The sequence below is a fragment of the Amia ocellicauda genome, chromosome 15 (genome assembly GCF_036373705.1).
Source record: "Amia ocellicauda isolate fAmiCal2 chromosome 15, fAmiCal2.hap1, whole genome shotgun sequence".
NCBI lineage: Eukaryota > Metazoa > Chordata > Actinopteri > Amiiformes > Amiidae > Amia > Amia ocellicauda.
The window spans coordinates 3,794,124-3,866,212 of NC_089864.1; the positions used below are offsets into that span (position 1 = coordinate 3,794,124).

The window sequence follows — 72,089 nt, forward strand, 5'->3', positions numbered from 1 at the left end:
GGAGGAACGTGTAACTCTTCCTCCTCGATGATAACACTTGCCGGGCACGCCTCCAAATTGTGTGAAACTCGGCCCAGAGACTTGACCAGAATCGGCCCCTGACAGCAGTGGACATGAGAGCGTGCTTAAGAAACAGTTTGAGAGGAGGAATCTATCTAAATATACAATTATTGGTCACAAATCATTGGTCACATTTCTAAATAATAAAGGCGTTCGCCTACACAATTATATATAAATAAATTGGATTATACCGATGCAAAGATGTAAGAAACCATGCATCGCGATTTCATCCCACATGGTATCCGGTGCACACTTTTTTGATCCGAGCAATTGCATCATGAGCTTTTATGCTGATGCACCGATGCGAATCAGTGAATCTTACCATCCCTGCTATATACACACCAGCACTGCTATCTGTTAAAACACTATATACACACCAGCACTGTCATCTGTTATAAACACCATATACACACCAGCACTGCTATCTGTTAAAACAATATATACACAACAGCACTGTCATCTGTTATAAACACTATATACACACCTGCACTGCCGTCTGTTATAAACACTATATACACACCTGCACTGTCGTCTGTTATAAACACTATATACACACCTGCACTGTCGTCTGTTATAAACACTATATACACACCCCTGCACCCACTGGAGCTACTGTGTAATAGAAATAAACCTGAAATACAGGCAGTTATTGAAGCCACTGTATCTATCATATGCACCTGGAGTAGTGACACTTTCTGGACCCACTGTATTAAATGGATAGCTAGCATGCCTGTGTGAAACTTGATCTTTCTTTTCCTTACATGCTTGATTGAATGATTACATGCCTGAAGTAAGTGTTCATAATCCAATCTCCTTTGAACCTCCCAAAGAGCCTGTCTACTACACGAGAGACCCTGTGAGACCCCGTCACAGCAGGATCACGTTCCCTTGGGTTTGTATATAATGGCTGCAAAATGTAAACTAATATGTCTGATGATGTTTAAGGTCTGGTGACAGTTTAATGTGAAAGCACTAGATCTACACTTGAATCCTATTCCTAAACCCGACTCAGACCTTTATCCTGGAAATAATAACTGTCTGATGTAGGTTGCTCTTCCATTCTCTCTAACTCTGTGAAACCTTGCAGTTACTCAGTCTTATGTATCACCACATGATCTTAGAGGAGCTTCTGTTCTGGGGACTTCCTCTCTGCCACCTGATTCTGTCCTCTGGGATTTTGTCCATTCTTCCTCATGTCCATGGGCCATCAGTAGACACACCGAACCCAAGCCACTGCTTCCCACTCATTAAAGCAATGGAAGACGTCACCAAGGCTCTGGACAGAAAGTGAGATGCATATTTACACACAGGATTGTGGGATTGGGTTGTGGAAGTTGCTTCACTGAGATACCTCAACCAGCAGCTTGATGAGCTTCCAGGCCAGGAATATTCTGCTCCAAATGGATTTTGTAACTTTCACCAGCACCCCCCACCTGGCCAGAAAGTGATGATGTTAGCTTGTATTAAATGCCAATTCAGGCATCCTCTGTGTATCACTTACAGAGTGTTATTAAAACAGAATACTTTCTTACAATGCAGAAATTGCATTTTTCCTCCAGATTTGTTGCTCTGTCCTACTCTAGGAGTCATTTGAAAGGGTTGGCGCTTGTGTGGCACAGTGCTCGGCAGGGCTGGTAAAGGCTGCCCTGAAAGGCACTACATCTCCCAGAAGCCTCTGGCGATGACTCGCTCTGGGGGAAGCACATGACCTGCAGGACTTCCTCCATTAGCTGGCTCCTGCATTTAAGAAGGAAGCCTGGCTTGTGGACATCGCCTTGGCTGCTGTTCCGTCTTGTGTTTGTGTTTCATTAGTTATGTGTTTAGAGAGGGACCTGTTCTATGTGTTTAGGTAGGTTCAACACTGCACCTCCTCACTGTACAATAAATAGCACCTCCTTGCAGCTTACTCCTCTGCCTTTGTGTCGCTGTTTCCACAAGAGACCCCACCTATAGAGCCCCAGATGCCGTGCCCAACCCCACAGGGTGTCACCCTAGATATATAGTAGTGTATATACACAGTGCTTGGGTTAAAGCTGAAGCATTCCTCTTTTAACCCATATCATTTCTTTTAAGGGACTCTGTTGCAGCTGTCTCTTTGAACACTTTTCCTAAACATTTAAAAGGGGATGTGGGGCAACTGTCTCTTTCATCACAGTTTGCTCGAATTAGAGATACAGTTTCACAATACTTAATCTTCACATGCCTTTCTAGCTGTTTCTTTAAAGAGCGTATGTAGACTCTGACTTACAGACCTTTTCTAAGAAAGATGTTTGGAAGTTTCTTGAATCTCTGCTCCTCAGCTTTTGTGAGGTAAGCTGGTTGAACTCATCCCATCCAAACTGAAAAAGGTACCCAATTAGGTCCAGTTCACACTTTAAAAAGCCATCCATTAATATGTATGGCCCAAGTGTACTTTTGGCTTTAGCCCTGTCATACTTCCTTTTTTCACTAGACTTTATTGTGATATTACCCAGCTGTAAAATGTTTCCATGATTCATAACTTATAGGAATGACGCCTGACTTATTTTCCATGAATCAGTCCCTATTTCTTTACAGTGTGTGAGAAGGTGGTGGGGGGGCTTGTGATGTGTGACGTTGCATTGCCACTCAACAGACTCAACAAAAAAACGTGTGGAAGATGACATGAATGCAGGACCCAGTGTTGGTTCATTGAGCGTGAGTGACAGAGAGTGATTCACCCCAGTTTGGGTGGAGTGCGCTTGTCTAAAACAGGATGGACTGACAATAAACACATACATTAGAAATATAATATTAGCTCACAGTTCAGGTCTAGAAACTAGATCTCCTCCAAGACAAACCTTTTCACATTATCCCCTATGTGTTTAAACATGTTTCCTATAGACAATAGCAAACTGTGACAGGAAGCCTTGCTTTCTTTTAAGATTACCAAGGGAAGGTGAAGTGTGTGTGTGTTTGATTTGTTAAAAATGTGCAGCAAGAAAACAAGCTAATGACACTTCTTCTGCAGTAGCCCCTGACCTTGTTTGTGTCATTTATTTATTTAATGTCTTGTGCAAGAGAGATGGTGACAGCTCAGAGTATTGGGGTAGATTATATATGAAGCTGGTACCTACTGTTGCCTTTGATGAAGTCTGTAAGATTGCAAAACTGTCTGTAAGATTGCAAAACTATTTAGGAAGTTGTATGTGTCTGAAATAATGAGAATTCTGCTCCTTATGGTACCAAGTGCAGTAGTGAGCTTCTGAGAAAGTCTGTTAATTACACGTTGGCTTCCTATGACAGAGCTGCAGGGATGAACTGGTTAAGCGACATCACGGACCTGCACATGATAATAAGCAATGTAATTCTGTGTGCGTAGAAATAGGGAATGTGTCTAACGAATGGAAGCCTAGTGTGTCTGACTCTCACTCTTCACCTTATCAATGCTGTAGAATAGACTTGAATGTTTTGTAGGTGTTTAATAATGTAATAGAGTAGTAATCAGCATTAGAGGTAGACTGTAGACTGGCATAATAACAAATCAATAGCAACCTACCTATAATTCCCTATTACTCTAAAATATAATTGTTAAGCTTCTATACATTACAATTTTTTTTTTATGTTGTCCCCCTCTGACTCACACACTCACACACAGTAAAAAATACAGGAAGCTAATGAATTCAACTGCCTAACTGTGCTGTGTGGTGAAGAGGAAGCATCAGCCTCCCTCTGTCCACACAGACGCATGGCAGACATGGAGGGTCTCGGCAGAGCTGCAGTGTGGCTCCTGCTCTCTCTCCTCACCCTGGGGACACACGGACAGTCAGGTAAGGGACAGGGATCACCACCAATCAGGGGACACGGAGAGCTGTAGTGTAGAGGCCGGGTCACAGGGAGGGAATTATTATTTTTTCTTTGGAATTGAAGTAATCCAAATTAACTTACTGTTTTCTTTCAGTTATTGTGTAGATCACAGGGAGACAAAGGGTTCCTGAATGATCAGACTTTGCTCAACTGTCTTGTTTGTTTGTGTAAAGTGTTCCACAAATGCACTGAAAAGGGAGGCCTGATCTGAAGTTGTGTTGAGCAGATCACTGAACACAACCGCTGCAGATAAAGATAAACATAAAGATATACAGGTCTCTGTGAGGGCGGGGGGGTCAGTGTCAGGCAGCACACTGTTCTCTCAGCACATTCTCTCTCCTGAGTCAGGGAAAGACTGTGATGTGAACACTGGTGTGTGTGTTTGCTGGGTAGAGTGAATAGTTAATAGTAAAACTGGGGAAGTTTGCCTTAAGCAAGTTAAGTGTAATTTAGCGTACTGTGTACTAAATATAGCCTTGTGTGTTCAGTGTATTTTGTGATGTAGTTTTAATCATAGTTCACCTCAAACACTTCTTAAGCATATTAAAGGTTTATGTATTATCATCATTAGTAGTGGTGGTAGTAGTTGTTGTAGATTGTTATTTTTGTTGAAGTAGTAGAAGTGGAATTTATAAATCAATTTCGGGATTAAACAACCCCGATATTATCAAGCTCGCTTCTGGTCAAAGAGTATAAATACCCGGTCATGAACACACAACTCCAGCACCCATCACCTCCTCTGTCATCGCTTCTGCAGCAGCTCCTTGGCTCAATCCCGGCAAGGGGGGTGTGTTTGACGATTATTTGACGATTATTTGACGGCTCCAGACAGTCATTCCCCTAGGCAAGAGAATAAGCCAAAACCAAACCACATCACATTCCCAATGCAAATCGGTGTTGTGAAACTACTGAATGGTTGTAGTAGCAGTAACAGCAGTCCTTGTGGGATTTCAGATGCATCTCTTAATGTGAACTCAATACACACGCTGTGTGAATAATTGATGGTGTGATTCCTGTGCAGTGTAAAGTGCTGTTGTACCCTTGAGCAAGGTACTTCACTTAGATTACTCCAGTAAAATGCCCAGCTGTATAAATGGGTACAAATGTAAGTCGCCCTGGATAAGAGCATCAACTAAATCACAAAAATAATAATAACAGGCCGAGGTCATGGGGCTCTTGACAGCTCAACAGGAAGCAGTTCAGAGACGGCAGAGATGTGCTTTCATTGCTGCTGGAGCCAAGTGGGGGCAATGCAATGCTTAAAATCTAAACAGGGTTACAATTAGATCATTTTTAGAGAGAGGATCTTGCATCCCACCCTGCGTAATGTCAGTGGAACTATGAGGAAGAGGATTGTGGTATTTGCCTTTGTATTACATTGTTACTGAGTTTGCTTTTCCTTTAATTTCTTTGACTTTTCCTTTCTTTAATTTCTAATTTTCTTTGTTTCCTTCTGCCTGTTCCTTTGCTTTATGGTCCACGGGCAGTGATATGTGTTATAGACCAGAGCCCGTTCGTGCCTCTGTTCTGAGCTCTGAGAGCACAGTCCTGGTTCGGTGGTGTTTCTGAGAGCTCTCTGCTGTGTCACAGGGCAGGTCTGTTGGAGGCATTTCTGGTGGGAAAGGGGAACCAAAGTGTTACAACAACACAAGTATTTGTGCTGTCAACAGGAACTCCATCAGAAATTGGGAAAAAGTATGAAAAATTGTTTCATAGTCAGTTTCCCATGTCCCTATTCTGGACAATGTGGTGCGTTTTGCATTTTCCCAGCTCTTCTTTGTTATTTATTTTGCCATTTGTGAGTGTATAGCGCCTGGCAAGAATCCAGGTGAGAGAGAGCACTGAATGAAACACACCTGCGCATGCGCACAGACACACTACAGATCCGTTTTAAGACGACATAGTTCATGGCATGTTGATGGTTTAAATCCGCTTGCTGTGCTGAATTTGATTTCTGCTGCGACACTGACAATTTGATCAATGCTGATAGCTAAGCTGCACTAGTTTAGGGTTTCCATACATTTACCGAACTTAAGGCCATGGGTTACCTTGCTCCTCGGGTCAGTAGCACTGATATTATCTTACTGCCACTGAGCGACTTCATTACAAAAGCACAACAATTATAGAAAACAAAGTAATCTGCCTGTAGTCTGCTCTAAACTGTGTTATTAGTAAAATGGTAAATATATAAAGTGGAAGTGTCACAAATGTAGTCCTCTACACCACCTAGCTTAAGAGGTCTAGGGCTTCTGTAGTAGGCATTACTGCACTACACTCCTTTTGCCCCGCCAACAGGTATTTATTTGATCGCTGATTCTGGCACGACACAGACAGGGAACTCCAGTTACAAAGACTTATTAATACTAATACACAGACAATAAATATAAATGTACCAGGTGAAGATCTGTCTGATGGGCTCAACAGCAGTATAAAAAGTTCTGGATATAAAGTCCTAAAATAAACTTAGTTAAAAACCTGGTATAGAATTTCCATATACATCCTTCCCCCCCTTCCCCCCACCCCTTTATAAGAATAGCAAAAAGACACAGAACACCCTGTACATATGCATACCCTTAATATAATCAGTTTGCAATAAAAAAAAGTATGAAAATACAAACAATTCGTGAATAAAAGTGATTTATAATTGTATAAACACAATGAAAACACGTGAATATACTTGAAAAAATAAACAAAGCTTTAATAAAGTCACATCTGTGACAGAAGCACACTAGGGAACATTGTACACTCAACATCTGCACGGAATTCAATGCTACGCTATTACACTTACTATTACCAATAGTATGTGGTGATTTTTCAAAACTATTAATACAAAACTTCAGACTGATCACACTTCAGCAGTCTTACATTCAAAACAACTGACTGTGCTTTCATTTGGGAAATTGTAACATTGCTAACATTATTATGGATCGATTCAACCACAACAACCGGGGATTGTGCTCCTTTGAAATTGTAAATGGTGAGTTTGAATATATTTTAAATAATATAGTGTTGATTAGGAAACTGTGCTGACTTTGTCGCGTTTTGAGTGGACCTGTGCTCCGTTTGTGTGTGTGAGCATTGTGATGTGCAATGCGCACAATCATGTATTTTCAATGTGAAATGTTTTTCTAGACAAAAAACTTATTTGATCTTGTGTGTTGTATGTAATGAAAAATGACTTGAAAAAGGTATTTTAAGCTGATCTGTTGTGTTTCTTGTATTAAGAGTTATGACGCATTATCACATACTATTGATAATAGTAACAAAGCGATTACAAAAAATTGTAAGACAAGTAATATCAATACAGTAGCACGTTATGTTACTAATGCATTACCCCCAACTCTGATTTGATTGCATATAACTTACAAGTCTCATTTTCCAATAGCCAGTCCAATGTTTGATACACAACATGAGTTCCCCCTGCAGACAATACACAGAGCACCAGAAATAATGTCAGATGAAGCAGGGATCACAGACAGATTGTCACCAGTTTTGTTTTGTCTCCAGACACACACACACACACACACACAAACTCACACTACTACCACACTCTTTTCCAGGAGCAGAGAGCACCTTATATAGGCATGGCATTAGCTGTCAATGACAGCTGTCTGAGAGGTGAGCCTGCTGCCATCTTGAAAGCAAAGGTCCAAGGTGTTTTTTGCATTTTTTTTAGCAGCAGCCATTTTGAGAATTTTAGTTCCTATAATGTTGCCCATCCACTACCTGAGCGTGCACTTTTCCACGGTGAGTATAGTGATACCCATTCACTCCATCACTCTCACTTGCTCACTCTTATCACTCACTTACTCCATAAATCCATCACTCACTCATGCACTGAATCATTTCATCACTTACTCACAAGGTATGAATATGTAGGCCTACCTAAACTGTTACTGTTTTTTAAACAGGAGTTTTGTGTTGTTTTTAAATCTGTGTCAGTGCAGTAATGATGTTAATCTCCACATTGTCTCTCCAAAGAGCCAGTGAAATACACTGCAGCAGTGGGAGGACAGGTACTCCTGCACTGTGGGACCTCAAAGACTCCTTCACACAATGAGATAGTGCAGTGGACATTCACTAAGGATGGTCTTGATTATATTGTATTGACCAGAGATATGAATGGAGCTGCAGTTAAAGGTGTTACTGATCCACAGAACAGATTGTCATTGCTCACTGAAGACGCCTCCCTTCTGATCACTGCTGTTCAGCCTGGAGACGCTGGACAGTACAGATGTAACCGGCAACATGTGGCAGAACTGGAGGTGGTGAGAGGTGAGCAGTTAAACATGATCTCTCTTTCAGTGCATGTGATCAGGCATTGTTGTCTGTGTGGCTTTGTGAAGCTGACACTCCAATTCTACACTGATGGCCAAGCTGCTACTGCAGAGGAAGTGCATCATATATGGGACTGGGATACTCAGGTTTTCTCCAGAAAAGCTTTGGCTCCCGAATCCCTGATTCACCAAGATGGCCAACCTTTATGATAATTCATCTGCAATACAGTGCACGGTTGTGTTCATCCTGAACAATGTAATACATTCATTATATCTCTTAAATATAGTTCCTTAAACTATGCTTAGTTACCACAGAAACCAGTGGAGTGACAGTCCAGAGTTGGACACACAGCCCTGTCTTAACTCAACTCAGTTCAATCACCTGTACATCTTTGCAGATTTATCACGGGCTCAATCAGTGTTAAGCAAACTCAGAAAATTAGTCATTGATACATATGCACAGTAATATTGTTTAAAATAATAAAGGGTTTGAATGCAGTAGCTGTATTACTCATGGTTCAGTCAATTTATAACAATGATCCCTAAATCCTTAAATGTCTTCAAAAACACAAAGAAACGAATTGCTGTTATGACATTGCTGTAATTTATGTTTTATATGTATGTTGTACATAGAAATGAATCTAACATTTTGTTTTTCAATATATGAAATGAATATGTGGATTACATACAAAACAATACTTAAAATGTATCCAACCTTCTTTTGGATTATATTTTGTTAAAAAATAATTTTCAATATACAAAAAATGGGACAGTTTTGAAGTTTTGAAGCATTATACTTGTTACCTAACATTCTGTATGGTTGTCCTATATAGATTTTATTTGTGATGTCCAGTGTGTCTCATTAGTCTGTATCAGCCTCTCTGTGACCCTGAGCCCCTGTTTCCCCAGAGAGAGTCTCAGTGCCTGAGGGGAACAGTCTCCTCCTGAACTGCCGTGTCCCTCCTCCAGCAGAGGGCAGCACAGTGCTGTGGAAACACATGGTTGCTGGAGGCAGCAAAGAAATCATAAAGGTGACAAAGGTGACATTCAAATATAATGGAAATAAACCTGCAACCCCACTGAATTACCACCAGTTTCCTGATGGCTCTCTATCCATTAATAAAGTCCAGCCAGTGGACGCTGGGCAATTCTACTGTGATGGTCAGCCTGTGGCAGATGTGGAGGTGCTGACAGGTAAGAGTGTGGCTGACTTTGATAACGACTCCTGGGTTTTCCCTTGTTTGTTGATTGACTGACCTTTTACCTGCCTTTTGACAATGTCTCTTGGATTTTCTTTTTAACCCTGACAGCCTGCTTCTTATTCCTCTTCCATTACCCTGACCTGTTATCATTCAACCCCATCCCAATCCTGTAGTAGCCTCACACCTGGTCCTCCACTCATGACATCCCCTGCTGTGACAGTTGCACATAGTCTATATTATATTGAACTATGCACGGTACTATACATTTGTGGTTTGCGATTACTCTGATATTTTCCTTGCATATAAAACACAGTGTGACGTGTTGCGTTTCACTCACCCTCCATCCTGTTCTAACAGCATCTCAGAGCCCAGACTCCTCCAGAATGAAATCTCAGCTTCACTGGGTCTGTGGTCCATCAGTGGACAGGAGCCCGATGGTCTCAGTGTGTGCTCAGCCCTGCTTGGTTCAGCCCTGTTCACTCACTGCAGAGCCTCGGCCTCTTCACCTGCTGGGAATCAGGCAGCTGCGCCCAGGCTTTGTGTGTCTGCAGTGTTGGGGTATCTGATCACTGGCTTGTTCATCTGTTGACTTCTCCACAGGTCCAGCTCACTACACTGTGTCAGAGGGGAGAACAGTACTGCTGCCCTGTAATATCTCTCAGCCTCCTATACCCAGTGAGAGAGTCCAGTGGACATTTAGTAACAGTGGCTCCAACTCTGAGACAATCCTGACCAGAGACGAGAACGGAACTGAAAAGAAACCTGGTCAAGATCACAGGTTCAGCCTATTGTTACCTCCTACTGACCTCACCCTGGTGATCAGAGCTGTCCAGCCCGCAGACTCTGGGCAGTACCTGTGTAACAGTGAACATGCTGCCCATTTACTGGTGATAAAGGGTGAGTCCTGTAATATTTAATTTCTCTCCACATCCTGTTTCTCTTTTTGGCATTGAAATTAAACAAGTCAGAGCTGACTTCTGAACCCAATTTTCCTTCAAAGCTCTAGTTACCTTAAACTACATTAAATACATGGGATTGTAATTGAATTTCAATAGCTCAGTCTGCATTGTCACAAGGAGGATTAATTACATTTTGTACTTATTTATAATATAACTCAACTCCTTGCTTGTTCTCTTAGAAATTAATGCCCTCCCTTCATACCCCCAAACTGTCTCTCTCTGTTTCTCTTCCTCTCTTTTATTTTTCCTTGACTTTCTCTTTGCCCCCTCCCTTCCTACCTTTTTACACCCTCCCCCCTCTCTCTTCCACCACCTTTCTTCCTGTTCAAAACAGTTTTCCTGCTGTAACTGTGTGTGTGTGTTTGTGCTTCTGTGCAGTGTGTTGCACAGAGCTGCACTCTTCATCTATGAAAGGTTTAAAGGTATTTATTCTTGTAGCCATACTACACCACTAAAGGCGCCACCTTTAGATTAGGTTCTTTAGTATTTGGCACAGGGATAGTGGGCAAGAGAGGAACAACAGGTACAACATTTTTTCTTTATTAAAATTTAGAGGATACAAGGGATCAATGGGAGTTAAAACGAATACAAATATAAAATAAAAACACTGAAACTCAATGGTAGCTTTCCTAAAGGCCCTGAAGCATCCTGTAATAGAGCTCACAACTGTAAGAGTTGTTTACAGGTGCCTCAGCTACACTATGCTTTTAGCCTAGGCCTTAGGATATCTTCCAATTGTATTGCAATTCTGAGTACAGATGTTGGTGTGCAGTGACACAAACACAGTCTTCATCTAATTCCTCTGTGTTTCTGATTTTAGGTGGTCCTGGACACAGCAGCACACAGAAGACAACTTTAGCAGGTACTGAGAACATTGGAAATGCTGTCATTGTCTCCCTCTGCTTCTGATTTATAGGGACACCGACAAGCCCAGGAACAACAAACCTGTAACCCATTGAGATTTAATTTATTGTCCGAAGCCACTTGCTCATGCTTATAGATAATTATGTGATAGGGATACAAGTTTGTAATCTGTTTTCTGGGCAAATAAAGGTGTTACTCAAGTTTTTTTAGTTTTAGTTGTTTCAACATTAAATGTTTTACTGGCATGACAAGCAGAATAAGTCTTGCCAAAGCTACAGTACAACTGAAACACTTTAAAGGAAGTACTATTAACATATCAGCTTCTGTGCACAGGGGTCAATGAGACAGCAGAACCACAGAATAACATGAACGTCAAGACATACACAGGTAACTCAAGTGACCCATTTAGAAAAGCATTGGGCACTATAGATGCCTTTAATTTCTCCCATTTTACAGTGTGTGCCTGTGTGTGTGTCTGTGTCTGTGTTAGTGTGTGTGTGTGAGGGGGGATTAATGCAATTCTTAATGAACACAAGACAAAACTGTAAATCTTTTGGCAGATTCATTAGTCTGCATCCTCCCTTTTCCCCACTGCATTGATACCAACTGCAGTGTCAGTTTTACCAGTTCTCTGTGGTTTTCTGACTGTCCTTCCGTTCTCCAGCGATCTCTCCATTATGCCCTTCTTTCTCTATATGACCTGCTCTTGTATGTATGCATTATAATCATTATACTTATAATCATTACAGCGATCCTTGCTGTTGTGATCGTGTGTGTGCTGCTCCTCCTGATTGGGGCCGTTCTGTTTGTGTGGAAGAGAAAGAGAGACGGAGACCCAGGTAGGCTTCAGTCTGTCCACATGGACCCCCACGCCCTGCCTCCCGGCCCGGGGGCTGCAGTACTGCAGCACATGCGTCTGGACCAGAGACACACACACCTCAGAGGCTGTTGAAAGTCCTAAAATCAACACACTACAGTGAATAGCATTACCCCTAACATTAATCATAATATTAAAACTGATATTAACAATATTGAACTAAAGTGTGTTCATCTCCGTACTTCCCTTTCATGCTTAGATGTGCTGCAACACCAGTTGAGTATTCCTGTAGCTAAAAGCTAAGGTCCTAGATTTGTTGTCTCTGTGTGTTTGTGTGCGTCTGCAGATTAATCAAAGTGTCCTGTATGGTGTTTCTAATGCAAGCTCTTGTGTTCTGGGATTAGGGTCCAAGCAGGAAGCCACATCGTTGAAGACACAGTCCACTGCAGGTCAGATCCTTTCTGTTACTCGCCATTTAAATCTAATCTGGGCATATGGGCTTGGGCTCAATGTCAGCTGGAAGATAAACACATCCTCCCACATTCAGACCAATCCACCTGAATAAATTCCCCACCATCTCAATGTCTCACTCTTACCCCCTGTGTCTTTGTCTCACTGTCTCATAGGACCTGCTGCAGGACAGGACACCCCAGGACAGGTAGAGAGAGCCTTTCTTTCTTTCTTTCTGTCTTTCTTTCTTTCTTTCTTTCTTCTGTCTCCATTTAATTTACTCTGGTCTTCCTTCTTTATTTAGTTTCCTAACTTTCCTTCCTTTTCAATCACTCAATGGTTCAAGACCAGTGGTGTGGTTTCCCACCACGCAAACCACACAATTTCTTGGGGCCCCCAGGGGATAGGGGGCCTCCTGATGCATAGTAGCAGTGTTACATTACAAGCTTAATTTTAACTTTCAACAAATTCCTTATTTTACAGATGAAAATTAATGTATTGTTAATACCACCTTTTATTTTTAATGTAGTGATTCTAAAGTCTCTCAGTTTAGTGCTGCATTAAAGTGTCTAAACTGTGGCATGGGAGACCTGAGTATTGACATGGTCAGATTCCTTGCAGAAAGACAAAAGTCTGCAGGGCGTGAACGCACCCCATTGAAACAAGCCGACAGAGTGATGCCTGTAGTGCTATAGTTCCTATAGGAAGCCTGCTTAGGTATAACTATGTAGCTGGAGTTATCAATAAAAAGGGCCAAGGTTAAAGAGTTGAAAACACTACAACTGCCGTGGCTAACTGTAGGATTTAATTAAAGGCTGTTAAGTAAGTGATCAGGTTTTATTTATGTAGCTACTGAATTGATATTATAGAGCTATTTGTTTTTAGCACAGCTTAATTAGTGATTGTTGATGACAGTCTTTTTTCGTGACCTTATTGTTTGTGATTAAAAGCTTGTGATGAAAAGTGCATGGCAAATTGACAGGATACCTTAGGCTCCATTTAAGACTTGTTTTTAAAATGAATAGTGTGCATTGCAGCTAGATCATCGTTAAGCCAGTCATGTTGGTATTTTTGGCAGGAACCTCCACACACATCATCACTGAAATCACACGATTGTAAAACATAAAAACAACAATCACAAAATTGAAAGGATCAATGTATATATAGTTTTTTTTTTAAATATTTGAATTTAAAACTTGTATTTCAAAAGCTCCTTTTAAAGTGGGGATTTTAAGATGGAAATTATAACAATGAAACAATTTAAAATGTAATTTGCACATCTGTCTTTTAAATATTTATTTTATTCAGTTTGCGTATTTATTCATATTTATTAATACTACCTTTATTTTCTATTTGTGTAGTAACTAGTTCTACTGTTTGCTTGAACAATAAAACAGAATAACGGGTCAAAACCCCTGGATTTCACAATTCTGTCAGTGGATTTCATAGCGCCCTACACACCTACACACCCTACTGCACGTCTATCTATTTACAAATGGTAATTTCATTCGGCTTCATGACACATTTGAGCCACCATACCTCTGCCAGCTTCAGTCAGTGAAACAGAGCAAAGTGAAGAAGTTCTAGAAGGTAAGAAAATGTCCTTCACTCTCCCATTTTAACTTTAGTTGGAGTGCACTGACGATACTCTGTCATCTTATAATGACACAGGACTGTGGCAGCCACTGGTGTGTGTGGTGATGCTAAAATTGTCATGACAGGTAGAGGTGGAGGGGCTCCTAAACTGAGCTTTGATTGGGGCCCCAAAATTTACAAACACACCCCTGTTCAAGACACTAACATCTGTTTGATTGTTACCTCTGTTAAGTTCTTACACAGCTGGAGAGCTCCTTAATGGACCATAATACATTGATCTCTCTAGCCCTCTAATTGATTAAATAACAGAGTGTAGAGCTCTGACGTTAGCTTCCATATACACTCACCTAAAGGATTATTAGGAACACCATACTAATACTGTGTTTGACCCACTTTCGCCTTCAGAACTGCCTTAATTCTACGTGGCATTGATTCAACAAGGTGCTGAAAGCATTCTTTAGAAATGTTGGCCCATATTGATAGGATAGCATCTTGCAGTTGATGGAGATTTGTGGGATGCACATCCAGGGCACGATCTCCCGTTCCACCACATCCCAAAGATGCTCTATTGGGTTGAGATCTGGTGACTGTGGGGGCCAGTTTAGTACAGTGAACTCATTGTCATGTTCAAGAAACCAATTTGAAATGATTTGACCTTTGTGACATGGTGCATTATCCTGCTGGAAGTAGCCATCAGAGGATGGGTACATGGTGGTCATAAAGGGATGGACATGGTCAGAAACAATGCTCAGGTAGGCCATGGCATTTAAACGATGCCCAATTGGCACTAAGGGGCGTAAAGTGTGCTAAGAAAACATCCCCCACACCATTACACCACCACCACCAGCCTGCACAGTGGTAACAAGGCATGATGGATCCATGTTCTCATTCTGTTTACGCCAAATCCTGACTCTACCATCTGAATGTCTCAACAGAAATCGAGACTCATCAGACCAGGCAACATTTTCCAGTCTTCAACTGTCCAATTTTGGTGAGCTTGTGCAAATTGTAGCCTCTTTTTCCTATTTGTAGTGGAGATGAGTGGTACCCGGTGGGGTCTTCTGCTGTTGTAGCCCATCCGCCTCAAGGTTGTACGTGTTGTGGCTTCACAAATGCTTTGCTGCATACCTCGGTTGTAACGAGTGGTTATTTCAGTCAAAGTTGCTCTTCTATCAGCTTGAATCAGTGGGCCCATTCTCCTCTGACCTCTAGCATCAACAAGGCATTTTCGCCCACAGGACTGCCGCATACTGGATGTTTTTCCCTTTTCACACCATTCTTTGTAAACCCTAGAAATGGTTGTGCGTGAAAATCCCAGTAACTGAGCAGATTGTGAAATACTCAGACCGGCCCGTCTGGCACCAACAACCATGCCACGCTCATAATTGCTTAAATCACCTTTCTTTCCCATTCAGACATTCAGTTTGGAGTTCAGGAGATTGTCTTGACCAGGACCACACCCCTAAATGCATTGAAGCAACTGCCATGTGATTGGTTGGTTAGATAATTGCATTAATGAGAAATTGAACAGGTGTTCCTAATAATCCTTTAGGTGAGTGTACATTTCTTTATGTGCATGTCTCACAATAAATGTGTTCATATATTGCAGAGACAGGCACATTTAAATACACATACACACACACACATCCCCCCGCCGGCTCAACCTTCACAGCCACACAGTAGAATATAGTGGCCTGTAGGGTTTGCATCAGATCATAGATTCAATTGGGCCTTTAACTCCTTTAGGCTGTTAAACACTTGGGGATGTTAATGAAAGCCTGAGAGGTGGGCTGGCACCAGCCAAGCAGAGGAGACGGGGAGACTCCAGAAACAGGTCTTGAATATATATATGTGTATGTACGTATAACGGGTGCAGTCGGGCAGCTTCTGAATGAACAGCCATTGAGAGAGAAAGCAATCCTCATCCATTGTGCCCCTGTCCCAGACAAATGAGGAGGAGGAGGATGAGATCCATTATGCCTCCCTGGGTCACCAGAACCGGACGACAGACCGACCCCGAGAGGAGCCCATAGACTCCAGTGTGGTGTACTCCACTGTGGCCCTCAAAAACATGACCTGAGACGCACCGGACACCCAGCCCTGCACCCACCGACACTGAACTGTGTTAAGAAGATACAGCTGTTAATGTCAGTGTCTGGTTGCCCTGACACTTAAAATACAGGAAGGAACGTCACCTGAGAATAGATTTGATAGATGTATTGTATTTAAACAAGAAAAATTGTTTAGAAACATATCTATACATTCAGGAAATGTAATGCAGCTGAATTTAGAATCAAAATACATGTCAGCTTGTACTTGAACTGGAGTAATAATCAGACCAAACCAGACCTTCGAACTGCCCCCTGAATTACACATGACAAGCTTGTACCCTTTCACGTTTCTAGTCATAAATAGTAGACGGTAGCCCCTGGCAATAAATTAAACCACAATAGGGTACAGATTATATCTGGTAAATGTATTCATGCGTAGGTCAAAGTTTTGATTTGGTTTGGTTTGATTTTAAGTAATGGCACCGAATCCCACCCTGTAACACTGAGACCCCTTCAAGCAGTAGAAGATACATGATATAGATGGACCAGTGAATTAACTCTGTTCTGACTGTATTCCTATATACTGTGCTGTATTCATTTGTATTGATGCGTTTACAATCAACTTAATTTAAATTCTGTTATGAGTTTAATAAAGAAAAAAAAAAGTATATTTTTTACTTTTCAGGTGTCTTGTAGTCTCTCTAATGTTTCATAGTTTAACTGGATCAATGTCTTTGTTTTTCTATGATTAACTAGGTCCTAGGGGTGTTGCTAGGATTTGAGGACATCTGGGGCTTAGAGTGAACAAGCTCTGTTTTGATGCTTTTTTTATGTACTCTGGCACCTTACTTACATTCAAAGTACATGTCTTAATAATTGAAACATGGAAATGTGTAGGCCAACCTTAAAAACTGTTGTTTTCTTTCCAGATTAATTATGAATTTGATGTTAAAAATAGTAGTAGTTGTTAGTAATTTGTATTAGTATTGAGTACAAACAGAATACGTCACAACTGCTATCATTAAACATTTATTGACACGCTACACTTCCAAACTAGAAAAAAACTGTTACATGTATTTATGTTAACATTCTTTAATAATATTACTATTATTTTATCTCACTCACACACACAAACTTCTGAGATACAGTTCATACAGTGTAGTGCTGCACTGTTCACTCTTCATCATCTGCTGCTGTCTGACTCTCTTTTCTCTCTCCATCATCTGCTGCTGTCTGTCTCTGTCCGTCTCTCCACATAAATTGTCAAAATGGTGTATGGCATGATAAAATGAGCTAAAATTAAAACATTTGTTACTTCAGTGTAACTTTAAAAAGTACACAGTGACATCGACCAGTCTATACTGACATTGCAATTGGCAAAATGAATTCCAATGTACAGGCATGATGAGTAGCATTAGCATTTTAGCTAATCAAAATTGCTACACTCATGAATGACTCTCTCACACAAAAATACACAAAGTAACACCAAATAGTTGTTACCAGTTTCCATGCCTGACTCTGACAGCTGCTGATCCTGGCTCTTCAGTTTGTAGCTCATCTATGCTACCCTCTACCCTAATGCAACATATAATCCTACACTATGTTTTTTACCTGCATATTAAAGTACAATGATGTGACCCCAGAGGAAAAGAAAATTAGAAAAGGGCTCTCAAAAATGTCTCATGTATTTCTCCTAGACAACAATGAGGTCTGTGTGAAACCAAAACGAGATTATGGCGTATTTCTCTTGTTTCTCATTTTTTTCTCCTGAAGAAAAAGCTACACAAAATCTCAAATTAGCCTCCTTTTTAGTTTCAAAATAGATCTCCTCAAGCTCTAATATAATTCTCAGATTTTCTCAAGTTTGGTATGCTCTCTCTATGAACTCAATCTATTCTCATCCCAGTCAGTCATGCATCTCATGCTGAGCTCAGACAGAGCAAATAAAGAGCTCTCCACAAGCACTCTCTGAATTGTCATTGTTTTCTTAAAAACATTTTTATTTTTTTTAAAGAAACTCAAATACATGGACCTCATTGTAATGGGTTTTATATGCTTGTCCATGACAAAAACAAACTTCCAAGACCTTTTAAACAGATGTTTTGATATTTACATGGTGATAATTGGAGTTACATAATGCAGACAAAAACAAATATAACAATATTTTCACTGGATATTTCAACATCAATAATCTAACAATATTACTTGCTCTTAAATAGGATTGACGATGATAATCAGTTAGAGTATATCATTAATATCACTCAGCTCCAAGTGTCTTTCAAGTTTAAAAAATTATCACTTTCATGTAATGCAGCCATTTAGACAAGCACAAGACAGCATTTTAGCTGTATCAAAGCAAAACTGCAAAAATCTCAGAACAGACTCACAACTGGTGTAAGTAAGTGTAGTATATTCAGATATTTTTATCTTCTTATGCAGGGCTCAAAAGCGACCTTTTAGTGTGACAATAGATATGCCTATATGAAAAGATCACTGTGAGATCACTAGTATTTGCTGTTAAACTACAGTCCTTTTTACAGGAACTTCCAGTAATCTCACAATGTCAAAACATGTCCCATCTGTCAGAGAATCCAGTAGAGGATTTATGCGTGCAACTGAGATTTCATTCACAAATGCAAATTTGGTCTCATTTTGACATTCACTGGTTTCTTTGTAATTCAATCTGGCCATATTTGATCTGGATCCCATCACAAAATAATACTGTATAATTGTTCCTTCATTTAGGTTAGACATACTGATTTGAAGTGTAAACAGTTTTCCCTATTTGAGCTGTTATACGCCTTCACAATATTATTATGTAATCTCTGACCAAGCAACTGTTCCACAAGAGACTTATCATCAGATAAGTATAAATAAGTACAAATAAGCATTTGAATAAAATATGAATCATATAATCAAAATCAAAATCAAAATACTTCTCTCTCGTCCGGTTACATTACATTTCCAACTGCAACTAATTCATGGACCATACTATAGTAAGGCTACAAAGGAAAAATAATAAAATAATAGAATAAAATAAAATATAAATAGAATACAAAATGCCATTATTAGTTAACTATATTAACCTTTTATTTTGTATAAGTTTTAGCCGATATGCCTGTTCACATATACTCTTTTCACTGATTCAAACTTCCCAACAACAGATTTGTCCTCTTCTGAGTACAAATGCAGCACAACTGCACTTGATCAGTATTACTCTGGTAAAAGTAATGTCAAGCTTTATCCACTTCCCGGTTTCGGAGGCTGCGCAATGATGTGACCTGTGACCCAGCATCAGGACATTTCATTGGACAAGAGCTCCTCCTGCATCGTGATTGGTTAATTTAAAAGTTGGCTGATTAACATAAGGGACACAGGGAGCAACGGAGCACCGCGGGGCCTCGCCAGAGAAGGTGAGTTTAATGTTTGTTAAGTTTAATCTTGTAACATTTAGAAAGTGTACATTTGGGTTCTGAAACTTTTTGAAGAATCTGGTCCACATATACTGCATATACTAAGGTTAGCTAGCCTTAAACCTTGACCATATGTGGCTATGAACTTGTAAATGTTAGCATTACTGCAGCATGGTGGGGTTAAACCCGCGGCCGGTGACTCTCACTTTGCCAATGGAAAAACTGGCATTGTCATTTTCAAATGGGTGAAAATGTGTTTTATGAGTATGACTCTTTATGTTAATAAAATGCAGTATGGGCAAAAACTGCTTTTTACATTAACATATGTTGTACCTTTATGTATTTTACAGAATGGAATGCCAAGTGGGAAATTTAAAAAAAGAGATGCCCTAAAGAGCACGCATCCCAACGAAGAAGATGAGATTTTATGAACCAGACCCCGGCTCACCCAAAGATGACCAGGATGGTAACTGAATCATTGTCATTTTACTGCACATCTTTTTAATTTGATGTTATTTATTTAAATAAATGTTTCTTAATTTTAACTATTGTTTTGCATGATATTATTATAACAAAAATCTATACAAAATTATATTTAGTTTCTAGGGTTAGGGCCGCAGTGGACTGCATGACTGCACTCTACCTGGTAGCCTAAAGTAATTATAAATAAACGTAAAACGCTACTTCATTTGCAGCATATTAAACAATTTTATCTTTATACAATTGAACAAGCTTGGCCCTCGTATTCCACACTCAAAACCAACAGGGTGCAGCATACTGCAAAAACTCAAACGTATATTTGTATAATATCTATATCTGTTTTTCAGATCTCAATTTACCAGTCTATTTATGTTCCACCACTCATCTATTGTCACAAAATGAGATAGACAGGCAGGGACTAGCTTGTTCAGGACAGCCAGCACCAGTTATTGTACCTTAAATGCAATCTGAAGTCACTTATTTCTGAATTTCTAAAAAAAAATGTTGCCAAGCTTATAGCCCTGTCATTATTCTGCTTGTTCTGTTTAAAACAAATCACTAATACGCAGAGCATTGCTGTATCTTGTGCAGGGTAAACTTGACCATTTTAATAAAGGGTTCATTTGTTTCAGCATTTATGAAAGTGTCCTTGATTTATTTACACATATAAAATGCATGACTCGCATATTGCTCCATAGTAGTTCTAGTACTGCTAATTTTGTTCTCGTAAGGAGACAAAAATGAGCCATTAATGAGACTGAGCAAGATATCTCCCTCAAGTCTCAACTATGACTGCTGCTGCTAAATGCTGTTTCGCCTATTTCTCCTAGTGAATTTTAGGAGCAACGTATGAGAAACAGGTCAGACAACACTGAAACTAAAATGAGGCTGAAATGAGAATCACAATTTTGTCTCCTGAGCTTTAGAAGATCAACCATTTGAGCAATAAAAATTTTCCTCTGGGACATAACGTTTTCTATTTGTATTACAATGAGGGAATAAAGTATTTGATCCCCTGCTGATTTTGTACGTTTGCCCACTGACAAAGAAATGATCAGTCTATAATTTTAATGGTTGGTGTATTATAACAGTGAGAGACAGAATAACAACAACAAAGTCCAGAAAAATGCATTTCAAAAAAGTTATACATTTATTTGCATGTTAATGAGGGAAATAAGTATTTGATCCCCTATCAATCAGCAAGATTTCTGGCTCCCAGGTGTCTTTTATACAGGTAACGAGCTGAGACTCTCTTAAAGGGACTCTCCTAATCTCAGCTCGTTACCTGTATAAAAGACACCTGTCCACAGAAGCAATCAATCAATCAGATTCCAAACTCTCCACCATGGCCAAGACCAAAGAGCTGTCCAAGGATGTCAGGGACAAGATTGTAGACCTACACAAGGCTGGAATGGGCTACAAGACCATCGCCAAGCAGCTTGGTGAGAAGGTGACAACAGTTGGTGCGATTATTCTCAAATGGAAGAAACACAAAATAACTGTCAGTCTCCCTCGGTCTGGGGCTCCATGCAAGATCTCACCTCGTGGAGTTTCAATGATCATGAGAACGGTGAGGAATCAGCCCAGAACTACACGGGAGGATCTTGTTAATGATCTCAAGGCAGCTGGGACCATAGTCACCAAGAAAACAATTGGTAACACACTACGCCGTGAAGGACTGAAATCCTGCAGCCCCCGCAAGGTCCCCCTGCTCAAGAAAGCACATGTACAGGCCCGTCTGAAGTTTGCCATTGAACATCTGAATGATTCAGAGGAGAACTGGGTGAAAGTGTTGTGGTCAGATGAGACCAAAATCGAGCTCTTTGGCATCAACTCAACTCGCCGTGTTTGGAGGAGGAGGAATGACCCCAAGAACACCATCCCCACCGTCAAACATGGAGGTGGAAACATTATGCTTTGGGGGTGTTTTTCTGCTAAGGGGACAGGACAACGGCACCGCATCAAAGGGACGATGGACGGGGCCATGTACCATCAAATCTTGGGTGAGAACCTCCTTCCCTCAGCCAGGGCATTGAAAATGGGTCGTGGATGGGTATTCCAGCATGACAATGACCCAAAACACACAGCCAAGGCAACAAAGGAGTGGCTCAAGAAGAAGCACATTAAAGTCCTGGAGTGGCCTAGCCAGTCTCCAGACCTTAATCCCATAGAAAATCTGTGGAGGGAGCTGAAGGTTCGAGTTGCCAAACGTCAGCCTCGAAACCTTAATGACTGTTAAAATACACCTACCATTAAAATTATAGACTGATCATTTCTTTGTCAGTGGGCAAACGTACAAAATCAGTAGGGGATCAAATACTTTTTTCCCTCACTGTATATCTAGCTACATTTTCATAAAATTCCTGACGAGTGTCGAGAGCTAGTAGCCGGTCGATAATGGGTCCCCTTAGGTTAAATAGCCAGCTAGCCAAACCTTGACCAACAGTTGAACTGACTATGACGATGGTTGACTTTTGTTTGTTTGCCTGTAAAATGAATGAGTCGTTTCCATTTTAGTTCGTTTTATGGAAATGTGATTAATTTACTACGAGAGAAACCCTGCTAAAAGATAATGGTCTATAAAGTTAAGTTTAGCCTGTTACAGTAGCTAGCTACAGTAGTCTAGCTACAATTTCAATGGTGGCAATTATGATGAGCTATGTACATTTCTCTTCATCATCATTGTAGGTGCCAAATCTGATTCATATCATATATCAACAGGCAATTTTGAACGTTTCTTCATAAGCTAGATTCTTACCTTACTCCTCTTATGGAAAAATCTAAAAATACCCAGCAGTTGTTTTTGTCTGACTAGTGTCCATCAGACCCACACTCTCTCAGACAGAGTTAATTAGAGCTAGAGACACCGCATTTATTTTGACAGAGTGTTACAGCATGTTACGAAAACTATCACACATTCACACGCATTACGTTTTTTTTGTCGAGATATTAAAATTATATTCAGGGCTACACTCAAAAGGTTTGGGGCTGCAGCCCTGGCAAAAATGGCTGGCGACGCCACTGGGAGGCCCTGGTCCTGTTGTTACATGGCCAATTGTGAAGTGTTGAAACACAGCAGCTACAGATTATGTGTGTGTGTGTGTTACAAGAGGTGCTGGTGGGGTGATTTGTGTTGCCTAATACTGTGTGTTTATTATTTATTATGTTTTTTTTTAATTATTATTATTACATGTATATACACACACACACACACACAGAGACCATTAGGGGAATCGCTATAATGAATATCTGCAGTATAGGGTGCCTCTAGAGACTGAAGTTCAAAACTTGGTGAATGTACAGTGAATGAGCTCTCAAACCATTGACCCACATTTGCATGTATATGTGTTCATTTCCACCACACACGCTCAGACTGTGGTGAAGGGCTCTGCCTGTGACAGGTTCCTCTTCTCAGAGCAGAGACTGTAAGCGAGACTTGGGCTGAGACCACAGATCAGCAGATTCACTGAAGATGGAGGCTGCTCTCTGCATGGCGCTCTGCCTCTCCCTGCTCCTCTGTGGGACCGCTGTCTCCGGCCAGAGTGGTAAGACTGACTCCTAGTACAGCAAAATGACACGGCCTGTGTTGCGTCTCTGGGATATGATGGTAACGGTGGAAGAGGCACCAGCTTGCTCCCAGGAAAGAATCATTTCCATGTACATGTTCTGGATTTCATTTCCAATTACTTTTATATTGTGTTTTATCCTACTGAGATCAGTGTGATGATGATGATGATTGTTATTATTATTGTTGGTGATGGTGTTTTTGCATGAGGTTCATGAATGTCTTACACTGCCATGCAGTGGTTTTTAACTGGTTAAAAAGTTGTAATGACTTAATGGAAATAGTGTTGAAAGTAATGGTTGTCCTGTTGTCAGATATTCAAAAAATGTTTGGAATGAATAGAATTTTCTAAAAATAAATGATGTCTGCTGATGCCACTGCCTTCTAGTTTCACATAGCAAAGTAACAGCAAGGTAAATGTAAATGTACAGCAGCAAGTTCTTTGCTCAAAACTCTCTTGCTAATATACTGGTCAAGTTGATCTAAATATATATATCCTCAAAAAGTGCACAGCCCACACAGCAAAGTCCACCATTAACAGAGATGTGTGTGGGAGACAGAGTACTAGTATATATGTGTGAAATACATGCCTGTATTTCCGTGTACATTTCTCACACATCGGCTCTCAGTGTGGGGACACATTTCTTTCCAGATTGATAAATTGAGTGTTGAGTGTTCTGTGTATTTGTGGATTTACACACCTGTTTGTTACACAGCCTTCTCTCATCAGTGTACATCACTGAAATGTGCTGTGTGCAATAAAATGGTTGTATGTCCGCATTCCCTCCTGTGGCTCTGAAAGGAAGCAGCACACCTGTACCCAGAGTAATCACAGAGAGTGTAGCCAGAATGAGCTGCCTCAATAACTTCTGCATTTTAACACACACACACACCGTGTCAATAGGAACATGTCTGTTATGAGCAGAAAGGGAAGTGGAGGCCTGGGCTCTAGACACACAGTTCCTATCAAATCCCTTCTCACCGCATGGGCACTCCACCCTCCACACCGACGCACAGTCACGCTCTCTCACAGACTCATGCTCTCAATGTCACTGTGCGCCAGTGCAGCCGGGCCTCAGAGCCAGATCCCTGCCCAGGCACTGGCCATCGGGACTCACTGGAGCAACTCCAGCACAGAGAGAGGGAAAGAGAGCGAGGGAAGGAAGGAGGTAGTGACAGTCAGTTGGTGTGGGAAAGTTAACTATGTGATACATTATATAACATATTTATTCTGTGGGTGGGTAGATATATAGAGATAAGGATGGGTGGATAGCTAGAAGGATAGATTCATAATTAAATACACAATATTTACTCAATGAACTGGGGCTTAACACTAGTCTATATAAAGACAGGACAGTGTTTCAGTGTGTGACTGTCCGTTCTCTGCCTTGACTAGAGCCCTGTGTTTGCATCTCACTACATGCTAGTTTCTATGTTGTTGTGAATTGTAATGGGCTGGAGTCTGCTAGGGCTGGACTGTTATCCTCTCCATGACAGAGCATGTGTTTGTTCTCACAGGACCCCCCCGTCAGACAGCCACAGTGCGGGGGCTGGTGACTCTGCAGTGTGGAGATGCTGCTCTGTCCTCAGGGAAGGGGAGTGTGAAGTGGAGCAGAGAGAGACGGGGGGCGGCGATGGAAGACATTCTTACAAGTGTTAAAGGAGGGAACACCAAACACATTGAGGATCGTCAGAGACGCTTTGGTTCTCAAGCAGATGGAGCTCTTTCGATACTTCAAGTGCGGTCTTCAGACTCTGGGAGATACCTGTGTAACGGGATCCCTGCGGTTGACCTGGTGGTGACCCCTGGTGAGTGACTGGGTGTCTCTGTACTGGACGGGGGTCTGTCTCGTCTCACTGCACAGCACTGCACAGCACTACAGTGATAGAGTACAGACACCAGAGTGGAGACAGACCGGCACAGAGGAGAGAGGGATCAGGGTGTAAGGGACTGTCAGTGGATAATGTGCAGTATAATTTATAGGGGATTGATGTATAGAGTATAGAGGAGCCGAGGAAGAGTAATCTGGGGTAAATTGTATGAGGGACAGGGGTAAAGGGTATGTGGGAATAGAATATATGTAAATTGGGTACATTGTTAAGACATTTGGGTTTAGCGTAGAGGAGAGTAGGAAAAAATGTAATTAGCGGCTGGAATGAGTTACTGCAACAACAGTAAAGAATAGTCTGTGTCTCTGTAAGGCCTGAAGTGACAATATTCAAGAGCCAGATGTTTGGAATTCTGTTTCCCTGTTTTGTATTCTTTTTTATTTGTATGTCGTTATTCTGGCTGTTGGTAGTCTAATATAAATGGCTGTAATTTCTGTTCTGGAGGTTTGAGTAGTTCTTTTTTACAGAAGTTCATAAGACTTTGAAGTTTCACTGTCCAGTGTCAAAAGTCTGCCTGGAGCACTAAAAAAGTGTTATATTGACCATAAATTCACTTTTTTCTTATAAGTGCTTATGTTTTTCTTCACTTTTTTATTTCTTTATTAACTCTGGTGGGGAAAACACAATTATTTTTGTTTTTGTCTGAACCTCCAGTTTGTGCTGAGTGTCTCCATTAGGACTGGAATTGCCCAGCCTTGCTCTATACAGGAGTATAACTCAGGAGTGACTCAGACTAAGATTTCTTGCGTCTCCTCACACTTTCAGAGGGAACAAGAGGAGAGGATCAGGAGAGAGGCAGCAGTGATGGAGAAAGAGGAGGAGGAGAGGAGAGAACGACAGCACTCATAACTGGTAAATACTGACTGAAGGCTAAAGGTGTGATGAGCTGAGGTACAGGGGCTGGAGTACAAGGTGCACAGGACTGGACTCCCACTGAGATATCTGTCTGTCCCCTCACAGAGACAGAGACCACAACTGTAGGAAAGGACAAGAGGGAGACAGCAGGGAACACTGTCATTTTTTATTATTTTTCCCTTCTCTGTTCATTCTTTGTCTCTCTCTTTCCTGTATTGAGATGTGTACAACACACAGAAAGCCTGCACACTGTCAGAGTACTCTAGCATGGCAATGTCAGGCTTGTCTTCAGGGCCGCAGGGTCTGCATCAGTGAACGCATCGTGGGTCACGCTGAGCTGTGTGCGGTCTTGGGTGTGGGCTGTCTTTAGACACGAGAGGCAGACTATTAAATTGGCTGCAGAAACAGTAGAGACTACTTCATCATAATAAAGGAATTAAATTAAAGAAAGGTTGTGTATAAGGAGGGGTGTAATGCACTGGGGTGTACAAGGAATCAGATTGTAGACAACATGAAAGATCTATAAAATCTTTCTTTCATTCTCTCTTTCATTAATCCTCAGATCTGTGTACTAACTCATATAAGGACTGGTTTTCCAGAGCTATAAAGTATGTCTTAAGGAGTAAGGGCAGTGTGTGTGTAAGTGTGATCGGGGGCTCCCCAGGGGGGTCAAAGGGAAACCCTCCACAATCACCTATAAACCCCAGACTACGCCATCCTTATTTGTTTTCGAGGGAAAGGAAACCTCCAGACTCACTTTCTCCACAACAGGCTCAGAGCGCAGGACAGTCATCACAGACACCAGGTTAAAATAAAACAGTCAATTTATTAATTCCTACATAACAGCCATTCATATAAAAATACAAAACTCAGCACAGCATCTCCCCATCTTTCTCCCCCCACCCCAATCACTCCACCAACCCCACAGCCCAAGGGGCGAAAGGGTCCAGTTCTCTGAGGAGAACACAATCTTTAGTTTTCCCCTTCAGTCCAGCAATACATCCATTAAGAGGGAAAACTCCACCGTTTTCTCTGAAGCCATTCCTCAGTACAGCCCTCAGGGTTCAGAGAGTCTGGACCTGATCTCCACACATCTGGGACACAGGGCACTGGGGACTGATGAGCTGGACTGGGATTGAGGTTCCTCTTTATTCCCACAGCTCAACCAGCAACTACAGGAGCCAAGCAGAGGAAAGGCAAGAAAGAAGGGAAGAAAAGAGGACACAACAAGAGCAAACAGACAACCAGTAAACACAGACTAGACACTTGAGTGTTTATGCTACTTTTCTACACTTTAGTCACTGTCAATTTGCCAATGTGTTTATGTCTCTCTGCTCCCTCGCTGTTTCAGACTCAACCAGAGGAGGAGGTCAGAAGAAAGGAGACAATCCTAAACCACAGGCAACTGGTAAACACTAACTGACAGACTCTTCATTCATCTAAGCTGTGCATTTGATATAATAACAATTACATTTTAATAATATTTTAATTAATTACAAATTATAACATACATAATTATAAATAAATAACAAATACGTTGGATATTAATTAGCTTTAACAAGTTAAAAACTACATGTATCATTATTGGCATTTCCAAAAACCATAAACAACTCACACCTGTTTAAATCCCTTTTTCTCTCATTCTCTCACACACACGTACACAGACAAGCTCAGTGGCAACGGCACAATGCCTTCAGGATCAGGAGGGGAAGTTAGATACTGGACTCTGTAAGAACTGGCTGTCTGTTCCCATCAGTTACCTTTTTACTGTATCAACACTTCACATCCACACACTCGCACTTGGGCCGAGATTAAACCACAACTCTGACCCACCTGTTAGTAGAAAACTATAAAAATGTACTCGGCTGGGGCTTCATTTTCTGTCAGATGCTTTTTTATTCATGTTCATAAATATAACCGCTATGCTGTACAGGTTTGTAGTTTTCTATTACCGGATGGGTCTCGGTTTTGGTTTAATCTGGCTCTTAGTCTCACACAGTCAGTCTCTCTGTGATGCTGGTGCAGCCGAGCCACAGGATTGTCCACCCGTCTCTCTGAGTGACTGGGCTCAGCGCAGACAGTGAAATACCCTGAACCTGATCGATCAATAGATAGAGAGGTGGAATGGAAGAACAGTGAGATAGATGAGAGAGTTTGCATGAATACCATGGAAGGAGAGTCAATGAGATGTAGATTGAATAATGCGTCTCTCTGTAAACCAGGAGCCTGGGGGAACTTTACAACCATAAAACTATCAGTCTGGTAATGATGTTCATCTCCACAGGGTCAGTGAAATACACTGCAGCAGTGGGAGGACAGGCATATCTGCACTGTGGGACCTCAAGGACTCCTTCACACAATGAGAGAGTGCAGTGGAAAGTCACTAAGGATGGTGTTGATTATATTGTGGTGACCAGACAAGAGAATGGAGCTGCAGTTAAAGGAGTTAATGATCCTCAGAACAGATTGTCACTGCTCACTGAAGATGCCTCCCTTCTGATCACTGCTGTTCATCCTGAAGACGCTGGACAGTACAGCTGTAACCAAAAACATCTGGCAGATCTAGAGGTGGTGAGAGGTGAGTAGCTGGACCAATGTCTCAATTTCAGTCTAAACACCAACACCAGCTGTCAAATCCCAACCTGCTTAACTGACTGTGAGTGAAGTACCTGGATCTCAGCCTCACTGCGCTTTATTGGGCTTTTCCCATGGTGCACCACTGTGAACAACCAATTCCTGCACCCTGGATTATAGGGTGATGGGCATTTAAGTCGGGGGTTAAGGCATAGTATTACATGGGTTTAGGGAGTACGTTACTGGAGTATAGGGTACAGGGGAGCTATAATATTTGTTATTGGAACATATTTCATAAGGCATAAAGACAACTAGAGGGACCACCAGAGGAAGGATGACAACTGGTAAGTACTGTCCTTTCTCCTTCTCTCTCAGACGTGTATAATCAGCTGCACTGTGTCTCAATATGAACCCTGTCTGTACTCAGTGTCCTAGTCCTGAGGTTGGGGTAGTAGGCTGTAGAAGAGTGGATTTGATATCCTCTATCCCTTCACAGTGCCAGCAACGACAACAGGGAGCACAACTGCAGGAGAGGAGAGGAGAGAGACGACTCAGATACGTGGTAGCACTGCACACCTCCTTTTATTCTCTCCTTCTTCAATTGCTTCCAGTCTTTATTATCAGATTTGTTCAAACTCATAATTTAAATTTCCCCTTTGCTTTCATGTCATCATTCTGTCTTTGTGTTTCTTTCTTCCTAAGGTGTATAGAGACTATTGTAACAGTTCACAAACTTCAATGTCAAGCAAGGGTTCAGAAACAAGAGACTGACAACATTAAACAATTCAATGTTCTTTATTTCTTACATGCATTTACACCACCCCTTCCCCCTTAGAAAGGCAGGAATTGACAGTAGAAATAACTAAACACAAACATGAAAGGTGGGGAGGGGCAGTTTCCAGCCCAGACAATTTCACTCAGGGGGGGATACAGAACATTAGACAGAGGAACACACAGCGGGAAGACATAGAGGAACAACATGCAGCGCATAAATAAACATTGTCAAACCCCAAACATCCCATACTGTCCACTTTAATGTCCTTGTGCACGGTTCACATACTAATGAGCCTGGGTGGCGACCACTGCAGGGAAGGACAAGAAAACAAATCAAACAAATGCTTAATACCGACACTGATCTTGTCTTTCTTTCTTGCTTTCCTTCTCTCTCAGACCTGCACAGTCAGCTGCACTGTGTCTCAGTGTGTACCCTGCCTGCGCCTCTGTGTCCTCTGTGCTGCGCGTGGGTTTGGTTGCAGTGCTGAGAGCCTTTGATGTCTGTGTGCCTGTGTCTTTGTGTGTGCGTGTCTGTATGTGTGTGTGTGTGTATATATATATATATATATATATATATATATATATATATATATATATATATATATATATATATATACAGTTCTGTTCAAAAAGTTTAGGCAGGTGTGAAAATACTGGCAGAAGTATTTATGGTGTTTTGAAGGCAAATGGTGATTGCACCAAATATTGATTTGATCTAGATTTTTCTTCTGTTCACTGAACTTGCATTTAGTTAATTGATAAATATAATCTATTAACATGTCTATTTTTGAAAGTATTCTTACTTTACAGCATTTTTTCACACCTGCCTAAAACCTTTGCACAGTACTATATATATATAATTAATATATAAATTAATATATAATATAAGATAATTAATATACAGCTGTGGAAAAAATTAAGAGACCGCTTAACATTGATTTCTGAATTTCTGTATTTGACCTTAATAATAATCACATGACCCAACACAATTGTAAGGCCTCAATTCTACATTTCAGTGTTCACATTTCTTTATCTTCTCATTTTCTTCCTTTCCTTCTTTCATTCTTAGATTTGTTCAAACACATGATTGGCTAATTGTGGCAGACTGAATCTAATCTTTCGAACTGAAATTTAATTGGCTCTCAAAGCCGACTGTTCTGTTTATTTATCTAAACTTTTCTGTTCAGTTTGCAGAATAATCACTGTACGATCTGTCATCATACTGTTGCTGAAGCTGCCTGTGGGGCAGATGTGGTCTCCTCAATGTGCTGCTGCTGCAGTGTGGGTTTGTGGTCACCACACAGAGGCTTGGGCTGAGAGCGAGGGAGAGAGAGAGGGGGCAATGGCACAATATTGTTATGAATGTTACTGAATGTTACCTCATCTTAGTTTAACTAACTGAACCAAATTAAACCATTTTGCCTGTCTGCTATGCTGTGGCCTTGTGGTCTGAACACTAAGAGACTGCTGGTCATGCATGAAAATGAGAGAGAGAGAGAGATAGAGACAGAGAGAGTGAGAGAGAGAGAGATGGTGTCAGTCTGATATGCATATTCAACAGAATGAAACATCAGAAATAAATTAGAGAATGAAGAGTGACAGAAACAAATATAAGGGAAAGAGGAACAGAGAATGAAAGATGGGAATTAACAAGGCAGGGTGGAAACTACTACAAATGTTAACAAAGCAAGTTTAAAAACACTAGAAGGGCTGATTAAAAAATGCAGGTGGGAAAGGAAAGGGAAGCAAAAAATATAGAGAAGGAAAAAGTGAAGCAAGTGAAAGAACAGAAAAGCACAAGAAAGAAAGAGACAGGCATGGCTCACTATGTGAGTGTAACAATGAGAGAGGATGTGGTTGGGTCTGTATGCGGTTCAGCTGCCCCTCGGTCTTTCTGCACATCTGCTCTGGTAACCACCACTCTCACATCACAGTCAAACTTCAGACAAGTATAAAAACATGGTTGGCAGCCAACATATCTGACTGATATCTGACTGACCTGCAGCAGAGAGAGCGTCTGGCATGTGTTCCGATCACTAATAACACCGAACATCAATACGGCCCGAATTACCACTAAACTACAACACTGACAAGTCACTGACGCTTGTAAAAATAAGCCATGTGTGTGACTGTTCAGTGTGGTGTATTCTGATTGTGTTCATCTAGTCCAGTTATACAACCCTTAAACTGTGCAATCTTTTTTTCCAATTAATTAAAAAATAGTGAATTATAGGATTCTTGTACGTAGACATGGTACATATGTTTCAATATGGTTTAATTGGTTTTACTACAGTTTTATAGTGCTTTGCCAAGGGTGCATCATGCCTTTACTATGCCTTACTACACTGGACCATGGGAGTACCGTGGTATATTATGATACATACAGGTATACAGGTATACTGGTAGGCACGGTAGAGTGCAGTTTAAAGGTCAGGTGTGAGTGAATGAAGTCTGAAATGTGTCCTCTGTCTTCCAGACCTGGTCAGAAACATATGTATCGGTGCTGCGGTTGTCGTCCTTGCTGGGATACTGCTCTTCGTGTGGATAAGACTGTCAACGAAGGGGAGAGGTACAGTGTGTGCCAGTTTCAACAAAAAAGTAACATAATAATAATAATAATAATAATAATAATAATAATAATAATAATAATAATAATAATAATAATAATAATAATAATAATGTTGTCATCCTCCTTCATTTGTAGGTAATCTAAATAGGACTAATACTGTATACACCACTGCCAAGATGCCAAGAGACACAAAGTACACTGCAGGTGTGTGTGTGTGTGTGTGTGTGTGTGTGTGTGTGTGTGTGTGTGTGTGTGTGTGTGTTTATTTCAGTGTACATTCCCAGCAGTATGTCAGATTCAAGTCCTTGTTTGCTCTCAAACTCTATACATTGAACCAGTGTTAAAAGTAAAAAAGATCTGATGAGATACTGACAGTGTGTTTGCAATGTGTTGTTTCAGAGGCGCAGCACAGCACTGAGCACGTCTACGCTGTGATAGAAGAGCTCGATGCGGACAAACCCAGTGAGTCTCGTACTGCTCACTTACTATTACACCACGTAATCATGAATAAATAAGTTAATGTTAAATTCAAAGAATCCTGCAAATAGATACAGGTATGTGTCCAGATATAGATCTACAAATATATATCACATTTGACTCATTAGTGTTACTTTTTCCTGTTGTGTTTCAGAGAAGCAGGATTCAGAATACGCCGAAATACAGGAGACCAAAGAACTCGTGAGAGGTGAGGTTCCCATCGGAGCAAGTGTCTGGTATAAACACTATGTACACACCAGCAATGCTATCTGTTATAAACACTATATACACACCAGCAATGCTATCTGTTATAAACACTATATACACACCAGCACTGCTATCTGTTATAAACACTACATACACACAACCAGCACTGTCGTCTGTTATAAAAACTATATACACACCTGCACTGTCGTCTGTTATAAACACTATATACACACCAGCACTGTCGTCTGTTATAAAAATTATATACACACCTGCACTGTCGTCTATTATAAACACTATATACACACCTGCACTGTCGTCTGTTATAAAAACTATATACACACCTGCACTGTCGTCTATTATAAACACTATATACACACCTGCACTGTCGTCTGTTATAAACACTATATACACACCCCTGCACACACTGGAGCTACTGTGTAATAGAAATACATCTGGAGTACAGACACTTACTGGAGCCACTGTATATGTTAAATAAACCTGAAATACAGGCAGTTATTGAAGCCACTGTATCTATCATATGCACCTGGAGTAGTGACACTTTCTGGACCCACTGTATTAAATGGATAGCATGCCTGTGTGAAACTTGATATTTCTTATCCTTACATGCTTGATTGAATGATTACAACCCCAATTCTGAAAAAGTTGGGACAGTATGGAAAATGCAAATAAAAACAAAGAGGAGTGATTTGTAAATGTACTTTGATGTATAAAGACAAGGTATTTGATATTTGAGAGTGCGGGTGCTATCATGGCCTGCCCGCAGTCCTGACCTGTCTCCCATTGAGAATGTGTGGCACATTATGAAGCGCAAAATAAGGCAATGAAGGCCCTGTACAGTTGTGCAGCTGAAGAAATGCATAATGGATGAATGGGGGAAAATTCTGCTTGCTAAACTGGTGTCTTCACTGCCCAAACACTTAATACGTGATAATAAAAGAAAAGGTAATGTTTCACAGTGGTAAACAGTAGACTGTCCCAACTTTTTTGGAGTGTGTTGCAGTCATCAGATTTGAAATGAGTGTATATTTTCAAAAATAAATTAAATTCACCAAGTAAAACATCAAATAATGTGTTAATAATGTGTTTTCAATATAGTACAGGGTGAATTGAATTTTCAAATGACTCTTTTTGTTTGTTTTTTTGCATTTTCCATACTTTTTCGGAATTGGGGTTGTACATGTCTGAAGTAAGTGTTCATAATCCAATCTCCTTTGACCTCCACAGATCCTGAACCTCCCAAAGAGCCTGTCTACTACACGATACAGCAAGAGACCCTGTGAGACCCCGTCACAGCAGGATCACGTTCCCTTGGGTTTGTATATAATGGCTGCAAATGTAAACTAATATGTCTGATAATGTTTAAGGTCTGGTGACAGTTTAATGTGAAAGCACTAGATCTACACTTCCTATTCTATTCCCAAATCCTATTCCTAAACCCGACTCAGAACTTTATCCCCGGAAATAATAACTGTCTGATGTAGGTTGCTCTTCCATTCTATCTAACTCTGTGAAACCTTGCAGTTACTCAGTCTTATGTATCACCACAGGATCTTAGAGGAGCTTCTGTTCTGGGGAGGATTCTGCCACCTGATTCTGTCCTCTGTGATTTTGTCCATTCTTCCTCATGTCCATGGGCCATCAGTAGACACACCGAACCCAAGCCACTGCTTCCCACTCATTAAAGCACTGGAAGACGTCACCAAGGCTCTGGACAGAAAGTGAGACACACACAGGATTGTGGGATTGGGTTGTGGAAGTTGCTTCACTGGGATACCTCAACCAGCAGCTTGATGAGCTTCCAGGCCAGGAATATTCTGGACCAAATGGATTTTGTAACTTTCCTTTCTGTCTTGTTTGTGTCATGCCTTCTGCTCCAGTTTTTTTCTGCCACAATGCCAGCCTTTGAATCCATTGAATCAGCAACACAGACTGGGCACTTTAAAGTATTATCATTTATTTCCTTTTTTTACCTGAGCACATTGATGCCTAATGGTTGTTATTAAAATCAGACAGTTCCATAGATTGATTGGCAGATGGACAGATGGATAGTCTTGCTTTTCTTTCACAGTTATGGATTGAGACTGAGGGATCTCCGCTGTGTCAATTCGTGATGCACCAAGTGACTCTCTATCTCAGTCTTGGGGCAGATTGCAGCTACATGTGGATTTGTGGTACTGGGCCGCAAATGTGATGCTATCAAAAGATGAATGTCAGCCATCTTTAAAGCCCCTGCTGCAGGCTGTGTGGGCAACCCATTGCTGTAGATGAAATGCAAATAATATAGTAGGATCTTCTGTATTGCCCAATGCTGTTGTAATGGAGCCCCCTACTGGCCAGAAAGTGATATGACATATTAGCTTGTATTAAAAGCCAATTCAGGCATCCTCTGTGTACAGAGTGTTATTAAAACAGTATACTTTCTTAAAATGCAGAAATTACTTTTTTCCTCCTGATGTGTTGTTCTGTCCTACTCTAGGAGTCATTTGAAAGGGTTGGCGCTTGTGTGTCACAGTGCTCGGCAGGGCTGGTAAAGGGACCTGTTCTATGTGTTTAGGTAGGTTCAACACTGCACCTCCTCACTGTACAATAAATAGCACCTCCTTGCAGCTTACTCCTCTGCCTTTGTGTCGCTGTTTCTATAAGAGACCCCACCTATAGAGCCCCAGACGCCGTGCCCACCCTAGATATATAGTAGTGTATATACATAGTGCTTGGGCTAAAGCTAAAGCATTCCTCTTTTTTTTTTTTTATTGGCAGACGCCCTTATCCAGGATGATATATCATTTCTTTTAAGGGAATCTGTTGCAGCTGTCTCTTTGAACACTGTTCCTAAACATTTGAAAGTGGATGTGGGGCAACTGTCTATTTCATCACAGTTTGCTCGAATTAGAGATACAGTTTCAAAATACGTAATCTTCACATGCCTTTCTAGCTGTTTCTTTAAAGAGCCTATGTAGACTCTGACTTACAGACCTTTTCTAAAAACGATGTTTGGAAGTTTCTTGAATCTGTGCTCCTCAGCTTTTGTGAGGTAAGCTGGTTGAACTCATCCCATCCAAAGCTGTCATTGTGTTGCAGCCTCCCCAGACTGTCCAAACCAAACAAGTTCACACTTTAAAAAGCTTCCTTTAATATGGTCCAATAAGGCCCAAGTGTCAGTGTTTTTCTGGCTTTAGCCCTGTCATACTTCCTTTTTCCACTAGACTTTATTGTGATATTACCCAGCTGTAAATTGTTTCCATGATTCATAACTTATAGGAATGACGCCTGACTGATTTTCCATTAATCAGTCCTTATTTCTTTACAGTTCAGTGTGTGAGAAGGTGGTGGGGGGCTGGTGGTGAGTGAGGGAGTGTGTGTCAGTGAACGTCGCATTGCCACTCAACAGAAAACGAAAGCGATCAGCTGGCATTGGCGCATGTTTTCTCTCCAGGCTGCACCAGAGATCAATAACCTTGCTGATCCACCAGTAGAGCTTATGGATCAATATTGATCCCATTTGGGGGATGGCTGAGTAATGTTTCTTCCAACCCAGGCTGTGATTTTTTTTCTACCATTTCTGTACATTCAATGGGACTTCTCTCTTGCTGCTCAGTGTGAATACTGTAGTGGCAAAATCTAGCAGTTTCCCTGGAACTGAAACTAACACATTTAGGACAGACACCACATCAGGAAACCACAGATGCTTCAGTCATTGGCCATGTGACCCTGAGGAACTGCCTGAGTCGATGGATAAAGACACATGTGAGATGGATTCGTTTAAAACTGAACCCCTACCTGAAGAAAATAACATTGAACTAAAAAAAACGTGTGGAAGATGACATGAATGCAGGACCCAGTGTCGGTTCATTGAGCATGAGTGACAGAGAGGGACTAATAGTGACACACAGACTGACCACTGATTCACCCCAGTGTGGGTGGAGTGCGCTTGTCTAAAACAGGATGGACTGACAATAAACACATACATTAGAAATATATTAGCTCACAGTTCAGGTCTAGAAACTAGATCTCGTCCAAGACAAACCTTTTCACATTATCCCCTATGTGTTTAAACATGTTTATATGTGTTTCCTATAGTCCTGTGTGATACTGAGGACTCTACAGACAATAGCAAACTGTGATGGGAAGCCTTACTTGCTTATAAGATGCAAAGGGAAGGTAAAGTGTGTGGGTGTGTGTGTGTGTGTGTGTATGTGCATGTGTGTGTGTGTGCAAGAATCAGTGGTCAAAACGAGATATCAAGGGTCAGGAACACAGCAAAGCAAATAAAGAAAGGCTCAGAAATGTAACAAAAGTGTTAACAAGATCTCACAAGAAACCTGTGCAACAAAGGGGTATATATACACAGCCCATAAGGGTGTGGGCAATGGGAAACAGGTATGTGTAATAATGAAGTGCTAACGGGCAATGAAAGTGATTGATCAGGAGCTAAGAGCCAGAAGGAATTGAAGGTGAGATTCAGGAGAGTGTGATCTCTGGAGGCGATTTGGGGAGTTGCGGTGCAAAAGCAGAAGTTCACTAATCTTTCAAATAAATCACTAGCTGATTCTTCCTCAGTTTATTTCGAGCACCATTTCCCAGTAGCCTGTGAATCCTGACCTTGTTTGTGTCATTTATTTAATGTCTTGTGCAAGAGAGATGGTGACAGCTCAGAGTATTGGGGTAGATTGTATATGAAGCTGGTACCTACTGATGCCTTTGAATAAGTCTGTAAGATTGCAAAACTGTCTGTAAGATTGCAAAACTATTTAGGAAGTTGTATGTGTCTGAAATAATGAGAATTCTGCTCCTTATGGTACCAAGTGCAGCAGTGAGCTTCTGAGAAAGTCCTTTAATTACACATATTAGCTTCCTATGACAGAGCTACAAGGATTAAATGGTAGTTAAGTGACATCAAGGACCTGCACATGATAATAAATGATTAAGTAATGCTATATGTATAGAAATAGGGAATGTGTCTAATGAACTGAAGCGTAGTGTGCCTAACTCTCACTAGAATAGACTTCTGAATGGTTTATAGATTTTTAATAATGTAATCGGCATTAGAGGTAGACTGGCATAACAACACATCAATAGCAATCTGCCTATAATTCCCTATTACTCTAAAACATCAGTGTTAAGCATCTATAAATTACAAATACAGCATAAACATTGATAAGTACAACCATAGCAGCAACTCTGGTATCAACAGTAGTCTTGCTCTTGCTAATTTTGTCGAAATTATAGATCTGTATTTATATCCCAGATCTAATATTTTGTGCCCCTCTGACACACACACTCACACACACACACACAGTAAAATAATACAGGAAGCTAATGAATTCAACTGCCTAACTGTGCTGTGTGGTGAAGAGGAAGCATCAGCCTCCCTCTGTCCACACAGACGCATCGCAGACATGGAGGGTCTCGGCAGAGCTGCAGTGTGGCTCCTGCTCTCTCTCCTCACCCTGGGGACACACGGACAGTCAGGTAAGGGACAGGGATCCCCACCAATCAGGGGACACGGACAGCTGTAGTGTAGAGGGGATCTTGGTGTGATTTTGCAAAAGGACAGGAATAAAGCCAAAACATCTGTAAGTTGCCAGTGAACTTTAGGACTGGGATAGCACAGGGAAAGCATTTTCAGTTTTCTTTCTGTTATTGTTTGAATCACAGAGAAAGGAGGGATGAACTCAGGTCAGAGTGACTTTGGACACAAAATAACAATTATGATTAACAAAAACTACAAGATAATGGAATACTTGATGATTGGTGTTAAAAGAACAATCTGTTGAGAAGGATCCTGAATGATCAAACTTTACTCACCTGTCTTGTTTGTTTGTGTAAAGTGATTTACAAATGCACTGAAAAGGGAGGCCTGATCTGAAGTTGTGTTGAGCAGATCACTGAGCACCACCACTGCAGATGAAGGCTGTGAACTCATTACAGCACCACTGTAGGGCGTACAGATATACAGGTCTCTGTGAGGGTGGGGGGGTCAGTGTCAGGCAGCACACTGTTCGATTCTCTCTCCTGAGTCAGGGAACCCCGGTGTGTTGTGGCAGAGATTTAATATTGAAACTGGGGAGTTTGTCTTAAGGGAATCAACTGTAATTTAGTAATTTAAATGTGTAATGTATTTTGTTATGTAGTTTTGATAATTGTTGCCACTTCTTAAGTATTTCAAATGTTTATTTATTATTATCATTACTAGCAGTGGTAGTAGTCGTTGTAGTTGATGTTGTTTTTGTCCTTGTGGGATTTATGTCTAAACATGAGCTCAATACATAACAATTGCACTGTGTGAAGAATTGAATGTGTGATTCTCGTGCAGCATAAAGGGGAACTGATATTAACAGGCTGAGGTCACAGGGCTGTGAGAGCTCAACAGGAAGCAGTTCAGAGATGGCAGAGATGTGCTTTTATTGCTGCTGGAGTCAAGCACCTCATTAGATCAAGTAATGTCAGTGGAACTAGAAAAAATAAAAAGATGCAAAAAGATTTGCATTAGTGCTACATTATTACTGAGTTTGCTTTTTCTTTAATTTCTTTGACTTTTCATTTCTTTCATTTCTTTTTTACTTCTGCCTGTTACTTTGCTTTAAGCACTGTGGGCAGTGAGCTGTGCTATAGACCAGAGCCCTTTCATGACCCTGTTCTGAGCTCTGAGAGCTGGGTGCCGTCTGCTGTGTCACAGGGCCGGTTCAGTGGTGTTTCTGAGAGCTCTCTGGTGCGTCACAGGGCAGGTCTGTTGGAGGCATTCCTGGTGGGAAAGGGGAACCAAAGTGCTACAACACAAGTAGTAGCTGTCAACAGGAACTCCACCAGAGAGGCAGCAAAGAACAGCTAGGAAAGAGAGGAGGGGAAGAGTGCAATCTGGCTTCCGCATAACTCACTCCACTGAGACGGCTCTCCTGGTAGTCACTGACTCCCTCAGCTGTGCTCGGGCGCCTCCCTCTCCTCAGTCCTCATCCTCCTTGACCTCTCCGCAGCATTTGACACCGTCGATCACTCCATTCTCCTCTCCTGCCTCACTGACCTTGGAATCTCTGGGACTGCTCTCACCTGGTTCTCCTCCTACCTCAGCGACCGGTCGTACCAAGTAACAAGGCGAGGTTCCTTATCCACCCCCCAGCCTCTCCTCACAAGCATACCCCAAGGCTCCGTCCTGTTCTCTCTACACTCGCTCCCTGGGCCCCCTCATCACTTCCCATGGTTTCTCCTACCACTTCTACGCTGATGATGCCCAGATCTTCCTGTCTTTTCCCCCTTCTGACCCACTCATCCCCTCTCTCATCTCTTCCTGTTTGTTTGCTATCTCCGCATGGATGCACTCACACCACCTCAAGCTCAGCCTATGAACATATTTTGCTGTTAATTTACATTTACTGCAAATAGTTTTTAGTGTCTGGTCTTGGTCTGCCTGCACTAAATAAATGATTTGTATTAATTACAAGTAATTATTTGGTATGTCTGTCTACTTTTTTAACATACCACTAAAGGCCACTCTTTGCACTTCACACATTTGCCCTTTTAATTACACTTCCACTGACATATTTTTACACTCCATGTGCATATGATAATAGTTTTAGCAACCCGTTACAATTCAGGTAAGACAATACCCAGTAAATTCTTTTTTTTTTTCATGTTGGTGTGCCGCAAGGTTTTTGGTCTTAGCAAAGTGTGCTGTGGCATTAAAAAGGTTGGGAACCACTGCTGTAGCGATCCGGCAAATTGACTGTTAATGGGGGATGGGGGGGCTGTGTGTGTACTCTATTATCTGTGTGTTCAGGGGTGGGGTGGTTTATAGTGTGCGTGCTGCGTGTTGTGCTTGTGTGGAGCAAGTGCTTTTGTTACAGCAGTGTTAGTTCCGGGGTTAAGGGTTTGCCTCGAGCGGGAACATGGGAGGCGCCATGATTGGAGGAGCCAGTCACGGGGCCAGAGGGCACAAACAGGGGTGCCCGCTTCCCACGCGAGTCAGTTCTGAGCAGTTCCAATGAGTTAAGTGCAGAGTTAGTGTAGAGAAAGAGGGTCGCTCCAGCCTGATAGTGCACTGTGCTCAATAAAGTTCCTGTTTGTTTGAACACTGTGTCCCCTCCATTACTTGTTGCAATGAAGAGAAGTCCTAAGTCGTTACAACACTGTGTACTAAATATATCCTTGATTGTCTTTATTGATCAATGTATTTTTTTATGTAGTTTTGATCATAGTTCCCCTTGATTGTACGCTTCTTAAGTATTTCAAAGGTTAATGTATTATTATCATTAGTAGCAGTGGTAGTTGATGTAGTTTGAAGAAGTAACCATAATTGTAGTATTAGTAGTAGTAGTAGTAGTTGTTTTAGTGGGCTTTCAGATGTATTTTGAGATTGTCTAAACATGAGCTAAATACTCAGCAGTTGCACTGTGTGAAGAATTGAATATGTGATTCTTGTGCAGAGTAAAAGGGAATTAGCATTAACAGGACAAGATCACAGGGCTGTGAGAGCTCGGCAGGAAACGGCTCAGAGATGGCAGAGATGTGCTTCCATTACTGCTGGAGCAAATTGGGTGCAGTGCAAAGCTAAACATCACATCAAAACTGACTTACAGTGCATTCTGTTACAAATCTAATGCACCTCATTATTAGATATCTTAGATATAGATCATTATTAGATATCTTCAATCCCACCCTGCATAACGTAATGTCAGTGGAACTAGGAAAAAGAGAGAGGATTGTGGTTTCTGCATTAGTGTTACATTGTTGTTGCTGAGTTTGCTATTTCTTTTCTTTCTTTCATTCTTTCTCTCTTTTCTTTTCTTTCATTCTTTATCTTTCTATTATTTTTACCTTCTGTCTGTTGTTTTGTTTAAGCACCAGGGGCAGTGAGCTGTGCTAACAGACCAGAGCTTGTTGGTGACACTGTTCTGAGCTATGAGAGCCGTGTGCTGTCTGTGGTGTCAGAGGGCAGGTTTGGTGTTGCTGGTGGGAAAGGGGAACAAAAGAGAGCAAAAGAGAGGGAGGAGAACAAATAATGAGCACCAGAGCACCAGAAATAATGTCAGATGATGCAGGGTTCATTCACAGCAAGATCTTCACCTGTTCTTTTGTCACCAAACACAATGTTTTTCCATGCTCAGAGAGCATCTTGTATAGGCATACAACGGGGCCTAACAGGGCATCTTGGAAACAAAGGCTGCAGATGCTTTTTGTGAAAAATAGATTTATTTTTAGCAGCAGCCATTTCGAGAATTGTAGTTCCTACAATGTTGCACATCCACAACCTGAGCATGCACTTTGTCACAGTGTGTATAGTGATACCAGTAGTCTAGATGGCAGCTCATGTAACTATTTTGACAGCCGGAAGTCCCGCCCTCCCTACGTGCCACAGACCGGAAGGCCCACCTCACCTTCCGGTTACCCTCACCTTTGAACCGGAACTTATCTCTCCTTCCCAGCACCCTCTGAGTTACCATTTGACCCTCCCTGTCAGCCACCTTGGCTGATATCAGCCATTTGTAAGGTCAAAGGTCATCTGGTAAGATGGTAGCCATTTTGTTAGCATTTGATCCCCTGCTGATTTTGTACATTTGCCCACTGACAAAGAAATGACCAGTCTATAATTTTAATTGTAGGTGTATTTTAACAGTGAGAGAATGCATTTCAAAAAAAATTATAAATTGATTTGCATGTTAATGAGGGAAATAAGTATTTGATCCCATATCAGTCAGCAAGATTTCTGGCTCACAGGTGTCTTTTATACAGGTAATGAGCTGAGATTAGGAGCACTCCCTCTAAGAGAGTGCTCCTAATCTCAGCCCGTTACCTGTATAAAGACACCTGTCCACAGAAGCAATCAATCAATCAGATTCCAAACTCTCCACCATGACCAAGACCAAAGAGCTGTCCAAGGATGTCAGGGACCTACACAAGGCTGGAATGGGCTAAAAGACCATCGCCAAGCAGCTTGGTGAGAAGGTGACAACAGTTGGTGCGATTATTCGCAAATGGAAGAAACACAAAATAACTGTCAATCTCCCTCGGTCTGGGGCTCCATGCAAGATCTCACCTCATGGAGTTTCAACGATCATGAGAATGGTGAGGAATCAGCCCAGAACTACACGGGAGGATCTTGTTAATGATCTCGAGGCAGCTGGGACCATAGTCACCAAGAAAACAATTGGTCACACACTACGCCGTGAAGGACTGAAATCCTGCAGCGCCCGCAAGGTCCCCCTGCTCAAGAAAGCACATGTACAGGCCCGTCTGAAGTTTGCCAATGAACATCTGAATGATTCAGAGAACTGGGTGAAAGTGGTCTCAGATGAGACCAAAATCAAGCTCATTGGCATCAACTCAACTCGCCGTGTTTGGAGGAGGAGGAATGACCCCAAGAACACCATCCCCACTGTCAAACACGGAGGTGGAAACATTATGCTTTGGGGGTGTTTTTCTGCTAAGGGGACAGGACAACTGCACTGCATCAAAGGGACGATGGACGGGGCCATGTACTGTCAAATCTTGGGTGAGAACCTCCTTCCCTCAGCCAGGGCATTGAAAATGGGTCGTGGATGGGTATTCCAGCATGACAATGACCCAAAACACACAGCCAAGGCAACAAAGGAGTGGCTCAAGAAGAAGCACATTAAGGTCCTGGAGTGGCCTAGCCAGTCTCCAGACCTTAATCCCATAGAAAATCTGTGGAGGGAGCTGAAGGTTCGAGTTGCCAAACGTCAGCCTCGAAACCTTAATGACTTGGAGAGGATCTGCAAAGAGGAGTGGGACAAAATCCCTCCTGAGATGTGTGCAAACCTGGTGGCCAACTACAAGAAACGTCTGACCTCTGTGATTGCCAACAAGGGTTTTGCCACCAAGTACTAAGTCGAAGGGGTCAAATACTTATTTCCCTCATTAACATGCAAATCAATTTATAACTTTTTTGAAATGCGTTTTTCTGGATTTTTTTGTTGTTATTCTGTCTCTCACTGTTAAAATACACCTACCGTTAAAATTATAGACTGATCATTTCTTTGTCAGTGGGCAAACGTACAAAATCAGCAGGGGATCAAATACTTTTTTCCCCCACTGTATTTAAGGTTATATTGTTTTAAGATACTGTTTTAGTAAATTAAAAAAGAAAAGAGAATATTTACCCAGAGTGGGATTTGAACCCACATGGACATACATCCATGTGTTTTTAGTTTATATGTTTTATGATTAGGCTTAGGATGATACTGTGTTGGCAAAATAAAAAGGTAAGAAAAAATCAATTACGAAATGTATAGACTTACATATATTGCATGCCATTACATACATATTTAAGCAAACACAGATAAACACACATGCCTACATCTCTTTGGTTTATATTTATCAACAGACACTAAAGACAAATACACCACTTTTCTTAGAGAACAACAGTGAAATGTATAGAATTATATCTGTACATTTTGACCAGCCCTGTACTTACGTTACATTAGTGAATGCTCAAACGTAGCCTTAACATGTATCATATTTAAGAATATATTGCATTTAATTTCATTACACATACACATATATATACACCCACCTAAAGGATTATTAAGATCACCTGTTCAATTTCTCATTAATGCAATTATCTAATCAACCAATCACATGGCAGTTGCTTCAATGCATTTAGGGGTGTGGTCCTGGTCAAGACAATCTCCTGAACTCCAAACTGAATGTCTGAATGGCAAAGAAAGGTGATTTAAGCAATTTTGAGTGTGGCATGGTTGTTGGTGCCAGACGGGCCGGTCTGAGTATTTCACAATCTGCTCAGTTACTGGGATTTTCACGCACAACCATTTCTAGGGTTTACAAAGAATGGTGTGAAAAGGGAAAAACATCCAGTATGCGGCAGTCCTGTGGGCGAAAATGCCTTGTTGATGCTAGAGGTCAGAGGAGAATGGGCCCACTGATTCAAGCTGATAGAAGAGCAACTTTGACTGAAATAACCACTCGTTACAACCGAGGTATGCAGCAAAGCATTTGTGAAGCCACAACACGTACAACCTTGAGGCGGATGGGCTACAACAGCAGAAGACCCCACCGGGTACCACTCATCTCCACTACAAATAGGAAAAAGAGGCTACAATTTGCACAAGCTCACCAAAATTGGACAGTTGAAGACTGGAAAAATGTTGCCTGGTCTGATGAGTCTCGATTTCTGTTGAGACATTCAGATGGTAGAGTCAGAATTTGGCGTAAACAGAATGAGAACTTGGATCCATCATGCCTTGTTACCACTGTGCAGGCTGGTGGTGGTGGTGTAATGGTGTGGGGGATGTTTTCTTGGCACACTTTAGGCCCCTTAGTGCCAATTGGGCATCATTTAAATGCCACGGCCTACCTGAGCATTGTTTCTGACCATGTCCATCCCTTTATGACCACCATGTACCCATCCTCTGATGGCTACTTCCAGCAGGATAATGTACCATGTCACAAAGGTCGAATCATTTCAAATTGGTTTCTTGAACATGACAATGAGTTCACTGTACTAAACTGGCCCCCACAGTCACCAGATCTCAACCCAATAGAGTATCTTTGGGATGTGGTGGAACGGGAGCTTCGTGCCCTGGATGTGCATCCCACAAATCTCCATCAACTGCAAGATGCTATCCTATCAATATGGGCCAACATTTCTAAAGAATGCTTTCAGCACCTTGTTGAATCAATGCCACGTAGAATTAAGGCAGTTCTGAAGGTGAAAGGGGGTCAAACACAGTATTAGTATGGTGTTCCTAATAATCCTTTAGGTGAGTGTATATGTGTATTTACAACTTTTATTTTTCTCAAATTTATACAATATAACCTAATATATATATATATATATATATATATATATATATATATATATATATATATATATATATATATATATATAAAACTTTTATTTTTCTTATTTTTTAATTTACTAATTTAAACATTATAACCTAAAATAAAATAAAAAAAATATTTTCTTAGTCTCTTTTTATTTACTAAAACAGTATCATAAAACAATATAACCTAAAATAATATATATGTATTTAAAACTTTTATTTTCTCATTCTCTATATAACCATAAATATGATTTTTCTCATTTTTTAATTTACAAATTTACGAATCATAAAACATTATAACCTCAAATTAAATATAAAACTTTTGTTTCCTTATTCTTTCTATTTCATAAAACAGTATCATAAAACAATACAACCTTATATATATAAAACTTTAATTTTTCTTATTTTATAATTTACTAAAACAGTATCATAAAACAATATAACCTAATATATGTATTTAAAACTTTTCTTATTCTTTAATTTACTAAATCACTATCAAAAAACAATATAACCTTAGAAGTATATATGTATTTAAAACTTTTCTTATTGTTTAATTTACTAAAACAGTATCATAAAACAATATAACCTTACACCTCCAACACCAGCAGGGTGAGGTGCCCTTGGACACTCACCATGATGGATGTCACCCTAACAAAATGGCTACCATCTTACCAGATGACCTATGACCTTACAAATGGCCGATATCAGCCAAGATGGCTGACAGGGAGTGTCAAATGGTAACTCAGAGGGTGCTGGGAAGGAGAGAGAAGTTCCGGTTCAAAGGTGGGGGTAACCAGAAGGTGAGGTGGGCCTTCCGGTCTGTGGTACGTAGGGAGGGCGGGACTTTCGGCTGTCAAAATAGTTACATGAGCTGCCATCTAGACTACTGATATCCATTCACTCCACCACACTCACTCACTCACTCTATCACTCCATTACATCCTCACTCAGTGATTCATTCTTCCATTGACTCTATCAATCACTCAACTCCATCACGCACTCATTCACTGATTAATTCCATCACTCATTTACTCACACAGTCCTTCAAGGTATGAATATTTACCTGAACTGTTACTATGAGGCAAAGCTGATTTTTAAACAGTTTTGTGTTGTATTTTAAATCTGTGTCAGTGCAGTAATGATATTAATCTCCATACTGTGTCTCCACAGGGCCAGTGAAATACACTGCAGCAGTAGGAGGATGGGTATATCTGCACTGTGAGACCTCAAGACTTCCTTCACACAATGAGAGAGTGCAGTGGACAGTCACTAAGGGTGGTGCTGATTTCACTGTAGTGACCAGAGATGAGAATGGAGCTGTAGTTAAAGGTGTTACTGATCCACAGAACAGATTCTCACTGCTCAGTGACGCCTCCCTTCTGATCACTGCTGTTCAGCCTGGAGACGCTAGACAGTACAGCTGTAACCAGAAGCATGTGGCAGATCTGGAGGTGGTGAGAGGTGAGCAGTTAAACATGATCTCTCTCAGTGTGTGTGATCAGGCATTGTTGTCTGTGTGGCTTTGTGAAGCTGACCCTCCAATTCTACACTGATGCTTCTCCAATGGAAGGGTTATGTGGGGGGACACAAGGTTTCAACACCAAAACTTTGGATCCAGAATTCCTGATTCACCAAGATGGCTAACCTTTACCATCATTCATCTGTAACACTGTGTGCAGTTGTCTTCATCCTTAACAATTTTACACATTCATGGGATCCAATAAATATGGCTCCTTAAAATATGCTTAGTTACCACAGAAACCAGTAGAGTGGCAGTTGGACACACAGCCCTGTCTTAACTCAACTCAGTTAACTCGGTTCAATCACCTGGAAAACTGCAAATTTATCAGGGTCTCAATCAGAGTTCAGCAAATTCAGAAAAGGAGTCATTGATAAACACAGAGTAACATTGTTTGAAATTACAGGCTTGAATGCAGTAGCTGTATTACTCATGATTCTGTCAGTTTCTAACAATGTTCCCTAAATCTCTAAACAGTACTTTGTTTTAAATATACAAGAAAATTGATATTTTGGTATTGGTATTTTTCATTGGCGACTGCATTAGTTCACTGTAGAGCCTGTTTCCAGTGTTCATTTTCTTAGATCTGCACCTACAATGACTGAATTATCTTAATCAAAGCATGACTTAGTAGTGTGTATGACTGGGGAAGAAACAGAACTATGCATATCAGGAATTGTATCTGTCTCTGTATATTATAAGCTTCATACTTGTTACCTTACATTCAATATACACTCACCTAAAGGATTATTAGGAACACCTGTTCAGTTTCTCATTAATGCAATTATCTAACCAACCAATCACATGGCAGTTGCTTCAATGCATTTAGGGGTGTGGTCCTGGTCAAGACAATCTCCTGAACTCCAAACTGAATGTCTGAATGGCAAAGAAAGGTGATTTAAGCAATTTTGAGTGTGGCATGGTTGTTGGTGCACAATCTGCTCAGTTACTGGGATTTTCACGCACAACCATTTCTAGGGTTTACAAAGAATGGTGTGAAAAGGGAAAAACATCCAGTATGCGGCAGTCCTGTGGGCGAAAATGCCTTGTTGATGCTAGAGGTCAGAGGAGAATGGGCCCACTGATTCAAGCTGATAGAAGAGCAACTTTGACTGAAATAACCACTCGTTACAACCGAGGTATGCAGCAAAGCATTTGTGAAGCCACAACACGTACAACCTTGAGGCGGATGGGCTACAACAGCAGAAGACCCCACCGGGTACCACTCATCTCCACTACAAATAGGAAAAAGAGGCTACAATTTGCACAAGCTCACCAAAATTGGACAGTTGAAGACTGGAAAAATGTTGCCTGGTCTGATGAGTCTCGATTTCTGTTGAGACATTCAGATGGTAGAGTCAGAATTTGGCGTAAACAGAATGAGAACATGGATCCATCATGCCTTGTTACCACTGTGCAGGCTGGTGGTGGTGGTGTAATGGTGTGGGGGATGTTTTCTTGGCACACTTTAGGCCCCTTAGTGCCAATTGGGCATCGTTTAAATGCCACGGCCTACCTGAGCATTGTTTCTGACCATGTCCATCCCTTTATGACCACCATGTACCCATCCTCTGATGGCTACTTCCAGCAGGATAATGCACCATGTCACAAAGGTCGAATCATTTCAAATTGGTTTCTTGAACATGACAATGAGTTCACTGTACTAAACTGGCCCCCACAGTCACCAGATCTCAACCCAATAGAGCATCTTTGGGATGTGGTGGAACGGGAGCTTCGTGCCCTGGATGTGCATCCCACGAATCTCCATCAACTGCAAGATGCTATCCTATCAATATGGGCCAACATTTCTAAAGAATGCTTTCAGCACCTTGTTGAATCAATGCCACGTAGAATTAAGGCAGTTCTGAAGGCGAAAGGGGGTCAAACACAGTATTAGTATGGTGTTCCTAATAATCCTTTAGGTGAGTGTATATGGTTGTCCTATATAGGGTTTTGTTTGTGATGTCCAGTGTGTCTCATTAGTCTGTATCAGCCTCTCTGTGACCCTGAGACCCTGTTTCCCCAGAGAGAGTCTCAGTGCCTGAGGGGAACCGTCTCCTCCTGAACTGCCGTGTCCCTCCTCCAGCAGAGGGCAGCACAGTGCTGTGGACACACATGGTTGCTGGAGGCAGCAAAGATATCATAAAGGTGACAAAGTTGACATCAAAATATTATGGAAATAAACTTGCAACCCCACTGAATTACCAGCAGTTTACTGATGGCTCTCTATCCATTAATAAAGTCCAGCCAGTGGACACTGGGAAGTTCTACTGTGATGGTCAGCCTGTGGCAGATCTGGAGGTGCTGACAGGTAAGAGTGTGGATGACTGTCACAAATATACAGAGGAAAACACCCTGGGTGGTGTCGGCTAACACTGAAACAAAACAAAACCTATCTAAGCTAGTCTAAAAGAGTAAACCACTACCTGACTTGGATTTGTAGGATGACCCTAACTAGCTACACTGACTAAACTATCTAAACCTAACAACTAGTAACAGAGGGGTAATCACCGCCCCTACCTAAATACCTAATGTGCTAGACAACATACATCCCTATGTGTAACCGTGTAAACCCATGGGTATCTCACCTATCTACCCCTTCTCCCCTGAACAGAGCACAATACACAATACAATGTCAACGGAAACAAAACAGAGAAGAAACAGTGGATATTTACACAAGTCTCCCGTAATGGCGGAATGACGGGGTATTTAAGCAGTAGTTGGAGGCATCTGATTGGACAGGAACAGCATGGGACAGCAGAGTTGAGTGACGGGGACGAGAGCCAATCACAGCGGGACACCTGCGTACAATAGGGTTAGGAGGAGAACAGACACAGAGCACACGCACGTAACAAGGACATCAACCACTAACTCAGTGTGTGTTAATGAGCGGAAACAGAGATGAGGATAAACCAGTCAGTCTGTGAATGTGTTAGTCAGTCAGGGTAAGCACTCTTACACTGAAGGGGTGTGAACTGTCAACTCCTGTGTTGCACACATATATATTAGTCTATATTATATTGAACTATGCACGGTACTATATATTTGTGATTGACTATTACTGTGATGTATATTTTCCTTGTATATAAATCACAGTGTGACGTATTGTGACTAGGAACATACGTATCTGATCACTGGCTTGTTCATCTATTGACTTCTCCTTCACAGGTCCAGCTCACTACACTGTGTCGGAGGGGAGAACAGTACTGCTGCCCTGTAATATCTCTCAGCCTCCTATACCCAGTGAGAGAGTCCAGTGGACATTTAGTAACAGTGGCTCCAACTCTGAGACAATCCTGACCAGAGACGAGAAGGGAACTGAAAAGAAACCTGGTCAAGATCACAGGTTCAGCCTATTGTTCCCTCCTACTGACCTCACCCTGGTGATCAGAGCTGTCCAGCCCGCAGACTCTGGGCAGTACCTGTGTAACAGTGAACATGCTGCCCATTTACTGGTGATAAAGGGTGAGTCCTGTAATATTTAATTTCTCTCCACATCCTGTTTCTCTTTTTGGCATTGAAATTAAACAAGTCAGAGCTGACTTCTGAACCCAATTAATTGAATTTGAACAGTTCAGTCTGCATTGTCACTAGGAGGATTTATCAACTGTTGTACTTATTTCTAATATAACTCAACTCCTTGCTTGTTCTCTTAGGGGAACCTGATCTCTGATGATGGAACTGCTCTCTTAGAAATTAACCCCCTCCCTTCCCCTACCCCCAACCCCATCTCTCTTAGTTTCCCTTCCTCTCTTCTCTTCTTTCCTTTAATTTCCTTCCCCCCCCCTCCCTTCTTAGCTTTTTACCTTTGCCCCCTCTATTTTACAACCTTTCTTCCTGGTAATACCATTTTGTTCTGTTGTAACCGTATATGAGAGCGTGTGTGTGTGTGAGCATGTGTGTGTGAGAACGTGTGTGCATGTGTGAGACTGTGAGTGTGAGTGTAAGAACCCCTTAAAACAAACACAGTCTTCATCTAATTCCTCTGTGTTTCTAGTCTTAGGGAGTCCTGGACACAGCAGCACACAGAAGACAACTTTAGCAGGTACTGAGAACATTCTGTCGGAGGTTAAATAAGTGCTTCTTTGGAAAGAGAGAGAGAGAGAGAGAGAGAGAGAGAGAGAGAGAGGTGGGGGAAGTAGAGAAGTGAGAGAAAGAAACATTTAATGAGGGAGAGAGACAGAATATCTTGTGAGAACAAATGATCCATAACAAAACACCAGGGCAAATAGGAATTACATTGTGCACTTTCATCTATTAAAGCTCCTTCTCTCTTGGACAAGTTTACCTTATGATTGATATTGGAAATGCTTTTATTGCCTCCCTCTCTGCTTCTGATTTATAGGGACACCGACAAGCCCAGGAACGAGCAGCATAGGGAGCACTGCTGACATGAAGGGTGAGTCAAATCAGAGCTTGGCCAGACTTTGGATTCAAAGATGACAACAAACCTGTACCCCATTGAGATTTAATTTATTGTCCGGAGCCACTTTTAAAAAGTATTCCGTTACAGAATACCGATGACCTTGTTTTGAAAATAATCTGTAACCTAATCCAAGTCAGTAACCTAATCAGAATACTTTTAGATTACTTTTGGAATACTTTTTCCCTTTATTAAAAAAACAAAAGCAGCTGAATTCAAGAAGTGAAACAAAATGTACTACACAATCTAATATAGATGACGTATTGAAATTGTTTCTTTTTATCCACATTACAAACAATTAAAATGATAATTGAGATTTGCATGTTTAATTTTCTTGCATATTGTACACGGATCAAGCAACTTGCTATAACAAAGGGGATTTAAATGCATTACATTTTTCTATCCATGAAAAACGCAGTTTCACAAGTTTCAGATCACCCGGCACCGAAAACACACATTGAAATCAATGCAATTAAGTCGGTATTTTTTAAGTATCAATGAATGTTATGCATATTGTTTCTGCAATTAACACATTATTGATGTCTTGGCTTCTTTTAAGTGATATCTATCGGTTTGTAAAAGTTTAAAGGTTTGACATGTGAGGATCCCCTGAATGCAACGTTAAAAGCACGGCACTGGTTAGGACGATTTATTCAGTTTATGTGATTTATTTTGTTTTAGACTATTAACACGTTGTATGTTGTTATATTGGTATTATATTAAGTATTTTATTTTTACGATCACAGAACCAGCTAGGATCCACAGGAACTATTTGTAATTTACTTATTGGATAGGATAACGTATTACTGCAAATACAATCTATTGATAACGCTTTTGGTTATACTATGCCTGTGTTGCCGTTTTGCTTATTATGCTTTCATATAAATATGTAATTATTGAATCATATTTATTATCATTTTTATTAAAATGCGTATTTTCTACTCGCATGTCAAGTCTAATTCTATTAAGGCTGCACACATTTAAAATAAAATCTTACCTCCAGATGTTTGTATTTTTAGATTTGTTGAGTCCTTTAGAAACCGTACATTGTCCGGTGTGGATACATTTTGCACTTTGTTCCATTTTCTTTTTTTGAAAGTGAACAGTTGCCTTCCATTCTGCTGCCTGTTGTACAATGGCGCCGAATCAGCCGCTCTTTGGCTAGACACGCCTACATAGAAACAATGTTGCTCAAATACAACCCGTGGGTCCCTTCAGATTCGTGCAATTTCCTTACACTTGTACACTTTCATGTAAATGATCTAGAAGTAATCAGTAATCTCTTACTCTTTTTAAAAAGTATCGATAATCAGAATACTCGTCTGATAGGAATAACTGTAACCTGAATACAAGTATCAAAATTCTATAATCTGATTACATAATGCTACTTGTATTCCGTTACTCCACGACCCTGCTTATATAAATAATAATAAATAATAAATAATAAATAAAGGTGTGACTCAAGTTTTTTTATTTTTAGTTTTTTTCAGCCTTTAATGTTTTATTGGCATGACAAGCAGAATAAGTCTTGCCAAAGCTACAGTACAACTGAAACACTTTAAAGGAAGTACTATTAACATATCAGCTTCTGTGCACAGGGGTCAATGAGACAGCAGAACCACAGAATAACATGAACGTCAAGACGTACACAGGTAACTCAAGTGACCCGTTTAGAAAAGCATTGGGCACTATAGATGCCTTTAATTTCTCCCATGTTACGGTGTGTGCCTGTGTGTGTTATATTTTTCAACCTTAAGTGTTCTATTGGCATGACAAGCAGAACAAGTCTAGTGTGTGTGTGTGTGTGTGGGGGGGGGGGGGGGGGGGGTGCTTTATGTGGTTTATGAGCACTGGTTTATGGGTTTTTTAGGTTACAAACTGGTAATTACAAGGTTATTATGCAAAAACGGTAGTTTATGAGGACATTGCCAATGTCCCCATAATTCAAAACGCTTAAAAATCATACTAAATGATGTTTTTTTGAAAATGTAAAAATGCAGAAAGTTTTTTATGGGGGTCAGGTTTAGGGTTAGGGTTAGGGGATACAATCTATAGTTTGTACAGTATAAAAGTCATTATGTCTATGGAGAGTCCTCATAATGATAGCGGCACCAACATCTTTCCATTAGTGATCTCTAACAATGTCTCCATTATGCCCTTCTTTCTCTTTATGACCTGCTCTTGTATGTATGCATTATAATCATTATACTTATAATCATTACAGCGATCCTTGGTGTTGTGATCATGTGTGTGCTGCTCCTCCTGATTGGGGCCGTTCTGTTTGTGTGGAAGAGAAAGAGAGACGGAGACCCAGGTAGGCTTTAGTTTGTCCACATGGACCCCCACGCCCTGCCTCCCGGCCCGGGGGCTGCAGTACTGCAGCACATGCATCTGGACCAGAGACACTCACACCTCAGAGGCTGTTGAAAGTCCTAAAGCATCAATGTGTGAGACCACCAGACCCATCAGACTGTTCAACAGCTGTACATACTAATTAGTTTGCTGTACTATCTTTAATGAGTTCTTTAAATTTGATTTCAAAGCACAGCTGTCCTGCGAAATGCAAACCAGATGTTCAATGTCTGTGTCAGATCTGTCTCTATTGCTCAAATCTAAAATACAGCTGGAAATGGCAATGGATTGTTTGTCAATAATAACACCAGGGTGTTTCAAATGACTTTCTTCTCCTCACTGTAATGATTCCATGATCAGTGTTGTGTTTATGTGCATGTATGGAGACTTGCATGGTCTCACAAACACTAGCAAACAATCTTCACAACATACAATATACACAACATTACCAGGGTAGCAACATCGCCATGAAAAGAAATCCATCAACACACTACAGTGAATAGCATTACCTCTAACATTAATCATAATATTAACATTGACATTAACAATAATAAACTCAAGTGTTAATCTCTGTACTTTCATTTCATGCTTAGATGTGCTGCAACACTAGTTGAGTAGGCAAATGATAAAGCAGATTTGTTGTCCGCACTGTCTGTATGAATAATCAAAGTGTCCTGTATGGTGTTTCTAATGCAAGCTCTTGTGTTCTGGGATTAGGGTCCAAGCAGGAAGGCACATCGTTGAAGACTGAGTCCACTGCAGGTCAATTCCTCTCTGTTACTCTCCATCTGAGCCTAATCTGGGCATATTGCATTTGGGCTCAATATCAGCTGGATAATAAACAGGTCCAGTCACATGGGACCTCCCAAATTCAGAGCAGTGGACCTGAATAAATCCCCCACCATCTCAATGTCTCACTGTCACCCCCTGTGTCTTTGTCTCACTGTCTCACAGGTCCTGCTGCAGGACAGGACACCCCAGGACAGGTACAGAGAGCCCTTCTTTCTTTTTCTTACTTTCTCTCTTTCTTTCTTTTTTCCTCTGTGTCTCCAGTTCATTTACACTCTCCTTCCTTCTTTATTTATTTTCCTAACTTTCCATCCTTTTCTGTCTTTCAGAGGTTCAAGACACATCTGTTCGATTGTTATGTTCTTACACAGCTGGAGAGCTCCTTAGTGGACCAGAATACATTGATCCCTCTAGCCCTCTAATTGACTAAATTGACCATAGCTTCCTTTCAGACATCTTTATGTGCATATCTCACAATAAATCTGTTCATATATTGCACAGGCGGGCACATTTCAATCTGCATAAACACACACAATCTTCACAGCCACACAATAGAATTTAGTGGCCTGTAGGGTTTGCATCAGATCATAGATTAAATTGGGCCTTTAACTCCTTTAGGCTGTTAAACAATTGGGGATGTTAATGAATGACATGAGAGGTGGGCTGGCACCAGCCAAGCAGAGGAGATGGGGGGACTCCAGAAACAGGTCTTGAATATACACCGATCAGCCATTATGACCACCTGCCTAATATTGTGTAGGTCCCCCTTTTGCTGCCAAAACAGCCCTGACCCGTCGAGGCATGCACTCCACTAGACCTCTGAAGGTGTGCTGTGGTATCTGGCACCAAGACGTTAGCAGCAGATCCTTTAAGTCCTGTAAGTTGCGAGGTGGGGCCTCCATGGATGGGACTTGTTTGTCCAGCACATCCCACAGATGCTCGATTGGATTGAGATCTGGGGAATTTGGAGGCCAAGTCAACACCTTGAACTTGTGATTCATCAGACCAGGCCACCTTCTTCCATTGCTCCGTGGTCCAGTTCTGATGCTCACGTGCCCATTGTAGGCACTTTCGGCAGTGGACAGGGGTCAGTATAGGCACCTGACTGGTCTGCGGCTACGCAGCCCCATACGCAACAAACTGTGTGTTCTGACACCTTTCTATCAGAACCAGCATTCACTTTTTCAGCAATTTGAGCTGCAGTAGCTCGTCTGTTGGATCGGACCACACGGGCCAGCCTTCGCTCCTCACGTGCATCAATGAGCCTTGGCCGCCCATGACCCTGTTGCCGGTTCACCGCTTTTTCTTCCTTGTACCACTTTTGATAGGTACTGACCACTGCAGACCAGGAACATCCCACAAGAGCTGCAGTTTTGGAGATGTTCTGACGTCTAGCCATCACAATTTGGCCCTTGTCAAAGTCACTCAGATCCTTACGCTTGCCCATTTTTCCTGCTTCTAACACATCAACTTTGAGGACAAAATGTTCACTTGCTGCCTAATATATCCCACCCACTGACAGGTGCCATGATAACGAGATTATCAGTGTTATTCACTTCACCTGTCAGTGCTCATAATGTTATGACTGATCGGTGTATATGTGTATGTATGTATAACGGGTGCAGTTGGGAAGCTTCTGAATGAACAGCCGTTGAGAGAGAAAGCAATCCTCATCTGTTGTGCACCTGTCCCAGGCGAATGAGGAGGAGGAGAAGGAGGATGAGATCCATTATGCCTCCCTGGGTCACCAGAACCGGAAGACAGACCGACCCCGAGAGGAGCCCAGAGACTCCAGTGTGGTGTACTCCACTGTGGCCCTCAAAAACACAGCCTGAGACGCACCGGACACCCAGCCCTGTGCCCACTGGCACTGGGTACGACACACTGAACTGTGGGCCCGTTCCTGGCCAATGAAATCCTTCCGTTAAGAAGATATGTCTGTTAATTTCAGTGTCTGGTTACCCTGACACTAAAGATAGAGGAAGGAATGTCACCTGAGAATGGATGTGATAGATGCATTGTATTTCAAAAAGAAAAATGGCTTAGAAACATATATACTGAAATACATTCCTGAAATGTAATGCAGCTGATTTTAGAATATGTCAATGTAGCTTTAAATATGTTTCAGCGAGCACCAGAACACACAACAGTTTCTGCCCACGCATGGCACAATACATGTCAGCTTGTACCTTAACCAGAGTAAGAATCAGACCAAACCAGACCTTTGAGCTGCCCCCTGAATTACACGTACAAGCTTGTACTCTATCACGTTTCTACTAATAAATAGTAGAATACAAAATTACAATAGGGTACAGATTATATCTGGTAAATGTATTTTATGCATAGGTCAAAGTTTGTATTTGGTTTTCATGTTAAGTAATGGCACAGAATAAGAAGTCCAACCCTGTAACACTGAGACCCCTTCAACAGCAGAAGATACATGATATAGATGGACCAGTTAATTAACTCTGTGCTGAGTGTATTCCTATATACTGTGCTGTATTCATTTTTATTGCTGGGTTAACTATTGACTTCATTTCAATTTTATTATGCATTTAATAGTAGAAACTACATGATTTTGGGGACTTGATTCAATTCTTCAAAATCATGAAAGGCATTAACCACATCAAACCAGAGGAGCATTTCCAGATCAGCAGGGACACACGCACCCGGGACACAAATGGAAATTGGGCTTCAAGGCATTCAAGACAGAAAACAGGAGACACTTCTTCACACAGAGAGGCGTCACAATCTGAACAAACTCCCCAGCGATGTGGTTGAAGCTGAAAATTTGGGAACATTTAAAAATAGACTGGATAGGATCCTTGTATCACTTAGTTATTTATGGACATCAAATGAGCACGATGGGTCGAATGGCCTCCTCTCGTTTGTAAACATTATGTTTTCATGTTCTCATGTTCTTTCTTATATATATATATATATATATATATATATATATATATATATATATATATATATATATATTACATGTTTTAATTTACTTTTCAGGTGTATTGTATTCTCTCAAGTGGTTCGTAGTTTAACTGGATAAATGAACTGCTGTGAACAGTAGTTTTTGACAGGACTGTAGATATTCTCTCATATCTCTCATATGTAACACCTTGTGATTGTATAAAGACATCAAAATATGTACAGCACAGTGCAGACTGACTGGAGCTCCTGTTGTTTCATGGCTAATTGTGAAGTGTTGAAACACACAGCGGCCTCAGATGTCTGAATGAAAGCCTGTGAACAATGTTTTAACACAAACCCAACCCCACATCCCCTTGAAAACAGTATTTAAAGAAATGCCCACATCCTTTTACAATGTTTTGAACAGGACAGCTGATGTGCTCTGTTGCTTCCTGATTCCCTCCTGTGCCCCTCATGTGGCAGTTTGGTCCTGAGGTCCTATTTTTGATCTATTACAATTATAGTACTATGTATGCAGTGCCTTGCAAAAGTATTCAGACCCCTGACCAATTCTCTCATATTGCTGAATTAAAAATGGAACATTGCAATTTTGTTCTGTGTGACATTGGTTTTATGTTGGGAAATATTTGTAAGAAAATGAGTTTCCCCCCCCCCCCCGAGGGGAGGCGACAATGCCCTCAGCAGCCAGTGTGCAGGATTTCCAAGCCACATGGAAAGAGCCCGTCTCCAGAGCTGTTGGGTGTGAGAGGGGTTTTATTGCAATGCTTCCTGGTGCCCAAGAAAGATGGTGGATCTGAGAGCCTTGAGCTGCTATCTGAAAGAACTGTGGTTTAAGATGATCACGCATTGTACTACTATCCAGTCCATCAGACCTCCCTACTGGTTCAACACAGTGGACCTCAAGGATGTTTATTTTTATGTCCCCATTATTTTGTGTTTGACAGGAATATTTGTGGAGGAATCTTTTGTGTTATTTTGATTAAATTATTAAACTAAGTATTTTGAACTACTTGATGTTTTGCTGGTATTACTTGCTGTTGCATTATGTATTCATTTATTCACTCATTCATTTAGATGTTTCACTTTCACAGGGTTTTGATGCAGGCGTGGGTAGGTGGGGTGTTTGTGTTAAAAGTTTTAGCAATTTGTGAAATGTGTCAAAGCAATTGCAAACAAAACAAAAAAACACCAAAAAGTTATATATGCAGCTCTTTGATGTTCACCAATGTGTGACAGTTGCTCTTCAGCGCACCCCACCCAGTGGCCATAATGCTGTTGCATTATGTATTGATCACCAAGTGGCCTCTGTGTCAAGACGGCTTCACATGCACTGTGACATTTCTACGGTGGCCCTGAAGTGCAAAACACAAGAAAAATAATTTGAGAACACAAAAAATAATTTGAGAACACAAAAAATAAATTCCACAACACACACAACAATTCTCACTACGGAAATGACATCACTCATGAGAAGGCAGTCTGGAGCAGGAAGCGGAAGAGAAACAGCTGGAAATCGGTGAGGAGTTTGTTTTTAATGTGAAATTCGCTTATTATTGTAACACGTCACTCAACACATGCTGTCCAGCAGGACCGGAGCCTTTTACACACGGAGGGACAGCAAGTCTCATCACGGTGTTTCTCAACGCAGGTCATGTTTTGTCCAGGTTGGCTTGACCTCCACTAGCATGGCCTGAGACATGGTGCCCGCTGGGGCGGATCTCTGGGCTCTGAGTCCCGCAGTGCAGTGAGCGGGCAGCGCAGGCCAGGCTTTACTGTCTAGCTCATATTTAGGATGTGACTATATAATGTGGATATAACTTAGATAATAGCATTTCTACCAATTGTGATCATTACCGTATGTGTTAATTATTAATTTGTATGATTTTAGGTATGACCTGACTCAATTGGATATGATAAGGTAGTATTTCAGAAAAGGCTGCACCTTTGATGATATGATGTAATGTTGGATTTTCTAAAAGCACAGCATGGAGGATGAAGAACCTTTCTCTAATGAAGTGGAAAAGTCACTGAGAAGTAAAGCAAATATAAGCTTTATTATATTATAATGAAGGACGTCCAAATATAATAGAGGACGGTGTTTCAGGTGTTACGGCATAAACACCAGTTGCGTGTGAGGACAGAAGCTGTATCTGAAATGAGTACGTCCTGAACATCTGTCAGCAGAGGAGTCGCTTCTGTAGATCAGCTATCAGTCTATTGGGCCACATTATGTTTGTCACGTAGATGGAAACAACTAATTAAAACCTTATGGGTAAGTGGATGCATGAATGGATTTTTGAGAAAGATTTTATGATTAAACTGTTGTCCCACATAATCCAAAGCACACTGACCACTTTTCAAGTCACGTTTAAATATATAATCCTGGATGTCAAATTTTAGAATACAACGGTAAAGTTATAGCCAATACATGTATCCTTTTTGTTGTATATTCAAGAGATAAATATGATTACATTGTGCAGTAGTCGTGCACACAATTGTTATTAAAATGCATAAATGCATTTATATGAACTTTGGTACTGTAGATTACCCTTTCCTTGTTTTTGTACTTTTAAAATAAACTTTGCATATAATTTATTAAAATTCAAATACCTTTCACACAATATGTTTAAAACAATGTGTCATACAAGTGAGTTAGTTACTCAACATAAATGTCATCATATCTTCAGCACCCAGTTTTGGATGCAGCTCCTAGACTTGAAGGATGCAGGTTATTTCAATGGCAGCCATGAACAGGAGTGTTTTCTGTGCTTTGCTTTTGTTAACATCCTCCAAAAGGATTTAAATGAATACAAGCTGCTCTGCAACCAGTACAGAACTTGACCTTAGAGAATGTCAGCTTGTCCATCCGGAATTCCTAATGAGATACTTAACCTGCCACACAGGTCCAGTTTATTTTTTATAATACTTGACTAAACAAGTGGGGAAACTATTTCTAATATTAGCTTCTTATAACAAACCAACTGAAAACAAACTGCCATACCAATGTTCTGTTGTAGTTTTTTAAATATTAATAAGTACATCCAAATTTTGTTTTGTTACTTATTTTGTTTTAGCTTATATTTGAACATGGAATAGATTAATCTTGTGTAGCAGTGCAATTGTGCACGGGAACAGTGAATCATTGGTGTAATTGTAATATATTGTTTAGGTTTCAATTGAGGGATTGTGGCAGTGGAGTGTCTGAATAACAGCTTCAGCAACTTTCAGCTCACTGTGAAGAGATTTGCTTCTGTGGAGATTAAAACATTCTGAACTATTTGAACTTGGTAAAAGAAAAATAAAACACTTCCTAACTCCACTGACACGTGAATGTGCTCTTGACTTGTATTTGAAATTGAAAGAAATAGCAAATGTGTAAAGATTACATAGAAGCTATAGTTTCTAGGAATTAGTGTAAGGGCCATACTAACAGACAAGGGTTGAAAGAAAAAACAAACAAGCTTGTATCTCAATTACAAATTACAAGCATTTGCCATTTGCATGCTGTATTGGACAATATTTTAGTTTCAAATGCATTTAATTACTGTTCTAAACATTTGATAGGGTGGTGTTAAAATCTCATGGGACATGCCAGTCACACTTTACTAAACAAAATTATCACTTTTTGTTTATTTGAGTAGGAGAAATTCGATGCTTACAAAAACAAAAGGCAATAACATTCCGTTAAAGGGAGTGCTCCTAATCTCAGCCCGTTACCTGTATAAAAGACACCTGTCCACAGAAGCAATCAATCAATCAGATTCCAAACTCTCCACCATGGCCAAGACCAAAGAGCTGTCCAAGGATGTCAGGGACAAGATTGTAGACCTACACAAGGCTGGAATGGGCTACAAGACCATCGCCAAGCAGCTTGGTGAGAAGGTGACAACAGTTAGTGTGATTATTCGCAACTGGAAGAAACACAAAATAACTGTCAGTCTCCCTCGGTCTGGGGCTCCATGCAAGATCTCACCTCGTGGAGTTTCAACGATCATGAGAACGGTGAGGAATCAGCTCAGAACTACACGGGAGAATCTTGTTAATGATCTCAAGGCAGCTGGGATCATAGTCACCAAGAAAACAATTGGTAACACACTACGCCGTGAAGGACTGAAATCCTGCAGTGCCTGCAAGTTCCCCCTTCTCAAGAAAGCACATGTACAGGCCTGTCTGAAGTTTGCCACTGAACATCTGAATGATTCAGAGGAGAACTGGGTGAAAGTGTTGTGGTCAGATGAGACCAAAATCGAGCTCTTTGGCATCAACTCAACTCGCCGTGTTTGGAGGAGGAGGAATGACCCCAAGAACACCATCCCCACTGTCAAACATGGAGGTGGAAACATTATGCTTTGGGGGTGTTTTTCTGCTAAGGGGACAGGACAACAGCACCGCATCAAAGGGACGATGGACGGGGCCATGTACCGTCAAATCTTGGGTGAGAACCTCCTTCCCTCAGCCAGGGCATTGAAAATGGGTCGTGGATGGGTATTCCAGCATGACAATGACCCAAAACACACAGCCAAGGCAACAAAGGAGTGGCTCAAGAAGAAGCACATTAAGGTCCTGGAGTGGCCTAGCCAGTCTCCAGACCTTAATCCCATAGAAAATCTGTGGAGGGAGCTGAAGGTTCGAGTTGCCAAACGTCAGCCTCGCAACCTTAATGACTTGGAGAGGATCTGCAAAGAGGAGTGGGACAAAATCCCTCCTGAGATGTGTGCAAACCTGGTGGCCAACTACAAGAAACGTCTGACCTCTGTGATTGCCAACAAGGGTTTTGCCACTAAGTACTAAGTCGAAGGGGTCAAATACTTATTTCCCTCATTAACATGCAAATCAATGTATAACTTTTTTGAAATGTGTTTTTCTGGATTTTTTTGTTGTTATTCTGTCTCTCACTGTTAAAACTCAAATACCATTAAAATTATAGACTGATCATTTCTTTGTCAGTGGGCAAACACACAAAATCAGCAGAGGATCAAATACTTCTTTCCCTCACTGTAACGGCATTACTAGATTACTAAATTTATAAATATTCATGCCTTCTGTGCAGTTACTACAGTTTTACTCCACTCTGCAGTATTACAGATGTGTTTTATCAGCTGGTGAAACAGGCAGTGATGTCCAGAGCTGACAGCTGAGACAGAGCTCCTGGTCTACAGTCCACACTGCTGAGTTTACACCAGCGCCTGTGCGTCCCAGCGGCTGTCCTGTCTCCTGCACTAAGACCCACAACAACACCGCTCTCTCAGTCATCAATCAATGAAACAGGTCCCACAAATTCTGTTATTTTTAGTTATACAATTCTAGTTTCATTGCTGAGTATTTGTCCTATTGTAGCATTTTGTGAGGGGACCTAAAGTTTTTGTATCAAATACCTCTGGTTCTGTGTATCTTCAGGACTGTAGTAAACATGTTAATGACCATTTAATATATATAACAATATAAATAATGAAGCACTTCATGAAATAAAATTACTCTAAAATGGATACTGTTGCTGTGTGCAACTTCTCTTGTTCAGCAGGAAGTCTGAGAACAGGCTTGTCATTAGATACGGGGGAATTCAACAATAACACCTTCGTGTGCAGTGGCTCCAGATTTGCATGTTGTGTGTGTATGTGTGTGTGTTTGTTCATATGCTAATCTCATACGACAGAGAGAGAGTTTACTATTAGATCATCAGACTGCAGCACCTTCACCTCACAGCAGCGGACAGACAGACTGAGACAACATCGCTGCCCTGACAGGTAAGGGTTCACCATTGTCAGTAGTGCTACTAGTGCTAGAAACAGAAACACAGTCAGATATTCATAGCGTTCAGTCTCATATTGATAACATAACAGATATTACACTGAACAATACTAGCAGTAAATTTATATATATATATATATGAGAGAGAGAGAGATGGGGTAAATACAGGAGAAGAAAACAAATGATCGTAAACTTTATATATATATATATAATATACAGTGGGGGAAAAAAGTATTTGATCCCCTGCTGATTTTGTACGTTTGCCCACTGACAAAGAAATGATCAGTCTATAATTTTAATGGTAGGTGTATTTTAACAGTGAGAGACAGAATAACAACAAATTTCAAAAGGAATAGACTGATCATTTCTTTGTCAGTGAAGGGACTTCAGCCCATTCAATCCAGTGCAGCAGCTTGGTGTCCGTGTTCAACAGACTCACAGACGCCAGTGACCAACTAGCAGCGCTGAATCAGCAATGTTTACTGCACTCTATTAATTGATTTTATTCATGCATAGCTGCAAAATACATATCAATTATGAGCATTTGAATAATAAAACAATTCAATATACTATTTTCTCAACTGAAACAGACTTGTTTCTTTTTTGTGAGACAACAGCAACAACATCAATAATAATAATAAGATAATAATAATAATAATAATAATAATAATAATAATAATAATAATAATAATATGCAATATTAACTGAAGTGTATAAATATTTGATTGGCTCTTTTTAAATTCCCCTGGGTACAATAGGATACTTATATTCAACTCAAGAGAAGACCTGTGGAATTAACATAATACGTTTTGCAATTCCACTGACTGACTGAGCCACTGGCTGCCTGTCTGCTTGTCTAACCGGCCTCTCCTGTGTGTCCAGAGACAGAGCTGAGCCCAGAGAGAAGAGACCGTGCGTCTGTGTCTCCAGATACACCTGCTGCCATGGAGGGGAAGGGGTGGCTCGTCCTCCTGCTGACAGGTGAGCTCTGGATGTGTCTGCACTGATCCTTCTCCACAGCACAGCTGCTCTAATAATGCCCAAGCACTGCTATCAGGATTATTACAGCTCACTGCCTTCACTCGCTACAGCAACTGCAGCACAGTCCGTTGTTTCTCCTTGGAAAAGCAGTTGGGATTGCAGTACAAAAAAACAGACACATGCTGTCTGACTAGGTACAGCAGTATCAGCATTTATTAATGAGAAAAATAGATTAATGGAGTGTTTTAGGTTTGGGGGGGTAATGCCCCACAGTGCTGAGCGTTTTCGACTCAAACAAAACACCAACATAGACACATTGCCCAGACAGAGGGACCACATGTCGGCAGTCCTTCCAAGAGGAACATGCCAGGAGAGTCTCTTCAAGAAAGATGGTCAGGTGGTCAGGTGGTCTCAAATTTCACTTATAACTAAAACAATTGAGTTGTAGGTATAGGAATGGTTTTCATTAGAATAATTGATATCAGATAGTATATATCAGATTTGATAGTTATATCCTCTATTTCTAAATTTGAAATGTATACATTAAATGTATTAGCAAAACTACCATCAGTATTGCAATTAATTAGAGTAATTGATATGAGATTTTAAGAGACTTGCCCATCCTTTTTTTTATGATGCTCTGAGGAAGATGAAATGAGTCGAAATGCTTAAGCATCATATTGTTCATTATCTCTCAAATGTTTAATAAATCAAGAATGTTTTTACAACATCGGTGACTAGGGACTGTTTACAGGTGGGAGATGCTGTCTACTTTTCCCTTTAAGTGTTTTTTCCTCTAGAGGGTGATCTATTTTCATATTTTCATATATAGTATATGAAAATAGATCACCCTCTAGAGGAAAAAACACTTAAAGGGAAAAGTAGACAGCATCTCCCACCTGTCAGGTGGGATCAGGGGAGGCTCCTCAGTGGATTATTCTATTCCCTCAGAGGAAATTGATACATTTCATAATAATGATACTTTAAATGAAAGTTTGATGGCACTTTAACAAATACATTCATGTCACAAAATGATAGTCGCACTAACGGGCAAAGTGAAATTAAAAAAGAGGTGGTGAAAGAATAGTGCATTTTTGTTTTTTACAATTTTATACTTTTTTAAATAATTATATATATATATATATATATATATATACACAATCGGGTTACAAATTAAAGGAAAAAACAACATCAGGTGTCTCAGTAAGGTGTTGGGTGCCACGAGCCACCAGAACAGCTTCAATATTCTTGGCACAGATTCTATGAGTCTCTGGACTCTACTGGAGGGATGAACACCAGTCTTCCAAAAGATATTCCCTCATTTGGGGTTTTGATGATGGTGGTGGAGAGCCTTGTCTAACACGTTGGTCCAGAATCTCCCATAGGTATTCAATTTGATTGATATGTGGTCACTGCGAATGCTATAGCATATGATTCACAAAATTTTCATACTCATCAAATCATTCAGTGAGCCCTCATGCCCTGTGGATGGGGCACTGTCATCCTGGAAGAGACCACTCCTATCAGGATAGAAATGTGTCACCATAGGATAAAGGTGATGACTCAGAATAACTTTGTAATGATTTGCAGTGACACTTCCCTCTAAGGGGACAAGTGGACCCAAACCATGCCAAAAAATGCCTCCGACCCCCCTCACTGTAGGGGTCAAATAGTCAGGCCTGCACCGTTTCCTTGTGTCGCCACACTTGGTGCACTCACCCACTTGTCACGAATATGGTGGAGGATGACTCATCTGACCATATCACTTTTTTCCATATCTCTGTAGGCCAGTGCCTATGGTACTCTAATAATAACCGTCTTTCATAGTCACTTAGATCATTTACTCTTACCATCTCTGCCCACCCTCAGAGCCTTGGTGGGAAATATAGATTGGAAGAGGAGCTGTGTTTTTGTATCCTATTGGGAGTAATAAGAATAGTGTAGAAAGCATTTGAATATACTTGAATATGACAGATAGTCCTCTTCATAGAAATGCACACAGGAATATTGTAACACTAGACTTCTGTGTAACTATGCAAAACAAAAAAGCGCTTGTTCACATAGCACGCATATATGCTGCTCTTGCTGCCTCTGTCTGCAGTGCTGAAGTCCCTGCCCAGTGGAGAGAGGATTGTAAACAATCATATCCTGACAGAAAGACAACAACACTTCCAGTGTTATTGTTCCTCACAGAGATGTAGCAGTGTGACTAGTATCCCCTCTATATTCATCAGACGATCCTGTTGATATTTACTTAAATACTTAGACTTATGTACATTATTTTGTCTCTGCATCTATTCCTTTGGATTAAAATTGCTGTGTAAAAATATGTGCACCAACGAGGTTAAGTGCTTTAAGACAAGGACAACATAGGGTAGGGACTGTTTGTGAACCTGTACTCTTTGTTTTTATTGTTTATTTTCTCCTGTAGATAAAATAAGCTATGCGTTTCCTTTAATGTGAAATAATAATCATAATAATAATCTGTGAGCAAATGCATTCTACATGTGTATCTGAGCAGTATGGGTATAATCATGTAAGATACATTATATTGATATGATAACTTAATAGTATATGATGCTACACTCGGTTTCGTTTTATTTTGCAAATGAGTTATTGTGTGAAGTGGTTTAGAAAAGGAAATCTCTGTTAAAGAAGTTCAGTCTGAATTCAGCTAAACTGAAATGCCTACATTTACCTATTTCTAAACTCGTTTTATTAGTAGGTTTTATTGATTAGTGATTTGAAATTGTGACTCTATACACTCTCTGATAGTTATACAGGGGAAAGACAGCTATTCTACCATCTAATGCTGGGAACCCAGGTCTGTTTCTGGTTGTTTACAAGTTATGGTAGAGGGACATCATAGCACTGTTATTCAGTACACCTGTTCTGTCCTGAACTTCACAGAGTATCGTACAGATCCCTACATGTGATCTAAATTCATCCTCTTTGTGTTTCTGCTCCCAGTGCTCTGTCCTCTTGGATCCTGCCACTTCAGACAATTCTACTTTATTAACAAGACCCTGAACTGGACTGAAGCCCAGATGTACTGCAGAGACAATTACACTGACCTGGCCTCCATTGACAATGCACAAGAACTAGACCAGCTCCTCAATGTCACACACAGTCCTGGCACAGAGACAGCCTGGATCGGGCTGCGCCGAGACTGCAGAGAGAACTGGCAGTGGTCTGACGGAGAAGAGCTGAGATTCACTCACTGGAAGAGTCACCTGCCCTGCGCTGCTCTCAACACAGAGGGAAGCTGGGAGAACAGAAGCTGCCAGGAGACAAACTACTTCATCTGTGAGACACAAGGTAGGGCCACACTGGGCGCAAGTGAATATACAAATGTATAAAATAGACGAACAGACAATAATAAATATGAATTCCTGTTCCCTGATTAAGATTATTGGATTCAACTATTATGTATTTATTTGCAGATTCACAATAGATATACAGACAGAACATTAAAAAAATCTAATTTCCTGCTCGCTGACTTTGGATTCACTTTCACAATGTTTATATCAATATTGAACAGTAATATTATGAAACATGTATTCATTCATTTTTGCAATGTTTTCAATTTAATTAGGAACATGCTTTCCAAATAAGAGCATCGCATTAGTAAGCTGCAGTTGTCATTAAGGTAATGTATTGTGTGTGTACTAATAAGTGAAACAAAGGGAATAATGATTAACTGCTGATACGCACTGCACAGTGATGTACACAATTTGTCTTTTCAGAGAAACAAAAGACCAGTAAGACGTACATCCTTGTGATGCAGGACCAGAGCTTCAATGCAGCTCAGAGACACTGCAGAGAGATGTGCACAGAGCTGCTCAGAATAGAGGCAGATCAGGAGTATAAAGATGTAAAGCAGGCAGCACAGAATCACACTGTGTGGATCGCTCTGTTCCAGGACGGCTGGCACTGGTCTGATGGGAATCACTCTTGGTATCGTAACTGGCAGAGTGGGGAGCCTAATAATGCAGGCAGTTCGAATTGTGTGGAGATATATTTACAGGATACAGCTGGTCCTGAGAGACACAGAGGCAGATGGAACGATGCTGGATGTAATGGCATTAAACCTTTCTTCTGCTGTAATGGTGAGTCTCAGATATGTGTGAAGGCTGGACAGTGTGTTTATTTGCCTCACTGAGAGTTCACATTCAGTTTAATTCAAACGTGATATTGTGCAGCATAGTTCAGTGCAATTACCAAACAACAAGATTCAGTTTATTACACAGTCCTGACTCAAGGAATTAAAAATTCTTGTCAAAATGGATTTAAAGGGATAATCAATTAAAAATACCTTTCTAAGGGATTGACAGGGTTTGAGGGAATTATAAGGCAACTAAACAGATAAATAACAAGGCAATCAGGAACAGTAGCCACAGCTGTGTTCAATAATAGCACAAGTGGCCGAGGCTTTCAGATCATTATTGTCTATGTGAGAGCAGTTCTGATGTCCCGCAGTGCACCTGGAGATCACAGCCAGAGTCCCAGACCAGGATGGGCCGCTTCAGCACTGAGGGCACAGATCTGTAGGATTGCCCAGAGTAGCCGAACAGCAGAAGCAGCTCTCAGTAGGGATTGCGGGCAGTTCCCTCTCTATTCCTGTTCACATTTGTATAGGATGTGGATTGTTAAACAACTACTAACTTTATGTAGTCAATTAGTTAAGGGTAAACTAATCAAACTAGTCAACTACTCTGGATTGGTGCTTAAAAAAATATATATAAATAAAACGCATTATTTCACAATTTTATTTTGTATTTCTTTGATGTATGGAGATTAATAATGCTAAGTAAAATCTCTTTACCAAAAATGATGACTTCCATTTTGATAATTAAACTGGACTGGCTGGACATAGTGAAAAGCAACAAATACAACACATAAAGAAAACCAAATGCATTGCTGTTAAACCCTGGTCTTTAGAATTATTTAACCTATGATGATGATTATTTATTAATATTCATATTACTGATTTACTTAAAAAAAAAAAAAAACATTTGTTCAAACAATGCCTAATGTGTATGTTCAATTGCATAGCTCGCCGTGGAAAATAACAAAATACATAAAGATATACCATCATAAGTTATTTCCTTTCACAACAAAAACAGTATTACATTGCTGGCATTGTCATGAACCACACAGAAAATGTGTCACTTACCAGACTGCAGTACCACTAGTTTGACTTTCAGCTGACAGGTTGAAGCAGTGTTTTCCTTTGTGGTGCTCTTTCATGATGTGCTTTCATTGTATTTTACCACTTTCTGAAACTGTGAATTCAGGGTTGTCTTGGTTTTTCTTTTAAATCCACACTAAACCAGGATCGCTTTGGATCAGTGGAATTCTGCATATCTGTGCAGAACTACGGAAATCTGCGCTTCTTTTGATGTTGACATAATATCCGCTACTTTAGCAAATAGTGTGAATGGACATTTCTGGTTAGTCGAGTACAAGCACTGAGGTCGACAACACCTGTAATTAGTCGACAACTCAACTAGTTGACTTTTTGGTGCTACCCTACCAGTCACAAGTGTGAAATAATCAGTATTCACTTGATGTGAAACTAATCTCATGTGATTAAATTAGTAGAATTTGAAATCTGAGCTTCTGTTGAGTTCCACACTGAGTGTGAAACAGAGAGAGCGTTACCTGGGATTCCTCCGCAATCAGAGAACAATTGTTAGAACTGAGAACAGCAGGGCTGGAGTCAGGATTGCAGCTGGATTAGGGGACCAGCTCTGTAATTTATGTCTTTAACTGTTTCACAGCTACCGTAGAGGAATGGTCACCTGAAAAGTACAGATTTATACAATTTCATTTGAGCTGGGAAGCGGCTCGGAATTACTGCAGAGCAAATCACTCAGACTTGGTCACAGTGTACAATAAAGAGCAGCAGGACCGGCTTCTATCACTGACAAATAATACTAAAGAAACTGGAGCCTGGATTGGGCTGGGTCCCAAATCAGAGAGCGCCTCCAAAGGGCAGACTGTGGGCTACTCCAACTGGACACAAGGGCATCTGTGTGTGACCCTGGACTCAGAGGGACAATGGGAAGAGAGATACTGCGGGGAGAGCAACTACTTCTTGTGTAACACCTCAGGTAGACACAGATCTCTTCATTATATAGTAAATGTCATATAACTACCTGTAGAAAGTGAAGCAGATAAAGGTGAGTGTTTGTCTCACAGTAGTCTAGGTGTCATGCGGGTACTGAGATAAAGTGTTTTCATCACAATGTATTCAAAAGCACAGAAAGCATTTGTGTTCCAGATCAACAGAGAATCAATCTGGTATAAAGACTCACCAACTTCTATCACATCGCATAGTAATGAGCCATAAGCAGATACATAGATCAATAAATTAGCCAATTTCTCAGATGTAGTGAATCATGTACAAGCAAATCATAAAAAAAATTAATGGTTGAACTATATAAATATCTAATTGATTTCATGTTTCACCAGTTTTTTATCAATCATTAAACTAATTTTACAAAATCAAAAATAGGTGTTTCTTTCAGAGGGAGCAACACATTTAAAAAAAATGAAAAATAGATACAATGCAAGTAGGGTCATTTTGCTTCTTTTTTGTTTGGCTTGTGTTTTCAACTTCATATAAATACACACTTCAATGGAAGCTTTGATTTCAGTGATAAAGAGTTTTTTAGGAGCCTAACATTGAAATCATGTGGCTGTAAGTCTCTTTGTGAGATGATATGGCTCTCACTACATTACTTTTTCACTTGAATTTTTAACAATGAAAGCATAATCTGAAAGAAGATTGTTAAATGAATATAGCAGTGCGGGAATAACCACCAGACATGGTCTGTTTCTCAGATTGCCTTAACATCACCCTGATTCGGGAATACAAGACCTGGCCTCAGGCACAGAAACACTGCAGAGAGAATCACACAGAGCTGCTCAGTGTGAGGAGCCAGAGTGAGAATGATGAGATCGCAAATATGATCGCAAGTGAGACAGTGCAGGGTGTCAAGGTGTGGCTGGGTCTGTACAACAAGCCGTGGAAGTGGTCAGCCCAGGGGACGGCTCACTTCAGGAACTGGGCGGAAGGGAAGCCAGGTGGAGAGGAGTGTGTGGGAGTGATGGTGAATGGGACACTGAGAGGACAATGGACCGATGCCAACTGCACTGAGGAAAGACCGTTCATATGTCACTATGGTATGGACTAATTCTTGCCTTTTGTTCTGAAGGAGCACATTCTAACAAAATGCTTCCCCTTCCTCTCTCTGTGTTTGTGTAGCTCAAGGACTGAACAGACAATGAAGGGCTCAGATAAGGGTTGAGTGGCTCTCATCACATACGTTGTTCTCATTGTATTAATTTTCCTTGAATGATTACATTTTTTGTCTTGGGAAAATGAATAATGATTATAGAAATACCCTTTCTCTCCTTCAGACACCAGAGAGCTGATTCTGGTCAATGAGTCAAAGACTTGGTTTGATGCCTTGACCCACTGCCAGTCTAACCAGTCTGAGCTGGCTGAAATCCGCTCCTTCAAAGAGCAGAGGTATGCTGTGGAAGTGGCCAGCAGTAGCCAGGACTCCCAGGTCTGGCTGGGCCTGAGACAGAGCCGGATCTGGGGATTCTGGT

At 40.8% G+C, this 72,089-nt stretch overlaps 4 protein-coding genes across 10 annotated transcripts in view; all 4 read left to right on the plus strand.

Annotated features, from left to right (window-relative positions):
- Positions 1–3,731: 3,731 nt before the first annotated feature.
- On the plus strand, positions 3,732–16,778 carry LOC136771690 (contactin-6). Its single transcript, XM_066724158.1, has 10 exons — positions 3,732–3,848; positions 8,043–8,160; positions 9,072–9,356; positions 9,965–10,261; positions 11,144–11,185; positions 11,521–11,574; positions 11,937–12,026; positions 12,409–12,453; positions 12,631–12,662; positions 15,996–16,778. The coding sequence occupies exons 3-10, from the start codon at positions 9,161–9,163 to the stop codon at positions 16,128–16,130; spliced, it is 891 nt and encodes a 296-aa protein (XP_066580255.1). The 5' UTR covers positions 3,732–3,848; positions 8,043–8,160; positions 9,072–9,160; the 3' UTR covers positions 16,131–16,778.
- Positions 16,779–23,390: 6,612 nt separating this feature from the next.
- Positions 23,391–35,563, plus strand: LOC136711077 (uncharacterized). 2 transcript variants are annotated; one of them, XM_066687050.1, is made up of 13 exons: positions 23,391–23,539; positions 25,078–25,368; positions 26,215–26,301; positions 27,465–27,551; positions 27,656–27,712; positions 28,589–28,882; positions 29,375–29,440; positions 32,129–32,221; positions 32,357–32,425; positions 32,621–32,683; positions 32,853–32,906; positions 34,151–34,238; positions 34,474–35,563. In XM_066687050.1, exons 1-12 carry the CDS (start codon positions 23,467–23,469, stop codon positions 34,204–34,206), a joined length of 1,290 nt encoding a protein of 429 aa, XP_066543147.1. In that variant the 5' UTR covers positions 23,391–23,466; the 3' UTR covers positions 34,207–34,238; positions 34,474–35,563. The 2 variants fall into 2 exon arrangements, with proteins under 2 accessions (XP_066543147.1, XP_066543148.1); XM_066687051.1 differs by lacking the exon at positions 32,357–32,425.
- A 2,691-nt stretch (positions 35,564–38,254) lies between these two features.
- LOC136711079 (roundabout homolog 3) lies at positions 38,255–58,746 on the plus strand. Of its 6 annotated transcripts, none has more exons than XM_066687058.1 (11): positions 38,255–38,395; positions 46,891–47,181; positions 49,266–49,550; positions 50,408–50,704; positions 51,237–51,284; positions 51,585–51,638; positions 53,261–53,314; positions 53,887–53,976; positions 54,732–54,776; positions 54,969–55,000; positions 56,498–58,746. In XM_066687058.1, the coding sequence occupies exons 1-11, from the start codon at positions 38,323–38,325 to the stop codon at positions 56,636–56,638; spliced, it is 1,410 nt and encodes a 469-aa protein (XP_066543155.1). In that variant the 5' UTR covers positions 38,255–38,322; the 3' UTR covers positions 56,639–58,746. The 6 variants fall into 6 exon arrangements, with proteins under 6 accessions (XP_066543155.1, XP_066543149.1, XP_066543150.1 ...); XM_066687052.1 differs by having other exon boundaries at positions 38,279–38,395; positions 50,408–50,708; positions 51,247–51,284; XM_066687053.1 differs by having other exon boundaries at positions 38,279–38,395; positions 55,133–56,591.
- Positions 58,747–62,819: 4,073 nt separating this feature from the next.
- Positions 62,820–72,089, plus strand: part of LOC136771867 (C-type mannose receptor 2) — a 13,453-nt gene continuing 4,183 nt past the window's right edge. Inside the window, exons 1-8 of the mRNA XM_066724415.1 lie at positions 62,820–63,005; positions 63,391–63,481; positions 64,368–64,466; positions 67,437–67,784; positions 68,213–68,575; positions 70,250–70,582; positions 71,316–71,657; positions 71,895–72,089. The exon at positions 71,895–72,089 is cut by the window's right edge and continues 156 nt beyond it. Of these exons, the coding sequence (XP_066580512.1) occupies positions 64,430–64,466; positions 67,437–67,784; positions 68,213–68,575; positions 70,250–70,582; positions 71,316–71,657; positions 71,895–72,089 (1,618 nt within the window). The 5' untranslated portion in view covers positions 62,820–63,005; positions 63,391–63,481; positions 64,368–64,429. The remainder of the gene's footprint in view (positions 63,006–63,390; positions 63,482–64,367; positions 64,467–67,436; positions 67,785–68,212; positions 68,576–70,249; positions 70,583–71,315; positions 71,658–71,894) is intronic.

Coding starts and splice junctions, on each gene's coding strand:
- LOC136771690 (XM_066724158.1), top strand. CDS start 9,161: ATGGTTGCTGGAGGCAGCAAAGAAATCATAAAGGTGACAAAGGTGACA. Junction 11,186..11,520: donor ACAGAAGACAACTTTAGCAG/GTACTGAGAACA, acceptor TTCTGTGCACAG/GGGTCAATGAGACAGCAGAA. Junction 12,663..15,995: donor GACAGGACACCCCAGGACAG/GTAGAGAGAGCC, acceptor CCCCTGTCCCAG/ACAAATGAGGAGGAGGAGGA.
- LOC136711077 (XM_066687050.1), top strand. CDS start 23,467: ATGGAGGCTGCTCTCTGCATGGCGCTCTGCCTCTCCCTGCTCCTCTGT. Junction 23,540..25,077: donor CGCTGTCTCCGGCCAGAGTG/GTAAGACTGACT, acceptor TTGTTCTCACAG/GACCCCCCCGTCAGACAGCC. Junction 32,222..32,356: donor ACTGTCAACGAAGGGGAGAG/GTACAGTGTGTG, acceptor CTTCATTTGTAG/GTAATCTAAATAGGACTAAT.
- LOC136711079 (XM_066687058.1), top strand. CDS start 38,323: ATGGAGGGTCTCGGCAGAGCTGCAGTGTGGCTCCTGCTCTCTCTCCTC. Junction 38,396..46,890: donor GGGGACACACGGACAGTCAG/GTAAGGGACAGG, acceptor GTGTCTCCACAG/GGCCAGTGAAATACACTGCA. Junction 50,705..51,236: donor CCATTTACTGGTGATAAAGG/GTGAGTCCTGTA, acceptor CTGTGTTTCTAG/TCTTAGGGAGTCCTGGACAC.